Source organism: Rattus norvegicus, chromosome 8 (genome assembly GCF_036323735.1).
Source record: "Rattus norvegicus strain BN/NHsdMcwi chromosome 8, GRCr8, whole genome shotgun sequence".
Taxonomy (NCBI): Eukaryota; Metazoa; Chordata; class Mammalia; order Rodentia; family Muridae; genus Rattus; species Rattus norvegicus.
In genome coordinates, this window is record NC_086026.1 from 101045425 (window position 1) to 101117513 (window position 72089).

Below are 72089 nucleotides of genomic sequence, written 5' to 3' on the forward strand. Positions count from 1 at the left end.
TAACTCTTTTTTGAAGGCTTTTATACTTTTGGGAATGTTAACATCAAAGACTTGCCTAATAGGCATTCACTATGAGTGACCAATACTTGATGCTTAAATTTCATAACTTAAAATCTCTTAAAATAATAATTACTGTAACCACAATTATGTTATTATAATTACCTATCATTGCTGTTGTAACTTAAAAACTAAGCTTATTAAGTAAGCTTATGTGAATAGAAAATTTATACTGAAATTTTTATTTTAACTGAACTTTTAAGTAAGAAAAAAACACCTTCACCAGTACTCATTTATACCTATGTAGGTGAGAAGGCTCAGTAGGTAAAAAGCCTGATGAGGTGCCTTTCATTCCTAGACCCCATGCTGGAAGGAGAGAATATGCTCCCAAAAGTTATCCTCTGATGTACACATTGGTACTGGTCATGTGGCTTCTGTTCTGCTCTTTCTCTCTCTTTCTCTTCCTCTCTTCTCTCCCTCTCCCTCCCTATCCCTTCTCTTTCTGGCACTAATAATCATAACTAAAATAAAAATAAATTAAGTTTTGTATATTTATTTTCTTCTTATTATTCTACGCAGATTTAAATGCCATGATTCCAGAAGTTCCAGGCTCTGTTTACTTTAGAAACATTAATCTGCCCAACCTATTACATTGTCCTGTTTACTTTCCAGGTTATTACATATACATTTTGTCAGATAATAAAATAATTTTATTTGAAAAACCAATTCTCACCTTGAAATCTGAAATAGTTGTATCTATTATGATATTGTTCTTAATGCTTTATTATTTGAAAATATATAGTATTTTAAATATATTATATGCTACCTAAAGTGTCCCTCCTGTTATATTTCTGGAAAAGTTAGGTGAGTAAAAATAAATTTTATTTGAAACACTGCAAGAAGATAGATGGTATTTCAAAACTGGGAAGATTGTGCATAAAACCAGCCAAATTACTTATCACTTTATATATGTTGATATGAAGATGTTTCAACCCATCTGATGAATGGTATTGTTACTTGTCTCAAATGCATTCAACGTCATGATTTTTTTCTTTCTAAATATATATGATTTTGTGCAAGGTTACCAATATAGTCAGGGTCCCATGTCATTTGGCAAAGAATAAGTTGTCTCAACTCTCCATCACCACACATTCTTATATTAACCTAATAGTGACAGATAATATTGTAGAACATTATAAAGTGATGTATGTTTGTACTTTCAAGTGACTATATTTTCTATGTCAGTACTATATTTTTTAGGCTGTGCTACAAATGGAAAAAAATGAGTTAAGGTTACAAAAATCAAATCCTTAAAATTACCATTTGAATGAAAAGCAATTTTGGGGATAATTATAGTTCACATTCTACATTCAATGCATTTTGATATATGGCTAATTACACCTAGTAATGTCCTTTAGTTGAATTTTTGTTAACAACAATAACAATTTATTGCAAAATTAATTCTTTGGTACAATTTAATATTTAGCAATGTGAAGTCAAAGTGAATTGATTTCACTTCAGACCACTTGTGCTCTGGTTTCCCCTGTTCATGTTCTAATTGGTTATTACAGGTCACTTTAGAACTTAGTTTAAAAATAAATTAAATTGGTTGCAAGGTGCATTTAGTAGAAATAGCTTGATATTTTCAGCTCATGGGGCTTTATTTAAATAAAAAAGCGGTGAAGTAATGCAATCATCTTTGGTTATAAAAGTGATGGATGAATTGAAAACATTTTTGAATCAGGTCAATGGCACTGATGATTAGTACATTGTTAATCAAGTTCCTCAGATTGCTATCAAACGCTTTAGCTCTTTTGCTCAGGCTGGTGAGAGGATCATGAATATTAAAGAGATTCAAATGGATGTGCTCTCATGTAATATGGAGTATTACAAATGAAAAGACTAAACGAGTTCAGACTGGCGCTGTATGGACTCAAATATCTCTTAAGTAAAAGAAATGCCTAATCAACTTCTTGGCTGAGACATAGTAACGAAAGGCAAAATTTCCCTTTCCCTTTTTCTTTTCTTTCCCCCTTTTTCATTTCTTTGGAAAACTAAGTTTTAAACACACTGACAAACAAGTAGATGTGGTTCACGAAAAGAATTATTTTTAAATTAGAGATTTACAATTGTATGCGTTCGACCTTTGGACATCATGATATAGCAACACCTATAAAATTCACACACAAAAACTGTTGAGTTACAAAAAAATAATTTCTAGAGCTGGGGAGTTGGCTCCATTAGTAAAGTCCTTGCCACCCAAGTGGGAGACCAGATTTTGATTCTAGCACCCATGTTAAAACAACAGCGATGACAACGACGCCAAGAACAGCCACCACCACTACAACAACAGTCTACGTTAAGAACATCTGTAATTCTCATGCTGGCAAGGCAGATACAAGACGATTCTTGGGGCATGCTGGCCAGATAGCCTACCTGAATCAGGAAACTCCAGGTTCGGCAAGATTCTGTCTCAAAAATTAAGAAGGAGAGTGAATGAGGAAGATACCCGACATGTTCTCTAGCCTCTACATACATTCACACACACATGTGCACACACACAAACATGCCACACATGTATATGTATTCACATATGCACACAAAATAATAATTTCAAAAAAACCTCAGTGTTTTACATAAGTTCATGGTTTTTGTAGTGGACCTCATTTGTAGCTATCATGGGGCACACTGGTAAAAGCAATAAATTGATGTGTCTAAAAAGAATAAAATGTTGCACCATAAAAAATTGCAGTATAATGCATTTATGTAATTTGAATCTCAGCATGATTAGAGTCAAAGAATGAATGTTGTGCTAAGAAACTACACCTCCAAAGGGACATACATATGTGTATGTATGTTCAAAGATTGTCATATGTTTTTCATTTATTACTAAGAAGAGTTTTGATATTTTAAACATAAAGTTTAACTATAGATAAGTCTAAATGTATAATTTTGGGTTTATATATTTCTTTTTTTTTCTTTTTTTCGGGGCTGGGGACCGAACCCAGGACCGTGCGCTTCCTAGGCAAGCGCTCTACCACTGAGCCAAATCCCCAACCCCTATATATTTCTTTAACATCATCATCATCATCATCACCACCAATACCACCACCACCACCACCACCATCACCACCACCACCATCACGACCATCACTATCATTTTGTGTTTTGAGACAGGGTTTTTCTGTGTAGCCCCAACTGTCTTGGAACTTGCTTTGTAGACTGGGCTGTCCTAGAACTCAGTGATATACCTGCCTTTGCCTCTTGAGTCCTGAGATTAAAGGTGTGTGCCACCAGGCCTGGTAAAATCTTTATAAATGACATATCCTATTCAAGATAGTGAATGGCAAGATCAAGATTCAAGTTAAGATAGTTTAATTTAGAACCAAATTTAAATTTGCCCTTAATAGTTAACTACCATGAATTTAGAACAAAATAAAATGTAACTTTACATTATGATACCTGCTCTTTTTTTTTCTTTTTTCTTTTATAGATAAGGTGCTTTTATTTATTTATTTTTTTATTAACTTGAGTATTTCTTATATACATTTCGAGTGTTATTCCCTTTCCCGGTTTCCGGGCAAACATCCCCCTCCCCCTCCCCTTCCTTATGGGTGTTCCCCTCCCCATCCTCCCCCCATTGCCGCCCTCCCCCCAACAATCTAGTTCACTGGGGGTTCAGTCTTAGCAGGACCCAGGGCTTCCCCTTCCACTGGTGCTCTTACTAGTTGAAGTTGAATGCTTTTCTTAAGAGCAGGTATCATCTGTTCCACAAAATTGAAACAGATGATACCTGCTCTTAAGAAAAGCATTCAACTTCAACATAATAGCCAGGTGGTAGTAGCTCATGCTTTAGTCCTAGCACCTGGGAGGCAGAAGCAGGTCACTCTATGTGAGTTTGTGGCCAGCCTAGTCTCCATAATGAATTACAAGACACCCATAGCTGTACACAGAGAAACACTGTCTCAAATCACACACACACACACACACACACACACACACACACAGAGAGAGAGAGAGAGAGAGAGAGAGAGAGAGAGAGAGAGAGAAGAAATGATGTAATTATAGAAGAATTTGTAGCACAGCAACATGGCTGCTCTGACAAGGGATCACATTCAAAGACCTCTGTCTGTGCCAGATTGACACTTTAATCATTCTGTCTGAAATACAGACATATCCTTAGTACACACGTTTTATTACAAACAATGGAAGACAGGTTAGTTTGTAGAAGGAAGCAGTCAGGTTTGCAAATCATGTCTACTTGAGGGACAAAGTGATAAATCAGAGAAAGATTTGAAGAATGAGTCAGAGATAGGATATACCCACTGGAGAGGCTTCTTAAGAGCAGCGCAGTGAATTAGGAAGATGGGCAATTTAGTGATTGCAGTTCAGTTAGTGCAGTTGAGTTCAGTTTCATCAGTGAAGCTCAGTTCATGGAATTCATAGGCAGTTTTCCAAGCAGAGCAATTCAGTCGGAAGCCGAGAGAAGCTAATTTGAATCAGTCAATGTGGAGAGGTATTTGGGCCAGAGAGCTGAGTTGAACCAGCCAGTAAGAGTTCAGAAAGAACTAGAAAAGGTGAGCTTATTAAGGAGTAAGTCTCCGAGACAACAATTACATCTGGCAAATAAAAGATACATTATATGTAGTAGAAATACTAATAATGGTGACAGTAATATTAAAAAGATTTTAGTAAGAAAGTAAAATTCAAATAAAAACTTAAAGATGGCATAGAAATTAGGTAAATAAAGAGTGGTGCGGGACATGTGTGAGAATCATGAGAATATAGATTTAAAAGAAAGAAGAAGCAAGTTAGAACCTTTAAACAAATCTTGAAAACTGGTAAGAAAAAGCATGTGGAATTTGTTAAGGATCAATTCATGAATATCACAGAAAGATTGGAATTCTATCCTAATAGCACTGAATGCTTTTTAAGCTTAGACTACATTGTTAATTACATAATTTTTCAAAGTTTAAGCTGATAAAGAATAGGTTGAAAGTCAAGAAAGTTTGGAAATTAAAACTGTTTAACAAAAGCTTTATATTCCTACAAGTAAGAATTTCTTGTGATTTGAATTAAATTGGTGTCAGGCTCAATGGATGGCAATGAATAGTATTAAAATATAGCAATGTATTAAATCCAAATGATAGAAGTTTCTAATTAGTCATGGGAACTAGTAAAAGAGGCGATGAATAGTGGCTTAAAATAACAAAATCAAGTGGCTTCAGTGTCCTTGTGCAGTTAGTCACATTTTATGCATGCTCATTCAGCCAAGATACCTGAGGAAACCCAGATTCAAGACCAACCAATAGAGGAGGAGGAAGTTGAGACTTTTGCCTTTCAGGCAAAATTTGCCCAGTTAATATCCTTGATCATCAACACTTTCTCCTCAAACAAAGAGATCTTTCTGAGGGAGCTCATTTCCAATACATCAGATGTGAAAGCTTGACAGACTCTAGTAAACTGGTCTCAGGGAAGGATTTGCACATTAATCTCATTCTCAACAAACAAGATTGAATGCTCACTATTGTGGATACTGGAATTAGAATGAACAAGGCTAACTTGATCAATAACCTTGGTACTATTGCCAAGTCAGGCACCAAAGCCTTCATAGAAGGCTTTGCGGACTGGGAAAGATATCTCTGTGATTGGCCAGTTTGGTGTTGGTTTGTACTCTGCATATTTGATTGCTGAGAAAGTGATCATCATCATGAAGCATCTTGCATCTGAAGGAACACCAAACTGAGTACTTGGAGGAAAGGAGAATAAAAGAGATTGTGAAGAAACATTCTCAGTTTATTGGCTGTCCCATTTCTCTTTTTGTGAAGAAGGAATGTGAGAAGGAAGTCAGTGATAGTGAGGCTGGAGAAAAGGAAGAGGAAGAGGAAGAGAAAAAAAGAAGAAAAGTTGTCTGATGATAAGCCTGAAATAGAAGATGTTGTTTCTGATGAAGAAGAAGAATGATGGTGACAAGAAAAAAAGAAGAAGATAAAGGAAAAGTATATTGATCAAGAAGAACTCACAAAACAAAGCTGATTTGGACCAGAAATCCTGATGACATTACTACTGAAGAATATGGAGAGTTCTACAATAGCTTTACCAATGACTGGGAAGAACATTTGGCAATAAGGCATTTTTCTGTTGAAGGACAATTAGAATTCTGGCCCTTATTTTTGGCCTAAGACACATTCCTTTGATCTGATTGAAAACAGAAAGAAGAAGAAGAACAATATCAAATTGTGTGTTCGAAGAGTTTTTATCATGGATTACTGTGAGAAGTTAATCCCCAAATATCTGAGTTTCATCAGAGGGGTGGTGGATTCTGAGGATTCCGTCTAAATATTTCCAATGAAATGCTGCAGCAAAGCAAAATTCTGAAAGTTATCAGAAAGAATTTGTTCAAGAAATATGTAGAACTATTTGCTGAACTGGCTCAAGATAAAGAGAACTTCAAAAAGTTTTATGAGCAGTTCTCAAAAAATATAAAGCTTGGGATTCATGAAGACTCTCATAATTGGAAGAAGCTTTCAGAGCTTTGAGACACTACAAAGACAGACACTCCCTCAGAATAAAACGCTGGAAAACAAATTTTCAAGCAAATGGTCCCAAGAAACAAGCTGGAGTAGCCATTCTAATGTAGAGTAAAATCGCCTCTGGACCAAAAGATATCAAAAATGATAAGGAAGGACACTTCATATTCATCAAAGGAAAAATCCACCAAGATGAACTCTCAGTCCTGAATATCTATGCTCCAAATGCAAGGGTACCTATAGTCATAAAAGAAACCTCACTAAAGCTCAAAGCACACATTGTACCTCACATGATAATAGTGGGAGATTTCAATACCCAACTCTCATCATCAGACAGATCATGGAAACAGAAACTAAGCAGAGACACAGAGAAACTAACAGAAGTTACAAACCAAATGGATTTAGCAGATATTTATAGAGCATTCCATCCTAAAACAAAAGAATATACCTTCTTCTCAGCACCTCATGGTACCTTCTCCAAAACTGACTATGTAATTGGTCACAAAACAGCTCTCAACAGATATAAGAAGATTGAAATAATCCCATGCACCTGATGAGATTGCCACGGCTAAGGTTGTTTTTCAATAACAACAAAAATGACAGAAAGCCCCATACACAGGGAAACTGAATAACATTCTACTCATTGGTAACTTGGGCAAAGAAGAAATAAAGAAAGAAATTAAAGACTTTAGAATTTAATAAAAATGAAGGCAAAACATACCCAAATTTATGGGACACAATGAAAGCATTGCTAAGAGGCAAACTCATAGCTCTTAGTGCATCCAAAAAGAAACTGAAGAAAGCATACACTAGCAGCTTGACATCATACCTAAAAGCTCTAAAACAAAAAGTAGCAAATACACCCAAGATGAGTTGATGGCAGGAAATAATCAAACTCAGGGCTGAAGTCAACCAAGGGGAAACAAAAAGAACTGTACAAAGATAACAAAACCAAGAGCTGGTTCTTTGTGAAAAATCAAAAAGATAGATAAACCCTTAGCTAGACTCCCCAGAGGGCACAGAAAGTGTATCCAAATTAACAAAACCAGAAAGGAAAATGAAGACATAACCACAGAAACTGAGGAAATTAAAAAAATCATCAGATTCTACTACAAAAGCTTACCCTCAACAAAACTGGAAAATCTGGCTTTAAATGGACAATTTTTCTAGAGAGATACAAGGTCCCAAAGTTAAATCAGGATCAGATAAACCATCTAAACAGTCTCATAACTCCTAAAGAAATAGCAGCAGTTATTAAAATTCTCCCAACCCCAAAAAGCCCAGGACCAGATGGGTTTAGTGCAGAATTCTATCCGACCTTCATAGAAGACCTCATGCCAATACTGCCCAAATTATTCCACAAAATGGAAACAGAAGGAACACCACCCAATTCATTCTATGAAACCACAATTACGCTTATACCTAAACCATGCAAAGACCCAACAAAGAAGGAGAACTTCAGGCCAATTTCTGTTATGAATATCGACGCAAAAATACTCAAAATTCTCACAAACTGAATCCAAGAATATATCAAAACGATCATCCATCATGATCAAGTAGGTTTCATCCCAGAGATGCAGGGATGGTTCAAGATATGGAAATCTATCAACATAATCCACTATGTAAACAAACTCAAAGAAAAAAAACCCATGACCATATTAGATGCATAGAAAGCATTTGGCAAAATTCAACAGTCCTTCATGTTAAAAGTCTTGGAAAGATCAGTAATTCAAGGCCCATACCTAAACATAGTAAAAGCAATATATGGCCAAGAAGTAGTCAACATCAAACTGAATGGGAAGAAATTTGGAGCAATCCCACCAAAATTAGGGACTAGACAAAGCTGCCCACTCTCTCCCTACTAATTGAATGTAGTACTCAAACTTCTAGCCAGAGCAATCAGTCAATGAAAGGAGGTCAAACGGATACAAATTGAAAAGGAAGAAGTCAGTATAACACTATTTGCAGATGATATGATAGTATAAATATGTGACCCCAAAAGTTCCACCAGAGAACTAGTAAGCCTGATAAACAACTTCAGCAAAGTGGCTGGATATAAAGTTAACTCAAATAAATCAGTAGTCTTTCTTTTCTCAAAGGATAAACAGACTGAGAAAGGAATTAGGGAAATGACAACCGTCACAATACTCCCAAATAATATAAAATACCTTGGTGTGACTCTAGCCAAGCAAATGAAAGCTCTGTATGGCAAGAACTTTAAGTCTTTAAAGAAAGAAATTGAAGATCTCAGGAGATGTAAAGGTCTTCCATGCTCATGGATTGGCAGGATTAATATTGTAAAAATGACCATCTTGCCAAAAGCAGTCTACAGACTCAGTGCAATCCCCATCCAAATTCCAATGCAATTCTTCATAGAGTTTGAAAGAGCAAGTTGCAAATTCACTTGGAATATCAAAAAACCCAGGATAGTGAAAACTGTCCTCAATAATAAAAGAACTTCTGGGGGAAACACCATCTCTGACCTCAAACTGTATTACAGAGCAATAGTGATAAAACTGTATGGTATTGGTACAGAGATAGGCAGGTAGATCAATGGAATAGAATTGAAGACCTAGGGGCTGGGGATTTAGCTCAGTGGTAGAGCGCTTACCTAGGAAGCGCAAGGCCCTGGGTTCGGTCCCCAGCTCCGAAAAAAAAGAACCAAAAAAAAAAAAAAAAAGAATTGAAGACCTAGAAATGAACCCACACACCTATGATCACTTCCGCATGGGAGTGGGAAAAAGACAGCATTTTCAACAAATGGTGGTGTTTCAACTGGAGGTCAGCATGTAGAAGAATGAAAATAGATCCATTCTTATCACCCTGTATAAAGCTCAAGTCCAAGTGGATCAAGGACCTCCACATAAATCCCAATATATTCAAATTAATAGAAGAAAAAGTGGGAAGAGCCTTGAACACATGGACTCTGATGAAAATTTCCTGAACAAATCACCCATGGCTTATGCTCTAAGATCAAGAATCGACAAATGGGACCTCATAAAATTATAAAGCTTCAGTAAGGCAAAGCACCCTGTCATTAGGACAAAAAGGTAGCCAAGAGATTGCGAAACAATCTTTACCAATCCTACATTTGATAGAGGGATAATATCCTAAATTTGCAAAGAAGTCAAGAAGTTAGACTCCAAAGGACCAAATAACACTATTAGAAATGGGATACAGAGCTAAACAAAGAATTCTCAGCTGAGCAATATTGAATGGCTGAGTAGTACCTAAATAATTGTTCAACCTCCTTGGTTATCAGGGAAATGCAAATCAAAACAACCCTAAGATTCCACCTCACACCAGTCAGAATGGCTAAGATAAAAAACTCAGTTGGCAACAGATTTTGTCAAGGATCTGGAGAAAGAGGAACACTCTTCCCTTGTTGGTGGGATTGTAAACAGGTACAACCACTCTGGAAATCAGTCTGGAGATTCCTCAGAAAATTGGACATTGTGCTACCTGATACCACTCCTGATATACCACTCCTAGGCATATACCCAAACAATGCTCCAACATACAACAAAGAAACATGCTCCACTATGTTCATAGCAGACTTATTTATAATAGCCAGAAGCTGGAAATTATCCAGATGCCCTTCTGTATCTGGAATGGATACAGGAAATATGGTACATCTACACAATGGAGTACTACTCAGCTATCAAAAACATTGACATCATGATTCATAGGCAAATGGATGGAACTAGAAAATATCATTCTGAGTGAGGTAACCCAATCACAAAAAACACACATGGTATGCACTCACTGATAAGTGGATATTAGCGCAACAGCTCGAATTACCCAAGATACAATCCACAGACCACATGAAATTCAAGAAGGATGACCAAAGTGTAGATGCTTCAGTCCTTCTTAGAAGGGGGAACAAAAATATTCATAGGAGGACATATGGCGACAAAGTTTGAAGCAGAAACTGAAGGAATGGCGATTCGGAGCCAGCCCTACTTGCAGATCCTACACACACACACACACACACACACACACACACACACACACACACACACAGAGCCACCAAAGCTAGACAATGTTGATGAAGCCAAGAAGTGGATGCTGACAGGAACCTGATATACCTGTCTCCTGAGAGGCTCAGACATTGTGTGACAAATATAGAGGTGAATGCTAGCAGCAAATCACTAAACTGAGAACGGAGTCCCTATTGGAGGAGTTAGAGAAATGATTGAGGGAGATTAATGGGGTTGCATCCTCACAAGAACAATACCAACTAACCATGGACTAAACCACCACCCAAAGTGTACACATGGACAGACCCATGGCTCCAACTACATATGTAGCAGAGGATGGCCTTGTTGGACACCAGTGGGAGGAGAAGCCCTTGGTCTTGCCTAGGCTGGACCTCCCAGTGTAGGGGAATGTCAGGGTGGGGAGGCAGGAAGAGGGAGCGTTGTTGGGGAGGGGCCACACCCTTATAGAAGAAGGGGAAAGAGGAGGAGATTGGGGGCTTATGGACTGGAAACCAGGAAAGGGAATAACATTGGAAATGTAAAGAAAAATGTCCAATAAAAATGGGGTAGAGAGCTAAACAAAGAATTCTCAGCTGAGGAATATCGAATGGATTAGAAGTACCTAAAAAGAATATACCATACCCTAAGTCATCAGGGAAATGCAGATCAAAACAACCCTGAGATTCCACCTCACAGCTGTCAGAATGGCTAAGATCAAAAGCTCAGGTGACAACAGATGTTGGCAAGGATATAGAGAAAGACAATACCACCCAACCAGAACTCCCAGGACTAAACTACCTTCCAAAGAGTACAGATGGACAGACCCATGGCTTTACCTGCATATATAGCAGAGGATGGCCTTGTTGGGCATCAATGGAGGAGAAGCTCTTAGTCCTGCCAAGGCTCGACCCCTCAGAATAAGGCAATGTCAGGGTGGAGAAGCTGGAAGTGGCAGGTGGATGGGTGGGAGAGAGCCCTCATCAAAGAGGTGAGAGTGGGGTTGGGACAGGTGATTTGTGGTGATTATGAAATGTAAATTAAAAATCCCACCCCCAAAACAAAGAAACAAACAAACAAAAAAAGAAAGAAAGAAATCACGAGACAACTCCCTGAAAGATTTTCCTGGGAAAGGGAAATGGAGAAGGTGCCTTTGGTTGTTTCCTGGCCTCTAGTTCTGGGAAAAAAAAGAATAATAAAATCAACCTCTCTAAGATTTTCATTATTGACTCCAGACTTTGGGTGAGTGGAAATTTATTTAGAAACCAATAACACCAAAAGAAACAAATATGGGAAGCTTAGTTTTAGCTGCCTTGTCTTAGAAAAATTATCAACCCCTGATGATTCTAAATTCTTAGCTGGGAAGATCAAATGAGCTCTGAAGGAATATCTGGTGCATACACACCTGTGCATGTATGTTTATATATATATATATATATATATATATATATATATATATATATATATATATGCACACACAGACATGCACACACACACATACACAAAGTGTATCATTCTGTAAGGCATGTATGCTTTGTCATGTGTGTTTGCTTCTTTTTTCTGTAGTGATTTTCTTAAGCATCCAGTTTTTTAAAAATAATACAAATGAGAGAATTTAAGTAGTAAGATAAAATGGAGAACATTCAATCTCTCTGAAATAACTTTTATTTTTAATATAATTTAATTTAACTTTTTGAGACAAGTTCTTGCTTTGGAGCCTAATCTGGCATCAAATTCTAGATCAGACTGCTTTCCTGGTCTCAGCCTCTCCAGTTCCAGGGTTACAGTCCACTCCTTTCTTACTACCATTCAGTTAGCTCTCACCAACTCATTGTGTATTGATTAACAATCCTTTTAAAGAACAGATATTGTATGACTCCACTTGTAAGGAATGCCCAGAAGATCTATAAGGATAAGAAAAGAGATTTCTGGTTACATAATACTAGAAGACTATAGAGACAGATAAAATTGTTTTTGAAACTGAGGTCTTTCCTTCCTTCTTTCCTCCATTCATTCATTCATTCTTTCCTTCTTTCTTCCATTCATTCTTTTATTAATTTTATTTTTCTTGGATGTTTTATGTATTTACATTTCACATGTCACATTCTCCTTCCCTCTGCTTCTATGAGGATGCTACCACTCCCACCCATCCACTCCCACATCAACACCCTGATATTCCCCTACATTGGGGAAATGAGTCTTCACAGGACAAAAGGCTTTTCCTCCTATTGATGCTGAACTGTGCCATCTTCTGCTACATGTGCAGCTAGAGCCGTGGGTCCCTCCATGTGTACTCATTGTTTTAGTCCCTGGGAACTCTGGTGGGGTCTGGTTGGTTGATATTATTGTTCTTCCTATGGAGTTGCCAACTCCTTCAGTTTCTTAGGTCCTTTCTCTAACTCTTCCATTGTGGTCCCTGAGTTCAGTCAATGGTTAGCTGCCACCATCCTCATCTGTATCAGTAGGGCTCTGGCAGAGCCTCTCAGGAGACACCCATATTTGGCTCCTTTCATTAAGTACTTCTTGGCATCAGCAATAGTGACTGGGTTTGGTGGGTGCATCCGGGGTGGATCCTCAGGTGCACAGTCTCTAGATGACCTTTTCTTCAGTCCCTGCTCCACTCTTTGTCCCTGTATTTCCTCCTGTGAGTATTTTTGTTCTCCCTTTTAAGAAGGACTGAAGCATCCACATTTTGGTCTTGAACTTCATATGATCTGTGTACTTTTTCTAGGTATTCTAAGCTTTTGGGCTAATATCCACTTATCAGTGAGTACATACCATGTGTGTTCTGTTGTAACTGGGTTACCTCACTAAGGATGATATTTTCTAGTTCCATCCATTTGCCTAAGAATTTCATGTAGTCATTGTCCTTAATAGCTGAGTGGTACTCCATTGTGTAAATGTACCACATTTTCTCTATTCCTCTGTTGAAGGACATCTGGGTTCTTTCCAGCTTCTAGCTACTGTACATAACACTGGTATGAACCTAGTGGAGCATGTGTCCTGGTTTTATGTTACAGCATCTTTTAGGTATATGCTCAGGAGTAGTATAGCTGGGTCTTCATGTAGTTCTATGTCCAATTTTCTGAAGAAGCTCCAGACTGAGTGTTTGTACCAGCTTGCAATCCCAGAACTGTGATTTTTCTAAGTGTAATGAAAAGGTTTTAAAATGATTTGTCACAATAGTTGCATCATTGTATAAACATAACCAAAAAAAATCATTGACCCATACCATTTAAGTGTGCATATAGTATTGTATGTGAATGAGAATTTGGTAATGTTTTGGTGAAGCAAAATTAATAATAATAATAATAATAATAATAATAATAAGTAAATAGATATAAGCACAGTCAACAGCAGCACAAAGTAGCTCTTTACCTACTCTTGCTTTCATTGGCTGCCTAGATAGTTTGACTGGCATTTGATACCAGATGGCAAATATCCAGGAGCAGTGAAATTCCTGAAGATATTTGGCAATTTAACATCTTAAAAGTCTTTCAAAAAGGGCGTTTGAAATGACTGCAAACCCTGATTGAAAAGTATACTACTTCCACAACGGAGTGTAGCCCAGCAATAATTTATTTTGAAAGCTGTAATTCACTTTTGACATTATCATTTGATGCCTAGGATGCTTTCAACTGTAATGATTGGCTCTGAGTTACAATGGGAGATTTCCTCCAAACATTACTTCTTAATAGCAGCAGTCAGAAGAGTGCAAAGTAAAATGTGTGGAATCACATAGTTGAAGTCCAAAGCATCCAGTGGCATAAACCAGAAGAGCAATCTATCATTAATTGTAATCTTTGGTTTGCAAATGAGCAAGGAAAGAAGAAGAACCTAAAATAAAATAACAGAGATCATTATTGTAAATGGTGACTGCCATGTGCCTTACTTAGTTAATCTCTGTAGAGCAAGCAGGGAAATGACGGTGAACGCTCCCTCTCCCATCCGGCTAACTCTCACTAAGGCTCAAGGTCCTCTAAACAAAGCAAAAACCCAGAGTCTGCAATTTTAGAATTCAGGAGGAGGTTTGATTAAACCTATAGGTTCACACATAAGAAAAAGATGCAGATGATGTCTGATGTTAATGTCACCTGTACCTGACTCACCATCTGATCACAAAATAGCAGTAAAGATCATATAGGAATAAAGGGATTTAGATTTCATTTTTCCTGTTCTCAACATGATTATCCTGGAATAGCATTATTACAGTGAAAGGCTTCCAAGATTTTCTTTGCATTAACAGAGGTGATAGGGAACTGGAATTGAATTCTTAATAGGAGATAAAGTCCCACTTGCACCCAATTCTCAGTGATAGCTGGTTGAATTTGAAAAAAAAAAATTATAGAATTGTAGGATTAAGGTCTGTCACTTTGTCAGAATGACTTCTGTTGAAAAGTTTTTAGAACAACTTGTAGACTGAAGAGCTCATGGCTTTTGCTTAATTAAACTGGGAGTGAGGCTAAAATAGTAGTTAGTTAATTAGTGTCACGTGATAACTCCTGTCTGACTCTCCCCATCCTCCCCAACCCAGGGTTGTGAGCAGTAACTCTCCATCTCTAAGTCCAGCTTCTCCTTCTTGGAGGCCACGCTTTCCCTGACACGGACTTTCTGAGTGTTATATTTGCTCCATGATGTGTTAGACTCTAGGTACCCCCTCAGATTTTAAAGGAAAGACTATAAACAGCTGTTAAAGTAGAACAATTGAGTGGTTTTAAAAAATAATTAAAAGTTTTGGACATGCACAAGAATGTGCAGTGAGTATTTTCAAATGGCACCGCGTCTTTATCTGAAGGTTCAGGGGGTTGAGAAATACAGGTAGCGTGAGTTGGACACAGGTAGAAGAGGGAACACGCAACGAAAGCGTGTGGGATGGAAGTAGAGTCACAGACACTGAAGCAAAGACAAGAAGGAAAATCTATGTGAGGATGCTGGTGCGGTCTGAGCGGTCCTCCTCTTAGCCCTCAGTCCCAGGCTGTGTCAGAGCAGAAGAGATCTTGCTTAAATTTAATTTTGTATAATTTAAATTTCCTTCCATTTGACAACACAGCTGCTTAAAATGCATAGCAAACACCTCATTACGAACCAGGAATATGTGCACTTTTTTTTCCTTGCTAAACACAATGCATTTGCTTCCAGACACATCTATTTAGCCCTGCAAGGAGACTCTCTGTTGATTAACGGCACTAACCATCGATTTATGGGGGAAACCTGCTTAGATAATGTAAAGTCTTTCCTAATGAATCGTTGTACATTTTTAGCATGGGAAGGTCGAATGACCTTCATTAAGGGAGGTACGTAGATTGGGAGGAATCAGCAGAGGGAACCCTGCCCCCCACATCTCACTGAAGAAATCAGAACCTGGATTTGATTGCAGTACACTATTCCCACTCCTGAGTGCTTCCTGCCCATCTGCTTTTAGTCCAGTTGGTTTGATGATTTGCAAAGACTCATCATAGGACAAAAATGCCATTTTTCATTTATCATAGAAAAGGCTTTCCTTCCCTCCAGTGACAAATTACCCTTGGGTGAGATTTATTTGCTAATACAGTCACCTTAAAAATGTCGCCTTGCAGAAAATTTTGTAAAGGATCAGTGACAAATCCTATTCAGGTGCAGTATGGTTAGATCTTCAGCAGATTAAAAAACAAAGAAAAAAAAAACCTCCGAAGTCCAGAATATTTCACCTTCTGGTAGCCCACGGTGCTAGAGACAGTGGAATGAGAAGCAACATCCTTTGGGAAGCCTTAATGCACTGCTGTGGGAAGTAATTTAAGGCAGAACTATTTTAGAATGAGCTTAAATCTATTATGGTACAAGTATAAAGCCAATAGCAGTTTAAAGATAAGATATGGAGTTTTAAAGAAATGTTTGGGCTAAGATAATCATCAACTCCTTTCTGATGTTAGGAATGTTGCCTTTGAGAGGATAAGCACTGCTCTAGACCTGGGTTACAGGAGAGACCATCTCTATGCAACTGAACTCTTGGTTGCTGTTCTGAGAGTTGCCCTCAGTAACAGGGTCCCATCGTTTAGAAAAGGAAGTCCGCAGTTGACTGCTCAAAGGAAAAGACTTAAAAATAAAACTAAACTCCCAGAAAATAGCAATAATACAAGTACGTAGATAATAGATCACCATAGCCAAGATGTCATGAATTAAATTATTAATTAATTGTAATCTTTGGTTTGCAAATGAGCAAGGAAAGAAGAAGAACCTAAAATAAAATAACTGAGATTTCATTATTGTAAATGGTGACTGCCATGTGCCTTACTTAGTTAATCTCTGTAGAGCAAGAAGGGAAATGACGGTGAACGCTTCCTCTCCCATCCGGCTAACTCTCACTAAGGCTCAAGGCCCTCTAAACAAAGCAAAAACAATCGTTGAGGGCTCTGGCTCCAATTCCTCAGCGTTTGTCAGGTCTGCTTGCTTATTATCAGCTGACTCAGACGGACAGCAAGGGAGGTAGGAAGCATGTGGTTAAGTGGTTTGAAATCTTTCATCCTTAGGGTTCATAGAAAGTTCTAGTAGCTTTTCATTAAACTCTATGTAAAAGTATAGGAAAAACAAGGGTTTTCGATGGGATTTCTGAAAGGGAGTGGTGATGTATGAAACCGACAAGTGCAGATATTGCAAAGGCGTTCAGTGTACCCTGCTCGTTCCTCCATCTCCTCTTTCACCTCAGCGATTTTTCTTTAAGTGCATTGATAAGCATACGGCACAACAACCCTTTAACAGTCAGCAAATGCTTGCAAATATTAAAAAAAAATTTCCACACTCCTTTCACCTTCCCAAACTCTTAGGTAAAGATAAAAATTGTTCTTTTGTTATTTAAATATATTTAAAGCAGGTCTATCTCTTTGGAAAATTAATATTAACTTCCTTTTTCTAAATATTAGGACTTTCTTAATTCCATCAAAAAGAACGGCATTTTAAACCTTCCCAATTTTAACAGGGTGATTATTTTGCATTATAAGCAACTCGTGTAAGCAATCTGCAGCCTGACAAGCTGGCACCATTAGAGACTGGTTAAATCAAATATTTCTGTGACCTATAATTTAAAGAGCAGGAGAATTCTAGTTCTGATTTACAAAGCTTTTCTGTATCTTGTCTCCCAGGTAATTTTCAACTCACAAAACCAATGTCGGTTCCTGTCAAGTCCCCTTTCTTACAATCTCTCAGAATTAATATGTATTCTCTGAACTAAAATCTGTTATTAAAGTGCTTTCTTCTCATTCCAAAGCACTATGTGAATGTGTCTGTTCCTAGCCACGCATTCAGGGAGATCTTCAGCCACGTGACAGGCCGCCCCTTCCAGCTCTCCTCCCCTCTTCTCTGAAGCGAGATGATACACAGCTTACATCTGCTCTCCATGCCTTGCTGCCTCGCCATCTCTCCGACCGCATTGCCTTTGTTCTTGCTTCTGATTCACGAGTGCTGGAGTTTATGGCATTCTCGCTCATACATTTGTCATTCCACTTCTTTTATATTGGTATTCCATTTTCCCTTCTAACTTCAAAGTTGTGGAAATGCTAGACAGAGTAACATTAAATAAAACTAAATAAGGGTTTCTCCCTGTAAAATATGTGAGAGGGATTATTCTGAGAAGGGATGGCACCCCTTTCTGGTGTTTAGAGTCTCAATTGCAAGACTTCACTGGAGTAGGAAATTGTTTGGATAATTAGAAGACTGTATTACACTGTGCATTATTTTCAGCTGATTTTTTTTTTTTAAAGATCTTAGGGGAAAGACTGTGATCTAAAACCAGAACAGCAATCAGGGTCAAACATGATATTTTAGCATAGCATTATTGCCTATTCAGAAAAAACAATTCTTCAGGCTTCTCTTTTTTCTAATGCGGCTTTTCTTCTTTTACTGAAATTGTTCTAAGCAGAAGTTAGGGTGCCTTTGAGCTTTGGGGTGGGTAGCTTCTTGTCGTTAACTCAACCGGCAGAGCAGCCTTTGACCTACGGCTTGCATAGGAGCTTTTCCTTTTCCGTTCCTTCCTTTATTTTTATTCCTTCTTATTGCCATTTTGGTTCCCTCTCGGCAGTAGACACTCAGTGCAGTTAATTCTCAAGGTTTGGTTTGTGCCTCTTTGATTTGTGTGTCTACTCTGATCAAGTCACCTTATGCATTTAAAGAGAATTTTCCTTAATTGGTCCTATCATTCTTAAACTGTCTACTGGCTTATGACAATCTCCTCATTCTATCGACAGACATCGCAACCTAATGATACTTTCTAACACCTCATTTCCTACTGTCTAATTTTTAGAACCTGTGATTACCTAAGGTTGCCAGGTTACTCTTTTGTGATACAATCAGATCACTTCTTTCCTCTTGAACTTGTGGTAATTTCTGAAATCCTTCCTCTTATTCTTTTAAAAGAACCTTGACTTTCCTCTGATTGTTTTGCCTTATTCTAATTTGAAACAATGTAGTATTTTCCTCCTTCAGTAACTGTTTTGAAAACTCTTAATTTTTCAAAATTCCATTGTTGTATATTCCACTCAAAGCTTATCTAACACTCCATTCTTAATACTCTTGTGATAATAATGGTATATTTTAATTTTTAAGCACTATTTTAAGTAGATGTTATAGAAACTAAGATGTAATTTTTTGCTTAAGTTAATGTCCTTGAAATTTAAAATCAGCTTACTAAAACTAAAGATGTCTCAAATGTGATACAATAAACTATTAGTAAATTATACATAAATAATTTATAACTTACATGTGATTTATATATACATTTAAGTAATATATCACTGTGTCATAAATCTGAGGTAAATTATAAATAAACTTAGAAATAAATGTTTTTATTCCATGATTTTTTTCCATTCTGAGTCAATGTCTCATTGTAGAGCTCTCTCTGAATGTTCTGGCTTAGAACTTGTGAAAATCCTCCTGTCTCTGCTTCCTGTGTGCTGAGATTATTACCTGACTGCTTTCTTGATTTTTTTTTTCTTGGCAAGTATTTGTTCAATTACCAGAGACAGAGATCACAAGTCTCTCCTGCCAAATTCACTATTGAATGTCTCTAGGCATAAATTAGCCAAGAATTTGAGTTAGATTTTTGTGCTTGTAGAATATAGAATAAAATATTGTAGTACAAGACACCAGGAACGCACCTGGTGTACAGATGCACATGCAGGCAAAACACCCATCTGCATTAGCAAAATCATCTCTCTCTCTCTCTCTCTCTCTCTCTCTCTCTCTCTCTCTCTCTCTTTCTCTCTCTCTCCCCCCCTCTCTGTATATGCATGTGTATGTACATTTGTAAATATGTGGTAAATATCTTCAACATATTTACAATTTTTACAAAATTGCAAAATATAAAAATATGCAAAGCTTACAAATATTTTTATAGAAGTTAAAATTAAGCTAAATATTCAAAAGAGAACAACAATAAAATCAATGTGAAAATGCTTTGCTGCCATTTTAAAACCAAACACAATTGGATAAGGATGTTTAAATTTTAGCTTCTTTGTGCCACACTAGGCAAAGAAAAGTTCTTTTGGCCATGCATTACACAAACACTACTGAATAGTATAAAAAAAGAACCACCAAAAATGTCTGTGTAGAACTTTTGTGATGTATTAAAAGGTCCTCACATCATAATCATAATTATGCAGCGCCTCATTCATAGTCTTTGATTGATTGGTTCATTGACTGATTGTTTGACTCTCCATACAGGGTTTCTCTGTGTAGACTTGCTGTTCTGAAGCTCACTCTGTAGAACAGACTGGCCTCAATTTGCCTGCCTCTGCCTCTGGAGCGCTGAAATTAAAGGCATTTGTCACTACGCCTGGCTCCATTAATAGTCTTCTAAAATCATTATATAGGTCCTACGTTTGTGATCACTAATAAAGAAAATGAGCCTACGTAATATAATTTCATTGATTTTTTTGAATTAAAATTTAAAAGAAGGTGGTATAAAGCAAGGGAGGTATTTCACATTGTATTTGGGAAACTAGTACCTCAGACTCTGGCTCAGTGGAAAGCGATGCAATTCTCACTGATTTTCCAGGTTTCTCAGCAGATATCTGGGGTCTAATTTTCCTCCACTCTTTTTCAGTTTTGAAAATATTTGCTCACAATTGTGGGTTATATTGAAAAGTGATGACAGGAGGAAGGGTGTCTTCCTTCCTTGCTGGGGAACTAAGGGTGTCTTCGTGAGAAAATTGGAACTTAAAAAATTTTGAGTAAATTTGACATAAGTTTTCTTCCTAACTTAAATGTGAGAATGTACCTAAAAAAATTAGAGTCATAAATATACCAAAATATTATTTTCACAGAAACTTGAAATGTTTCCAAATTTCATATCAAATAAAGAGAAAAGCTCTGTATCTCTCGCTATTGACATTAGCCAATATCTTGCACCATTACATAATCATTAAATAAAGTTGTTTTACTTAGTTTGAGCCATAATTTCACTTTTACTTGGAATCCTGTAGGGTTTGAAAGATTGTACTGGTACATTGGGTTCTACCTTGAAGATAATGCGTTTATTTCATTTAAATAGTATTTGGAAGCACCTGTGGGAGGAAAAGATATGATCAAAATATATTTACATTTAAAAATAGTTTTAAATAATAAAAAACAATCATCATAACAATATAAATAAAAATAAAAGTAAATAAGAATTATGCTCAAGCAGGATGCTTGAACAGAGATTCAGCCAAATATAATATTGATTTAACCCAGTGTATTGGTGGTGACATTATCAATTTATAAATATTTCTATGCCTATGCTAATTTCATATAACTTATTCCACAAGTATTATTTGTGTCTCACCACTTATAAAAACAGGAATTGTACATTCTATTCTATATATCTGCATTTATTAAAAGGAAACATGAAGGAACTAAGAAAAATCAACCTAATAAAATGCAAAACAAAGCAAGAGAGAGAAAGAAGAGAGGGGCTAAATATGCTAAAAATGATAAACTTGGAAGTATATTTTTACTTACAAGTTCTAGCAAAATTGTTTTTGATTCCATAACGATTTTCAAATCATAATATATTTTCAACATTTGGACCAGTTTTAACCATCTTACTTCTAAAATTAATAATATCACCATAATCAATATCAATATGTCTTAAGAATTATTGAATTGTTAATGATTTAGCCCCTTGATTCTCATCAGGTTCAGTCTTCATGAAAATTTGTATGTTGTCCATTTTAATAGTTTTGCGCATTTATTGATGTATTATATGCTGATAATGTTGATTAAGCATAAGTTTTTTCATTTTTCTTATTTATATTTTAATCTTTTTTTTAACTCCTCCGGGTCTACTCTCTGATTGTTCCACATCCCAACCTCCTCTCTGCTCACCACTCCAAGACATGCCTCCACTCCCCTAACCCCACCCCACCAGACCTCCCTACTCCCTGGGGCCTCAAGTCTCTTAAGGGTTAGGTGCATCTTCTCTGACTGAGTCCAGACCCAGCAGTCATCTGCTGTATGTGTTGAAAGTCTCATATCAGCTGGTGTATGCTGCCTGGTTGGTGGCTCAGTGTCTGAGTAATCTTGGGGGTCCAGGTTAGTTGAGACTGCTGGTCCTCCTACAGGGCCACTCTCTTTCTCAGCTTCTTCCAGCTTTTCCCTAATTCAACCCCAGGGGTCCCTGGCTTTCTGTCCATTAGTTAGGTGTAAATATCTGTGTCTGACTCTTTCAGCTGCTTGTTGAGTCATGATAGGCCCCTTTATGTGGGCATTCCATAGTCTCAGTAATAGTGTCAGATCTTGGGTCTTCCCCGTGAGCTGGATCCCACTTTGGGCCTGTTGCTGGACCTTATTTTCCTCAGGCTCTTCTCCATTTTTGTCCCTACAGTTCTTTCAGACAGGAACAATTCTGGGTCAGAGTTTTTGACTGTGGGACAGCAACCCCATTCCTCCACTTGATGCCCTGTCCTTTCTACTGGAGGTGGGCAATACAAATTCCCTCTCTTCATGGTAGAGCATTTCATCTAAGGTTCCTCCCTTTGAGTCCTGAGAATCTCTCACTTCCCAGGGTTCTGGTACATTCTAGAGGATTACCCCACCTTCTACTTCCCGAGGTTGCCTGTTTCCATTCTTTCTGCTGGCCCTCAGGGCTTCACTCCTCTTCCCCCCACCCAACACCTGTCCTCTCTTCCCTTCCCTGTCCCCTTTCCTACCCAGGTTCCTCCCTCCTTCTTTCTCTTCCTGTGATTGCTTTCTTGTCTCTCCCAAGTAGGATTGAGGCATCCTCCCTTGGGCCCTTTGACTTGTTAATCTTCTTGAGTTCTGTGGATTGTATCCTGTAATCTGTACTTCTTTGGCTAATATCCATTTATAAGTGAGTCCATATCATGCGATTCTTTTTGGATCTAAGTTACCTCACTCAGATTGATATTTTCTAGTTCCATCCTTAAGTTTTAAAAAGCAATTGCGGGGCTGGGGATTTAGCTCAGTGGTAGAGCGCTTACCTAGGAAGCGCAAGGCCCTGGGTTCGATCCCCAGCTCCGAAAAAAAAGAACCAAAAAAAAAAAAAAATAAAAAATAAAAAGCAATTGCACCGCTTTCTATTAACTTTACAAGTTCCTCTCCTCGATCTACCATAGTTGAGGTGCTATCCGTAACTAAACCAGACATGTCAATGGATAAACAACAATCACTTTAACATTTTTTAACGGCCTCATGGAAATATTTTAATTTAGCTGTATCTTTTAATGGCGCTAACAGAGCCATTTCTTCTTTGTCAGTATTTTCATCAACAAACGTTCTAATAGAAATGTAAGTTGAGTTCAATTCATAACATCTGTGCTATTATTATCCATCGCCAAGAACAGAACTGAAAATCAGCAGCTCTTTTCTCCGCACTTGTTTTGGAAAGCTTTTCCAAGAGTCTTAATTTGCCTGGATATGTTGAGACAAATTGGTTTTAGGAATACCCCCCAGGGCACATTATTCCTCTATGCTCTCTGTCTGTCCTTTCGTAAAGTTGACATCAGTGATTATGTGATTAAAAGGGCACATAACCGTCTTTTATAACAGAAGACATCTGTACTGCAACTTACTTCGTGCAGTTTCACTGTTTTGCCCTGACAACTTAGTCCTGGATGGAATACGGTGTCCTTTCAATTTTTTTTTTTGGTGGAATGATTCTGTTTAAAATATTTTTATTAAATAATAACAAAATTATTTTACTCTGGGAATTTCATACAATGTGTTTTGATCATATTTATTCCCATACCTAACTTCTCTTAGACCTATCCCTAAAATTCATGTACTATTTGTTGCTGTTGTTTTAGTTACCCACCATGTTCGATTTGTGAGGCCTGCATACTTCTGGGTATGAGGCCGAACACTGAAGTATGGGTGACATACTGGGGAACATACCCAGACAAGTACTGTCCCCATCTCTCCAAGAAGCTATCAACTGACACACTATATAAAATGCCCTTTGAAATCATAGTCTTTGAAAACTTGTACACATTTTTTTTCCAAAGTAAGCAGAAGTCCTTTTGGTTTTCCTTAACAAAAAAATTACTCGTCTGACCCTGTCTCATTGAGTACTTTATTTTATCCGCAGTTTTTCTATTTTGTGGTCCTGACTTCCTTAGGGAAAGCCATGCTGGCATTAAAAACTGTTCAAAGAGGAGGGACTGGACTCACTTGGACTGTGAAACTGACTTGATGGGGAATTATAGGCAAGATTTGGGTTTGCCACATCTCACTTGAAGATGCAGCCAGAAGTGAAGGGAAATGTCCCCTTCCGAAATATGTAAAGGGGGACTGGCTTGCGAGAGAACTCACAGTGGCTCAGAATACCGACTCATCCTGAAATAAGATCAAGCTCCCATCACTTACGGTGGTCGGCAAGAACATTGTTGAAAATGCTACATGTCACTCCCCAGTCGCGGGGCTACATGTCACTCCCCAGTCGCGGGGATCAGATGGAACGTTTGATGATGCCAACTGGTGATGTTTGAGAGAGAACACTCTGGAAGCTGCACGCAACCACAGAACTGTGGCTATACATGCACATGGGTGGTGGGAGACTACTTATTGTTACTGTGGATGACATTGTGGCAGGAGGCTATTATCTACAGAGCTATTCACCTTGATAACTATACAACTCAAATTTTTAAAATTACAACAAAATATTCTGATATCATTTTAAACAAATTTACATTTGCACCGAGTCACACTCACAACTATTCTGGGCCACATGCATGTTATCACCGCAGGTCCCATTTTTTTTTGATGTTAAAGTGTAAAAAGAAATCAAGTTACCTAGGTCCTCTTCAAGGCGGAATACCTAAGACTAGGGAACATACACTATGCTTCATTATCCCCTCTAAGCCCCAAGTTCCTTCCTTCTACTGACAGAATGTTTCTGATGGCTTTGTGTAAATATAAACAGATCAGATAAATCATGGTGGTACCCAAGCTTAAGACTTTCAACATAGCTGTGCTTTCCAAGCCTGAAATAGAGAAAGCAAATTTGAAGCCACAGGGATGAGGTACAACCCCACAGTAAGTCTTAAAATGATTCAAGCTCACTCCTAAAGCCCAGAAACTATCTAGACAGTGTTAGATATTGGTATTTGATATAAATCCCAAGCTTCATATTTATCCTATGCAGAATATGTTCATATTTCTCTCTTACCCTAGAGTGTAGAGTGATTTGTGCATCCTTTGGTAGATATGGAATTATCCTGTAACTCATTTTGCCAGGTTTGTTGATTTTACACCCTTCAGTATGTCTCAGAGCTCTTCGGCCTTTGTTTGCGTCATATCCTGATTGAGCAATTTGATTCATTATATAGAGCATCTTGTTAATTTAGTATTTAAAACTGTAGTTTACAAAGATTTTTTATACAGTGACTATAATTCACATGAAGAGTTTTATTTAAGTTATTGGAAAGTTTACAAATGTGTTTGAAGTATAATGTTTTTATTCCAAAGCACAATACCAGCAATGATTTTCTCTCTTTTTTTCTAAATCTATACCTGAATAAAAGCTAGATGTATTTTGGTTTTGTTCCAGTCCATCGTCCCATTTAGTCAAACTACAACACACACACACACACACACACACACACACACACACACTATTATTTAATTGAAAATCATTTTTTCTTTCAGTATATTCAGATTACAATTTTTCATACCCTCAACTCCTTGATCCTTCTCATATTCCTTCCTATGTAATCTACATTTTTCTACTCTCTCCTTCTCCTTAGAAAATAAACAGACAACTAAACATAATAATAAAATAAAATAAAATTGGATAAAAGTAAAAACAAAAATCAGATTAGGACAAAACAAACAAATAAAGGAAGAATAAGAGTCAAGGATAAAGCAGAAGAAACACATATAGGCTCCCCTCCTGTTCACATCTTCCCACAATCTTTACACCAACTCCTTCCCCTTCTCCTCTGCGTGGATCCCCCAGGAACCTCCCCCTCCCACTGCTAGCTCTTCAAGTCTCTGTGAGCTATGTGATTCCTCTCCCACTAAGGCCAGACAACGAAGCTCAGCTAGACCAACATATCCCATATACAGGCAATAGCTTTGGGATAGCTCCAGTTTTTCAACACCAACATGAAGACCAAGCTGCATATCTGCTACATATGTGCATGGAGACCTAGATCCTAGATAGTATATTCTTTAGTTGGTGGTTCAGTGTCTGGGAGCCCCAAGGGTCTAGGTTCGTTGATTGTGTTGGTCTTCCTGTGGAGTTATTATTCCCTTAGGGGCTGCAATACACTATATATATTCACTTATAAGTGCACATAAGTCATAAAATACAGAATGCTCAGGCTATACTCCACAGACCCAAGGAGGCTAGGCAAGAAGGAGAACAGAAGCAAAGATGCTTGGATCTTATTGGAGGGGGAAATGGAATGGTCATGGAAGGCAGATAGAGGAAGTAAACTGGGTGGGAGAGGGGGTTTTGTGGGAAGTGGGTCTCAGGGTAGGGTGTGGGAAAGGGCAAGGGCATGACTGGATAGCCATGAGAATGAGTGGAAATCTTCAACTGACAGGAGTGGGTGTAGGGAGTATATCCAGGAAGAGCTAGAGATGGAGTCCTGGGATAGTTGATGCACACAAGAATCAAAGTAGGTGTCCTTAGCTGTGACACATGCTGTGGTTTCTTAAAGATGAGCTGCAGTGTGGAATATAAGGAATCAAATTTGGAGACTGAGGAGTTCAGGCATGTGTCTTCCAGTTTTAGTTTTTTTTTTTTTTTTTTTTTTTTTTTTTTTCCGGAGCTGGGGACCGAACCCAGGGCCTTGCGCTCGCTAGGCAAGCGCTCTACCGCTGAGCTAAATCCCCAACCCCCCAGTTTTAGTTTTTTACATGATGAAAATCACATTTGTTCATATTATCACTACTCTCCTTAAGTACAAGTTTTGCCAAAGTTATAGTATTTACTTGAGAACTTAATTTTAAAAATAATAATTTCTGAGAACTCCATACATAATCATTGCATCTCCATCATTCCAGACCATCTCTTTCCCCTTGCAACTCCTTTTATGTTCCCCATCCTAAATTCATGACCTCTTCTTTATTATTATTACATGCATATACATATATTATACACATATATACATATGAACATGTGCATGTGAATATGTATTTATAACCTATCGAGTTCATTAATGTTTGCTTACATGTATATATGTTCAAAGTTGACTGACCCCTTGGGAGGTGGACAAACTCTGGAAACTCACTCATCCTAGAAGGAGAAAGATTTTCTGTCTTTCAGCAAGCATTGATCTAGAGGAATTTTAATACAGCAACATGGCTTCTCTGGCAAAGGATCACATCTAAAACTTCTAGGTCTCTGTGGTCTGGCTCAAATTTGGACACACCTTTAATCCTCTGGTTGGAATACAGACATGCCCTTAGTACATATGTTTAATCCCTAACAATGGAAGGAAGGTTAGTTTGTAGAAGGAAGCAGTTATGTTTGAAAGTGATGTCTAATTGAGGGACAAAGTCATGAGTCAGACTTCTCTTTCTGCTTTTTGAACAATTTAAGAAGTATAGCTGTAGATCTTGGAATAACTGGCAGAATTCTATTGTGAATTTATCTGAATTTATTCTGTTTTGTTTGTTTGTTGAAAGATGTTTTATAACTTTTTTGATCTCCTTATTTGTCATGACTCTGTTTACATTGATGATCCCTCTTCTTAACTTAAATTTGGTGGTATAGATGAATGTAGAAAATTTCTCATTTCTGTTTTCTAATTTAATAGAATATTATGTCTTTAAAGTATTCCCTGAAAATACTCTGAATTTCTTGATGCCTGTTGCAATGATTCTCTGTTCATCTTTGATTCTACTAATTTGAATAACCTTGTTTTTTGTTATTGTTGTTAATTGGGTGATAGGCCTATCAATAGTGTTTATTTCAACCACCAGCTCTCAGATTCATTGATTCTTTCAATTATTTTCCTTGATTCACTTCTTAAAAATCTGCTCTTGTTTATGTTACTTCTTCCTATGTATTGGTTTTGGTTTTGGTATGTTCTTGGTTTTAGAAATTCTTAAACTGTATCATTAAGTCATTCATTTTATGTTCTTTTTTTATCTATTTATATAGTTATTTACAACTATAAGTTTCCACTTTAGGATTGCTTTGTGTGTCAGAGGTTTTGTTGTGTTGTGGTATCATTTCATTTAATTTCAGGAATTTAAACATATTTTCTTGATTTTTTTGATTCATTCAACTTTCAACCATTCATTATTTAATCTGTTTTATAGTTTTTCCTCTTTATTTCCTGTTAAAGAGAAAGTGATTGTTTTTATTTTAGAAAACATTGTTTTCACAGCATAAAGCAGTAAAATATTGTGTGTGTGCTTTTGACATAATAGTGAAATCAAGTCTGTTTTTTCCTTCTTTATTTAATCAATATTTTTACACTCCAGATTTTATTCCCCTCCTGGTCTGCTCTCTAAGTGTTCCAAATCCTATATCTCCTCCCGACCCCCTGTCTCCACCAGGATGTCCCCAGCCTCCCATACCCCCATCTCCGCCCCCTCCACCCGAGGAAACCTCTAAACTCCCTGGGGCCTTCAGTCTCTTGAGGGTTAGGTGCATCTTCTCTGACTGAACCCTGACCTGGTAGTACCCTGCTGTGTATATGTGTTGGAGGCCTCATCATAGCTGGTGTATGCTGCCTGGTTGGTGATCCAGTGTCTGAGAGATCTCAGCGGTCCAGGTTAATTGAGGCCTACAGGGTGGCCCTCCTCCTCAGCTTCCTCCAGCTTTTCCCTAGTTCAACCACAGGGGTCAGCAGCTCCTGTCCATTGGTTTCACACACATATCTGCATCTGACTCTTTTAGCAGCTTGTTGGGTCTCTCAGAATTTATGCATGATAGACCCATTTTTGTGAGCCCACCATAGCCTCAGTAATAGTGTCAGGCCTTGGGGTCTCCCCATGAACTGGGTCCCAGTTTGGGCCTGTTGCTATACCTCCTTTTCCTCAGGCTCCTCTCCATTTCTATCCCTGCAGTTCTTTCAGACAGGAACTAATCTGGGTCAGAGTTTTTGACTGTGGGATGGAAAACCCATTCCTTCCTTGCTGTCCTGCCTTTCTGTTGGAGGTGAACTCTATTAGCTCCTTCTCCTCACTGTAGGGCATTTCAACTAAGGTCTCTGTCTTTGAATCCTGAGAGGTTTTGAATGACTTCTATTTCCTTATGGGATATAGGCCTGTTTAGATAGTTTACCTGCCCTTAATTTAACTTCGATATGCAGTATCTGTCTAGAAAAATATCCATTTAACCTAGATTTTCCACTTTGTTGAGTTTTTGGTTGATTTTCCCTGTGTTGACTTCGGTGTCCTTCCTCATCATGCTTGATAACTTTTGGTTGAAAGCCTATGTTATTGGATATTGTGGTGGCAACTCTAGCTTTTTTCTTGGAACCATTTGCTTGGAAGATCCCTTCCAATCCTTTTACTCTGAGATAGTGTCTATCTGTGTTATTGAGGTGTGTTTCTTGTATGCAGCAAAATGCTGGATGTTGTTTCTGTGTCCAGTCTATTAGCTTATACCTTATAGGTGAGTTGAATCCATTAATATTGAGACATATTAAAGACCGATGACTGTTGGTTCTTTTATGTTTGTTTCTGTAGGTGGCTTTATGTGTTTGTGGTTCTCTCCTTTTGGATTTTTTGCTTAACATCTTGTCTTTCCTTTGTTGTAGGTACCTTCCTTGTGTTGGAGCTTTCCTACTAGGATCCTCTGGAGGTCTGGATTCATAGATAGATACTATTTGAATTTGGTTTTGTCCTTGAATATCTTGGTTTCTCCATCTATATTGATTGAAAGATTTGCTGGGTATAATAGTCTGGGCTGGCATTTGTGTTCTCTTAGAATCTGCATGACCTATGACCAGGCTCTTCTGCATTTTATTGTCTGTGTTGAGAAGACTGGTGTAGTTCTGATAGGTCTACCTTTGTAAGTTACTTAGCCCTTTTTCCTTGCATCTTTTAATATTCTTTCTTTGTTCTGTGTGTTTAGTGTTTTGATTATTATGTGTGGAGAGGGTTTTCTTTTCTGGTCCCATTTATTTGGTGTTCTATAGACTTCCTACACTTTTATGGCCATATCTTTCTTAAAGTTGGAGAAATTTTCTTCTTGCTTTGGTTCAAGATGTTTTCAGGTCTTTTGAGCTGGAAAGCTTCATTCTCCTCTATTCCAATTATTCTTAGATTTGGTCTTTTCTTTGTGTCCTGAATATCCTGATTTTTTTAATGTTTTAAATTTTCTTTTATAGTTGAGTCAATCTCTTCTATGTAATTTCAACACCTAAGAGTCTCTCTTCTATCTCTTGCATTCTGTTGGTGATTCTTACATCTGTAATTCTTGACATCTCTCCTAGGTTTTCCATTTCCAGGTTTGCCTCCATTTGTGTTTTCTTTATTGTTTATACTTCCACTTTTAGGTCTTTGGCCACTTTATTCAATTCCTTCATCTCTTTGTGTTTTCCCATATTTCTTTAAGGGATTTATTTGTTTCCTCTTTAAGTGTTTCTACCTGTTTACCTGTGTTTTCCTGTATTTCTTTCAGTGAGTTATTTATATCCTCCTTAATGGGCCCTATTAACTTCATGAGATGGGATTTTAGGTCAGCTTCTTGATTTTCAGGTGTGTTGGTATATCTAGGGCTCACTGTGGTGGGAGAACTGAGTTCTAATGATGCCCATTTATATTGGCTTCTGTTGCTTATGGTCTTGTGCTTGCCTCTCACAGTCTGGTTATCCCTGGTGTTTTATGGTCTGAGTGACTCTGTCTGGAGTCTGCCTCTTTTGTCCCTGGGTTACTTCAGGTCTCCTGGTAGTCCCGTGGACCTAGCTGTTGCAGACCTCCTGTGGAGACTTCCAATTGGGGGATATTCAGAGGGGCAGAGGAGCTGCAGTAGATCTCCTGGAAGGCCTTCACACTGTTGGGTCTTCAGAAGAGCAGTCAAACTGTTCTCCAGGGGGCTACAGATTGTGGTTTCTGTTTTCCAGTGTGCAGCACAACTCCAGGGAGACTTTCAGTCTTTTGGGTCAATTGTTCTGCATACCACAGAGTACCCAGGAAGTCTTTAAATTGTGGTACAATTGCCCAGTTGCCCTGTGTACGGAGGAACTCCTGAGATGCCTTCAAGCTGTGGTGTCTTCAGGGGAGCAGACAAGCTGGTGGTCAGTTGTTCAGTTGCCCTGTGTGCAGTGAATCTCCTGGGATGCCTTCAGGTAGTGGTGGCAGTCGCCCTGCATGCAGCAGATCTCCTGGGATGCCTGTTGCCCCTGAGTGTAGTAGATCTCCTGGGATGCCTCAGGATGTGATATCTTTCAAGGGAACAGACCAGCTAGCAATCTGTCCCAGGACTGGGCAGAATGGGAGTGAAATTCAGTGGGTGGAGGTTTTGGGGGATGATGGGTCCTGAGTCCACTGGGCTCCCAGCACACAGCAGCAGCTGTGGGACTTTGGGAGGGTTCGTATCAAATGCTGAGTGCAGTAGATCTCCTGGGATACTTCACCATGTGGTATCTTCATGGGAGCACTCTACCTAACAATCTGTTCCAGAAGAAGGGACTGGGTGGAAGGGCTTGTTATTTTATCTTTATGAGTGTTTGCAATTACTAGATACTTATTTTCTATTGATTTTGTTTCATTTCATTGCAGGATATACAGAACATTTATAAAGTTTCTAATTTGTTAAGATTTGTTTTGTGTCCCAGAATGTCATGAATGTTACAAAATTATTTGGGGGCTGCTAAGTAGAATGTGCATTATTTCAGTATTTGGATAGACTATTTTGGAGATGTCTGTTAAGTCTATTTGTTGTGTAATGCATTCAATTCAGATGTTTCTCTGTTTATTTTGTTTTTCTTCCAGGTGATCGGTCTATGAGTAGAAGTGGATATTGAAATGATGGAGATAATTTGTCTTTAATACCATTATTCTACTTTTTATGAAATTGTGTTCACCAGAGTTTGATAATATGTTGAAGATTGCAATATGTTCTGGGTTAAGTGCTCTCTTGATTAGAATGAAGTGTCCTTTATTTATTCTGGTTAGTTTTGGCTCCGTTTATTTATTGGAATTAGGAGACTGACAATTACTTCCTATTTCCATTTGCTTGGAATATTTTTTCCATTGTATCACTTTAAGTCAGTGCCTACTTTTAAAGGTAAGATAAATTTCTTGTATACACCAGAAAGATAATTTTTGTTTCTCAATCTATTCAATAACATGTATCTGTTGATTGGGGTATTGAGGCCATTAACATTTAGAGTTACTATTGAAAAGTTTCTGTCAACCACAGTCATTTTATTCTGTTATTCTTTTCAAGTTTTGGTCTTTGTCTTATTTTGCATTTCAGTAGTTACTGCTTCATTTATTTTATTTCTGAGTCTCTTGACTATGTTTATTCCTATCTTCAGCATGAAATGTTTCTTCCAGTATTCTCAGAATGTTGGTTTGATGGACATGAATTATTTTAACTGGTTTAAACCATGAAAAGTTATTCTTTCTCTTTCAATTATAGAGACAACTTTACTGTGTACAATGCTCTATTGGTAACTATAGTCTTTTGAAAAATTAATTATTTTATTTATTTACATTTCAAATGTTGCTGCCCTTCCTGATCCCCCTGCACAAATCCCCCACCTAATCACCCTTCCCTGTGTCTCTGAGAGGATGCTACCTTATCCATCCACCAACTCCCACAAGACCCCTCTAGCATCCCCCTTCTCTGGGGCATTCAAGCCTCCATAGGACCAAGTGTATTCCTACCAACTGATGCCAGATAAGGCAGTCTTCTGCTCCATACATAGCAGGAGCCATAGACCTGCCCATGTATTCTCTTTTGTTGGTGGTTTAGACCTTGGGAGCACTGACGGCTCTAGATATTTGATATTGTTGTTCTTACTATTGGGTTGCCATCCTCTTCAGCTCCTTTAGTCCTTTCCTTAACTCTTCCAATGGGGTCCATAGGCTCAGTCTAATGATTGGCTGTGAGTATCTGCATCTGTCTTAGTCAGGCAGTGGCATAGCCTCTTAGAGGACACCCATGTCATGTCGGCAAGCACATCTTGGCATCAGTAATAGTGTCAGGGTTTGGTGTCTACTCATGGGATGAATCCCAAGGTGGGAAAGTTACTGGATAGCCTTTCTCTCAGTCTCTTCTATTTTTTTTGTTCCTGAATTTTCTTTAGACAGGAACAATTCTGTGTTAATAGTTTTGAGATGGGTAGGTGGCACCATTCCTTAACTGGGAGCCATGTCTATCTACTGGAGGTGATCTCTTCAGGTTCTATTTCCCTGCTGTTGGGCATTTTGGTTTCTTGAGTCCTGGGTGCCCCTCAAATCCCAGGTATCTGGAACTTTCTAGAGGTTTCCCCTCCTCCCCCACCCCACATTGTTGCATATTTCTATTCATTCTCCTGGCCCTCTGGGCTTCTCTCCTGTCTTCCCTCATACATGATCCTGCTCCTCCCACTTTTCCCACCTCTTCCCTCTCCTACCAAGATTCTTCTTTCCCTCTGCTTCCCATGATTATTTTACTCTCCCTTCTAAGTGGGATCAAAACATCCACACTTTGGCCTTCCTTCTTATTGAGCTTTATTTGTTCTGTTATTTGTATCATGGGAATTCTGAGCTTTTTGGCTAATATCCACTTATCAGTGGGTATATACCATATATATCCTTTGGGGTATTTTCTAGTTACATACATTTGCCTGCAAAATTGGTGATGTACTCATTTTTAATAGCTGAGTAGTATTTGGTTGTGCAAATTTACCACATTTTCTGTATCTGTTCTTCCCTTGATCTAAATTGGTTCCAGATTCTAACTATTATAAATATGGCTGCTATGATCATAGAAGAAACAAATAAAGAAATTAAAGACTTTCTAGAATTTAATGAAAGTGAAGGCACAGCATACCCAAATTTATGTTACACATGAAAGCAGTGCTACCCGGAAAATTCATGTAGCACTAAGTGCCTTCATAAAGAAGTTGGATTGTTCCCACATTAGCAACTTAACAGCATATCTGAAAGCTCTAGAACAAAAAGAAGTAAAAATGCCCAAGAGGAGTAGACAGCAGGAAATAATCAAACTCAGGACTAAAATCAACCAATTTGAAACAAAGACAACAGTACAACGAATCAACAAAACTAAGAGGAGGTTTTTTGAGAAAATCAACAAGGTAGGTAAACCCTTAGCCAAATTAACTAAAGGACACAGAGACAATATACAAAATTAACAAAGTCAAAAATAAAAAGGGAGACATGACAACAGAAAGAGGAAATTCAAAAAGCCTAGACTCAAAAAAAAAAAAAAAAACCCTGGAAAATCTAGATGAAATGGATTATTTTCTAGACAGACCCCATGTACTAAAGTTAAATAAGGTTCAGGTAAACTATATAAACAGTCCCCCTAATCCCTATGGAAGACTCTTGAACACATGGGCACTGGGAAAAATTTCCTGAGCAAAACACCAATGGCTTATTCTCTAAGATCAAGAATTGACAAATGGAACCTCATAACACTGCAAAGATTTTTTAAGGCAAAGGACACTGTCATTAGGACAAAATGGCAACCAACAGATTGGAGTCCAGGGTCAGATGGTTTTAGTGCTGAATTCTATCAGACATCCAAAGAATACCTCATACTAATACTCCTCAAACTATTCCACAAAATAGAAACAGGAGGAACTCTACCTAACCTAATTCTTTCTATGAAGCCACAGTTACACTGATACCTCAACCACACAAAGACCCAACTAAGAAAGAGAACATCTAACTATGATCAAGTTATCACTGAGTAGAGGGTTCTCAGTATTCACGAGTACACAGGCTTTCTGTTGTTTTTGTCATTATTGAAGAAAAGCTTTAGTCCATGGTGATCTAGTATAATGCATGGGATTATTTCAAGGTTCTTATATGTGTTGAGACTTGTTGTGTTACTGATTATACGGTCAGTTTTGAAGAAGGTACCATGAGGTGCTGAGACAGTATATTCTATTGTTTTAGAGTGAAATGTTCTACAAACATCTGATAATTACACTTGTTTCATAACTTCCTTTACTTTCACTGTTTCTCTGTACACACACACACACATATATTTATCTATACCAGCTTGGTCTTTTATAGTTTGTTTTTATGATTAGTCTTTAGCATATGGACTTATTATTTCATTTGCTGTGTGTTTGATGTAAGATTCTTGGCTCTTTTAGACTAGTCCAGTATATTCATAGGTTGTGAGACTGATACAAATGATGCAGCTGGAGAATGATGTAGGTAGGCAAAGTTCTAGGTATTCACCATGTTGGATTCATGAACAGATGTGACACTGAGGAGAGGCTGCAGGGTTAGATATCATACAGGTTGAGTAGGGTTTAAGTAAGGGATTCACCAGATTAGATTGGTTCTTATGCTGTGCTTCCAGAGTCACCTCTGGAGATTGAGAATATAACGTAGTCTAGATTGGCCAGGTTTAGCAGGCACACAAGATGTGCAACTTTGCCTAGGTCTGAGTATTAGAGAGATGGTATTAGCCAGCTAGTGTTTGAGGACTGAATCCAGACTGAACCTGGACTTTAAGACATGGGGTCCAGATAGTGCCATAAGGTTAGATATGATATTGACAACTAAAACGGGAAGGGGGGAATGGATAAAAAAAACCTGCTGGTAGTCTGCCTGGGTTAATGCCATATGTGGGGAAATGTTCCTACAATTTTATGTTTACTTAGGTTTTATTAATTTATATTTGCATATGTAGTTTCCAACTACAGTGTCCCCTCCCTCTACCTTCCACTTCCTCCTTCCCCAACCACTCTTCCTCTGTTTCCCTTTAGAAGAGGGCAGATCTCCTAGGGATATCAACCAAATATGGCATAGCAAGCTGCAATAAGATTAGGCCCCTCCCTTCATGTTAAGACCTATGACTGTACATGCTCTTATCTCATGTGATCCCTACAATTTTAAAGGACTTTAAAACGTGTTTTTGTACAAACAATAAGCAATAGCCATGAGCAATTGCTAATGGTTAATTTAGACACTATTTAATATATTTAACTATAGAATCCAATATGCTGTGTAAGAAAATATATTTAATTAAAGCAAAAGAAGCTTCATTTGAATTATTCATAGATTTTGTTTCTAAAAATGTTTCCCACATCTTCTTTCTATATTCTAGACATATTTTATATTTTCTTTTTGTTATGCTTCATACAAAATAATATTTTTAAAAATGCTGTTTTCTATTTGTAAGCAAATTATTCCATGAATAATAGAAAATATTAACACCAGACCACAATGAAAATAGCTGTCAGGGAGGCAAGGAGCAGGGATTCTTTTTTTTTCTTCCTTCAATTTTTTATTGGATATATTTTTTTATTTACATTTCAAATGTTACTCCCTTTCCCAGTTTCCCAGACATAACCCCCTATTCCATCCCCCTCCCCTTCTTCTATAAGGGTGTTCAGAGCAGGAATTCTTATGAAATCATTTTACCTAACTAGTATGTGTAAAAATATTGGATTTCAGTGTTCTCACTGAATTTTTGTATGTAAGTTTTACATCATTCCAAAACTGCACTTTAAAGATGGGACTGTATTTTACATATTATGATGATGAATTCTTTTTTTGAAGAGGTTTGAGCCTTTCATGTCCTTTTAAAATACTGTTTCTTTAAAATGTATCATCTCCTTATGGAATAATATTACTTTTGAATTATCTCTTCTAAATTTGTCTTAAAACTCTTGCTATAAATGATGCATGAGTGAAACAAAACACAACACAAAAGAAATGTATGGCTTTATGGGTCATTTCAAAGCCTATACCTGGCCAAAGAAATAGAAAATTGCTGTTCATCTCAGAAACTGCTTAATTGCTCCCTATCCATCGGAGTGAGCTTTCTCTTCCTGAGAGAACCACTGTTTTACTCTCCTAGAGTTTCTTCCCTTTAGTAACCATGAGAGAAACTAGTTTAATCTTGAGTAAATATAGAGATTAAATATTTTATGTGTCTTTTAACTTGCATTTTTTTGTCTTCATCTTTTTCTTATCTTCCAATTCATCTGTTGGAAATCCTGGGAGAATATGGATCATAATTCAACCAACATCGTGTGGTCTCTGAATCCATAGCAGCTGGATTCAAAGGCTTGGTCAGGTCAGATTTGATCACTCTGTGTCTTCTTTCATCGGGTAGTTTTTGATGCTGTTTATATCCCTTCTTTTTCGAACACTAGCTGATAATAATGATGCGTCTGTGCTTAGATCTATTACTTTTGGGGGAATTGCAAATGATGACTCTAATTCCTTTAAAGATATTGAATGGATACTTATTTTACTTATTTGATGACCCCTGGGAAAGTCAGACAGAATCTTTTTTTTCCCAGTTACTTTCAGTCAAGTTTGATTCATCATGACATTCAGTCTGTTGAAATTTGTCTTTTAAAGGATTCTTATAAGCTTATGAATTAGAAGACTTTTAAATAAAATTAGTAGTCTTTTTTCCTGCCTATCCTTTCTCCAAATTAATGTTTTTTTCCTGAAATTTATGTTTTTGATATTCTAATCCTTTCAAATTTTCTCAGAACTCTCCATTTTTCTTTTTTTCTTCCAGAAGAACCAGGTTCAAGATATACTTTGGATATTTTCCGCTTGAAACTAGCTACTTCTCTAGGAAGCCTTGTTGTTTACTAGTAGAGATCATTTGTGACCACAGAAAACTTTACCTGTGTTTGTTCCTAGGCATCCACATTTCAAAGAGGTAGACTACTTTTTTGATATGAACAAATTTTATAGTTCCACCCTGGAAAGCACTAACCAACAGATTGGGAAAAGATCTTTACCAATCCTACAACTGACAGAGGGCTTATATCCAAAATATACAAAGAACTTACGAAGTTAGACTGCAGGGAGACAAATGACCCTATTAAAAATGGGGTTCAGATCTAAACAAAGAATTCACAGTTGAGGAATGCCAAATGGCTGAGAAACACCTAAAGAAATGTTCAACATATTTAGTCATAAGAGAAATGCAAATCAAAATAACCCTGAGATTTCACCTCACACCAGTCAGAATGGCTAAGATCAAAAACTCAGGTGACAGCAAATGCTGGCAAGGATGCGGAGAAAGAGGAACACTCCTCCATTGTTGGTGGGATTGCAGACTGGTAAAACCATTCTGGAAATCAGTCTGGAGGTTCCTCAGAAAATTGGACATTGAACTGCCTGAGGACCCAGCTATACCTCTCTTGGGCATATACCCAAAAGATACTCCAACATAAAACAAAGACACATATTCCACTATGTTTATAACAGCCTTATTTATAATAGCCAGAAGCTGGAAAGAACCCAGATGCCCTTCAACAGAGGAATGGATACAGAAAATGTGGTACATCTACACAATGGAATACTACTCAGCTATCAAAAACAATGACTTTATGAAATTCATAGCCAAATAGATGGAACTGGAAAATATCACCCTGAGGGAGGTAACCCAATCACAGAAAAGCACACATGGTATGCACTCATTGATAAGTGGATTTTAGCACAAATGTTCAAATTACTTTAAATGTACAGAACACATGAAACTCAAGAAGGATGACCAAAATGCGCAAGCTTCACTCCTTCTTTAAAAGGGGAACGTGAATACCCTTAGGAGGGGAAAGGGAGGCAAAGTTTAGAACAGAGGCAGAAGGATTAGAGCCTGCCCCACATGTGGCCTGTACATATACAATCACCAAACTAGGTAAGATGGATGAAGCAAAGAAGTGCAGGCCGACAGGAGCCGGATGTAGATCTCTCCTGAGAGACGCAGCCAGAATATGGCAAATACATAGGCGAATGACAGCAGCAAACCACTGAACTAAGAACGGGACCTCCGTTGAAGGAATCAGAGAAAGGACTGAAAGAGCTTGAAGGGGCTTGAGACCCCATATGAACAACAATGCCAAGCAACCAGAGCTTCCAGGGACTAAGCCACTACCCAAAGACTATTCATGGACTGACCCTGGGCTCCAACTGCATAGGTAGCAATGAATAGCCTAGTAAGAGCACCCATGCAAAGGGAAGCCTTTGGTCCTGCCAAGGGTGGACCCCCCAGTGAACAGGATTTTTCGGGGAGGGCGGTAATGGGGGGAAGATGGGGAGGAGAACACCCATATAGAAGGGGAGGGGGAGAGGTTAGGGGGATATTGGCCTGGAAACCGGAAAGGGAATAACATTTGAAATGTAAATAAGAAATACCCAATTTAATAAAGATGGGAAAAAAGTTATTTGTTATAGCACAAATTGTTGTTTTTGCTTAAGAAAGACCTCCATATATTTATAAATATTATGATGATTAAGGGCAAACATTTGGGTTATATTTTTTCCTTTTTATGATGGCAGGTTTTCCTAAATGTTTTCACTTCCTCTTATTTTATTTAATACTTACCTGACATGACTTAGTTTCATATAGATATCCTAAGTCATAAAATAAGGTAGAAATTAACACAGAAAATGATTCTTTGTATTTGGAATTTGAATATATAGAAGTTTGTCCACCATGAAATTCTACCCAGCTGATTTTGTTGTTTTATGGTAGTAATGACTTTGTGTCTATTTTCTAATATAAATATTGTTTTTCACCATGAAATCTATTTCTCTAGTTTTTATTAGTACTAGGCTGTTAACTCTTCCTTCAAAATTCTTTATTCTGAATTTTCCATTCTGAACTTAGGATCATTTCTGAAGTGGTAAGAAGATTACCATTTGACCTGAATACATCTTGATATTCTCTGTAGAGCACTGCATAAGTCTTTAACTTAGGGATAAAATTACTTAATAGTAAAATTACTTAATTAGAAAAATTACTATTATTTTATTATTAAACATCATTTTAATCTTTGATAAAATTTAAAACATATTTATTGAATTAAGAGTGATTGAAATTATAATGGCCTTGAAACTACATAAAAGTGTGTGGAAAAGAGGGTTAAGCAAGTCCTCAATGATAATTCATGAGCCATTTTCTCTCAAAGATTCATGAGCCACTTTCCAGTCATGTACGGGGAAATGACACATGATTTTTATTGAGTACTAGGAGAGTCAGTTCCCACAGACACACCAAGGTTACCAGGCATATATGACCTGTTCTTTGAAATATTGTTGAAAGCTCAAAAAATTTCAAAAATTTCTTCAAAGAGTTGAAATGAATAAAATAATATTTTAAAATGTTTGTAGCAGAAGTTAGAGACCCTGCTATTTCAATAAACAAACTCTTCTTTAACATTAAAAGATGACAGTGTATATGCTTTTAAGAAAAGTCTAGTGGTATCATTATTATAAGAAAACATTCTTACAAATAATAAAAGATTGTTATGAGGTAGAATTTTGTTTTCATTTGATTTACTTTTGAGATTAATTGCTTTTATTTTATATTTATGGGTAATAGTGATTTTTCTATGTGTCTTGATAAGAACTTTAAAATGTCAGCTAATTTTAAAAATTTGCTGATGGATTTAGACAAAATTACAATAAAAATCATTGAAAGATATATAAACAGCTCTGTAGTTAATAGACAATGTCAAAGACAAGTAAAAGCGAAATGTAAGTGATAACTAAATATTTAGGGTGTTTTTTAGTCAACTTTCTTTCCTTTTGTTTTTTGTGATAAGCAAATTCTATTACAAATGAAATATTAGTATCCCATAAAGATTTATATAATTAGAAGAACCAGCAATGGCCTCAAAAGAAAAGACACAGGTTATCACTTGGACACAGCATAACAAGATACAATAAGAGAGGCATAAGCCCCCATATCCAGGTTGGACAAGACAACCTAGTAGGAGGAAATGTATTCAATGAGCAGGCAAAAGAGTCAGAGCCACCCCACTTCCACTGCTAGTAGTCCCACAATATCACCAAGCTAACGACCAAAGCAGACATGCAGAGGGCCTAGCACAGACCCATGCAGGCTCCATGACTGTTGCTTTAGTCTCTGAGAGTCCCCATGAGGCTAGATGTCTTCTCTCAACAGCCTTTTAATGCTATTTAGAAATATTTACTTTATAAAGTAAGTTCCTGTAAGTGTGTTTCAAGACAGGAATCCACTTTGAAATAGAGGTTGTTCATTTCATGCTATTGTTTTTTTTTTTTTATTTATTTATTTATTTATTTATTTCTTTATTTATTTATTTATTTGTAGTTATTATTATTTTTTTTATTAACTTGAGTATTTCTTATATACATTTCAAGTGTTATTCCCTTTCCCGGTTTCCGGGCAAACATCCCCCTCCCCCCTCCCCTTCCTTATGGGTGTTCCCCTCCCAACCCTCCCCCCATTGCCGCCCTCCCCCCATAGTCTATTTCACTGGGGGTTCAGTCTTAGCAGGACCCAGGGCTTCCCCTTCCACTGGTGCTCTTACTAGGATATTCATTGCTACCTATGGGGTCAGAGTCCAGGGTCAGTCCATATATAGTCTTTAGGTAGTGGCTTAGTCCCTGGAAGCTCTGGTTGCTTGACATTGTTGTACTTTTGGGGTCTCGAGCCCCTTCAAGCTCTTCCAGTTCTTTCTCTGATTCCTTCAACGGGGGACCTATTCTCAGTTCAGTGGTTTGCTGCTGGCATTCGCCTCTGTATTTGCTGTATTCTGGCTGTGTCTCTCAGGAGCGATCTACATCCGGCTCCTGTCGGTCTGCACTTCTTTGCTTCATCCATCTTGTCCAATTGGGTGGCTGTATATGTATGGGCCACCTGTGGGGCAGGCTCTGAATGGGTGTTCCTTCAGTCTCTGTTTTAATCTTTGCCTGTCCCTTCCCAGCCAAGGGTATTCTTTTTCCTCATTTAAAGAAGGAGTGAAGCATTCACATTTTGATCATCCGTCTTGAGTTTCGTTTGTTCTAGGGATCTAGGGTAATTCAAGCATTTGGGCTAATAGCCACTTATCAATGAGTGCATACCATGTATGTCTTTCTGTGATTGGGTTAGCTCACTCAGGATGATATTTTCCAGTTCCAACCATTTGCCTACGAATTTCATAGACTCGTTGTTTTTGATAGCTGAGTAATATTCCATTGTGTAGATGTACCACATTTTCTGTATCCATTCCTCTGTTGAAGGGCATCTCGGTTCTTTCCATTTTCTGGCTATTATAAATAAGGCTGCGATGAACATAGTGGAGCACGTGTCTCTTTTATATGTTGAGGCATCTTTTGGGTATATGCCCAAGAGAGGTATAGCTGGATCCTCAGGCAGTTCAATGTCCAATTTTCTGAGGAACCTCCAGACTGATTTCCAGAATGGTTTTACCAGTCTGCAATCCCACCAACAATGGAGGAGTGTTCCTCTTTCTCCACATCCTCGCCAGCATCTGCTGTCACCTGAGTTTTTGATCTTAGCCATTCTCACTGGTGTGAGGTGAAATCTCAGGGTTGTTTTGATTTGCATTTCCCTTATGACTAAAGATGTTGAACATTTCTTTAGGTGTTTCTCCGCCATTCGGCATTCCTCAGCTGTGAATTCTTTGTTTAGCTCTGAACCCCATTTTTTAATAGGGTTATTTGTTTCCCTGCGGTCTAACTTCTTGAGTTCTTTGTATATTTTGGATATAAGGCCTCTATCTGTTGTAGGATTGGTAAAGATCTTTTCCCAATCTGTTGGTTGCCGTTTTGTCCTAACCACCGTGTCCTTTGCCTTACAGAAGCTTTGCAGTTTTATGAGATCCCATTTGTCGATTCTTGATCTTACAGCATAAGCCATTGGTGTTTTGTTCAGGAAATTTTTTCCAGTGCCCATGTGTTCCAGATGCTTCCCTAGTTTTTCTTCTATTAGTTTGAGTGTGTCTGGTTTGATGTGGAGGTCCTTGATCCACTTGGACTTAAGCTTTGTACAGGGTGATAAGCATGGATCGATCTGCATTCTTCTACATGTTGCCCTCCAGTTGAACCAGCACCATTTGCTGAAAATGCTATCTTTTTTCCATTGGATGGTTTTGGCTCCTTTGTCAAAAATCAAGTGACCATAGGTGTGTGGGTTCATTTATGGGTCTTCAATTCTATTCCATTGGTCTATCTGTCTGTCTCTGTACCAATACCATGCAGTTTTTATCACTATTGCTCTGTAATACTGCTTGAGTTCAGGGATAGTGATTCCCCCTGAAGTCCTTTTATTGTTGAGGATAGCTTTAGCTATCCTGGGTTTTTTGTTATTCCAGATGAATTTGCAAATTGTTCTGTCTAACTCTTTGAAGAATTGGATTGGTATTTTGATGGGGATTGCATTGAATCTGTAGATTGCTTTTGGTAAAATGGCCATTTTTACTATATTAATCCTGCCAATCCATGAGCATGGGAGATCTTTCCATCTTCTGAGGTCTTCTTCAATTTCTTTCCTCAGTGTCTTGAAGTTCTTATTGTACAGATCTTTTACTTGCTTGGTTAAAGTCACACCGAGGTACTTTATATTATTTGGGTCTATTATGAAGGGTGTCGTTTCCCTAATTTCTTTCTCGGCTTGTTTCTCTTTTGTATAGAGGAAGGCAACTGATTTATTTGAGTTAATTTTATACCCAGCCACTTTGCTGAAGTTGTTTATCAGCTTTAGTAGTTCTCTGGTGGAACTTTTGGGATCACTTAAATATACTATCATGTCATCTGCAAATAGTGATATTTTGACTTCTTCTTTTCCGATCTGTATCCCCTTGATCTCCTTTTGTTGTCTGATTGCTCTGGCTAGAACTTCAAGAACTATATTGAAAAAGTAGGGAGAGAGTGGGCAGCCTTGTCTAGTCCCTGATTTTAGTGGGATTGCTTCAAGTTTCTCTCCATTTAGTTTAATGTTAGCAACTGGTTTGCTGTATATGGCTTTTACTATGTTTAGGTATGGGCCTTGAATTCCTATTCTTTCCAGGACTTTTATCATGAAGGGGTGTTGAATTTTGTCAAATGCTTTCTCAGCATCTAATGAAATGATCATGTGGTTTTGTTCTTTCAGTTTGTTTATATGATGGATCACGTTGATGGTTTTCCGTATATTAAACCATCCCTGCATGCCTGGGATGAAGCCTACTTGATCATGGTGGATGATTGTTTTGATGTGCTCTTGAATTCAGTTTGCCAGAATTTTATTGAGTATTTTTCGTCGATATTCATAAGGGAAATTGGTCTGAAGTTCTCTTTCTTTGTTGTGTCTTTGTGTGGTTTAGGTATAAGAGTAATTGTGGCTTCGTAGAAGGAATTCGGTAGTGCTCCATCTGTTTCAATTTTGTGGAATAGTTTGGATAATATTGGTATGAGGTCTTCTATGAAGGTTTGATAGAATTCTGCACTAAACCCGTCTGGACCTGGGCTCTTTTTGGTTGGGAGACCTTTAATGACTGCTTCTATTTCCTTAGGAGTTATGGGGTTGTTTAACTGGCTTATCTGTTCCTGATTTAACTTCGATACCTGGTATCTGTCTAGGAAATTGTCCATTTCCTGAAGATTTTCAAATTTTGTTGAATATAGGTTTTTATAGTAAGATCTGATGATTTTTTGAATTTCCTCTGAATCTGTAGTTATGTCTCCCTTTTCATTTCTAATTTTGTTAATTTGGACGCACTCTCTGTGTCCTCTCGTTAGTCTGGCTAAGGGTTTATCTATCTTGTTGATTTTCTCAAAGAACCAACTTTTGGTTCTGTTGATTCTTTCTATGGTCCTTTTTGTTTCTACTTGGTTGATTTCAGCTCTGAGTTTGATTATTTCCTGCCTTCTACTCCTCCTGGGTGTATTTGCTTCTTTTTGTTCTAGAGCTTTTAGGTGTGCTGTCAAGCTGCTGACATATGCTCTTTCCTGTTTCTTTCTGCAGGCACTCAGCGCTATGAGTTTTCCTCTTAGCACAGCTTTCATTGTGTCCCATAAGTTTGGGTATGTTGTATCTTCATTTTCATTAAATTCTAAAAAGTTTTTAATTTCTTTCTTTATTTCTTCCTTGACCAGGTTATCATTGAGTAGAGCATTGTTCAATTTCCACGTATATGTGGGCATTCTTCCCTTATTGTTATTGAAGACCAGTTTTAGGCCGTGGTGGTCCGATAGCATGCATGGGATTATCTCTATCTTTCTGTACCTGTTGAGGCCCGTTTTTTGACCAATTATATGGTCAATTTTGGAGAAAGTACCATGAGGAGCTGAGAAGAAGGTATATCCTTTTGCTTTAGGATAGAATGTTCTATAAATATCCGTTAAGTCCATTTGGCTCATGACTTCTCTTAGTCTGTCGACATCACTGTTTAATTTCTGTTTCCATGATCTGTCCATTGATGAGAGTGGGGTGTTGAAGTCTCCCACTATTATTGTGTGAGGTGCAATGTGTATTTTGAGCTTTAGTAAGGTTTCTTTTACGTATGTAGGTGCCCTTGTATTTGGGGCATAGATATTTAGGATTGAGAGTTCATCTTGGTGGATTTTTCCTTTGATGAATATGAAGTGTCCTTCCTTATCTTTTTTGATGACTTTTAGTTGGAAATTGATTTTATTTGATATTAGAATGGCTACTCCAGCTTGCTTCTTCTGACCATTTGCTTGGAAAGTTGTTTTCCAGCCTTTCACTCTGAGGTAGTGTCTGTCTTTGTCTCTGAGGTGTGTTTCCTGTAGGCAGCAGAATGCAGGGTCCTCATTGCGTATCCAGTTTGTTAATCTATGTCTTTTTATTGGGGAGTTGAGGCCATTGATATTGAGAGATATTAAGGAGTAGTGATTATTGCTTCCCTTTATATTCATATTTGGATGTGAGGTTATGTTTGTGTGCTTTCATTCTCTTTGTTTTGTTGCCAAGACGATTAGTTTCTTGCTTCTTCTAGGGTATAGCTTGCCTCCTTATGTTGGCCTTTACCATTTATTATCCTTTGTAGTGCTGGATTTGTAGAAAGATATTGTGTAAATTTGGTTTTGTCATGGAATATCTTGGTTTCTCCATCAATGTTAATTGAGAGTTTTGCTGGATACAGTAACCTGGGCTGGCATTTGTGTTCTCTTAGGGTCTGTATGACATCAGTCCAGGATCTTCTGGCCTTCATAGTTTCTGGCGAGAAGTCTGGTGTGATTCTGATAGGTCTCCCTTTATATGTTACTTGACCTTTTTCCCTTACTGCTTTTAATATTCTTTCTTTATTTTGTGCGTTTGGTGTTTTGACAATTATGTGACGGGAGGTGTTTCTTTTCTGGTCCAATCTATTTGGAGTTCTGTAGGCTTCTTGTATGTCTATGGGTATCTCTTTTTTTAGGTTAGGGAAGTTTTCTTCTATGATTTTGTTGAAGATATTTACTGGTCCTTTGAGCTGGGAGTCCTCACTCTCTTCTATACCTATTATCCTTAGGTTTGATCTTCTCATTGAATCCTGGATTTTCTGTATGTTTTGGACCAGTAGCTTCTTCCACTTTACATTATCTTTGACAGTTGAGTCAATGATTTCTATGGAATCTTCGGCTCCTGAGATTCTCTCTTCCATCTCTTGAATTCTGTTGGTGAGGCTTGTATCTACAGCTCCTTGTCTCTTCTTTTGGTTTTCTATATCCAGGGTTGTTTCCCTGTGTTCTTTCTTGATTGCTTCTATTTCCATTTTTAATTCCTTCAACTGTTTGATTGTGTTTTCCTGGAATTCTTTCAGGGATTTTTGCAATTCCTCTCTGTAGGCTTTTACTTGTTTATTAATGTTTTCCTGTGCTTCCCTAAGTGTGTTCATGTCTTTCTTGAAGTCCTCCAGCATCATGATCAAATATGATTTTGTAACTAGATCTTGCTTTTCTGGTGTGTTTGGATATTCCATGTTTGTTTTGGTGGGAGAATTGGGCTCCGATGATGGCATGTAGTCTTGGTTTCTGTTGCTTGGGTTCCTGCGCTTGCCTCTCGCCATCAGATTATCTCTAGTGTTACTTTGTTCTGCTATTTCTGACAGTGGCTAGACTGTCCTATAAGCCTGTGTGACAGGAGTGCTGTAGACCTGTTTTCCTCTCTTTCAGTCAGTTATGGGGACAGAGTGTTCTGCTTTCTGGCGTGTAGTTTTTCCTCTCTACAGGTCTTCAGCTGTTCCTGTGGGCCTGTGTCTTGAGTTCACCAGGCAGCTTTCTTGCAGCGGAAAATTTGGTCTTACCTGTGGTCCCGAGGCTCAGGTTCGCTCGTGGGGTGCTGCCCACGGGCTCTCTGCAGCGGCAGCAACCAGGAAGACCTGTGCCGCCCCTTCCGGGAACTTCAGTGCACCAGGGTTCCAGATGGTCTTTGGCTTTTTCCTCTGGCGTCCGAGATGTGTGTGCAGGGAGCAGTCACTTCTGGTTTCCCAGGCTTGTCTGCCTCTCTGAAGGTTTAGCTCTCCCTCCCACGGGATTTGGGTGCAGAGAACTGTTTATCCGGTCTGTTTCTTTCAGGTTCCTGCGGTGTCTCAGGCACAGGGGTCCTGCCGCTCCTGGGCCCTTCCCCACGGGAGCCCAGAAGCCTTATACAGTTTCCTCTTGGGCCAGGGATGTGGGCAGGGGTGAGCAGAGTTGGTGGTCTCTTCTGCTCTGCAGCCTCAGGAGTGCCCACCTGACCAGGCGGTTGGGTCTCTCTCTCACCGGGTCTGGGAGCAGAGAGCTGCTGCGGGCCGGGATCTGCGGGTGTGGGACTTCCGGTAAACACAGAACGTGCCCGATCCTAGAGAAATTCTGCTTTCCTGTGTCCCAAGCTCACCAGGCAGCTTTCTTGCAGCAGAAAATTTGGTCTTACCTGTGGTCCCGAGGCTCAGGTTCGCTCGTGGGGTGCTGCCCAGGGGCTCTCTGCAGCAGCAGCAACCAGGAAGACCTGTGCCGCCCCTTCCGGGAGCTTCAGTGCACCAGGGTTCCAGATGGTCTTTGGCTTTTTCCTCTGGCGTCCGAGATGTGTGTGCAGGGAGCAGTCACTTCTGGTTTCCCAGGCTTGTCTGCCTCTCTGAAGGTTTAGCTCTCCCTCCCACGGGATTTGGGTGCAGAGAACTGTTTATCCGGTCTGTTTCTTTCAGGTTCCGGCGGTGTCTCAGGCACAGGGGTCCTGCCGCTCCTGGGCCCTCCCCCACGGGAGCCCAGAGGCCTTATACAGTTTCCTCTTGGGCCAGGCATGTGGGCAGGGGTCTGTAGTTATTATTTTTATCCTGTTATATTTTATTTTTGTTTTTCTGAAATACTTCTCTTTTATTGGATATTTTATTTATCTACATTTCAAATGTTATCCCCTTTCTTAGTTTCCCTTCCAGAAACCTCCTATCAAATCCCCCTTACCCCTGCTTCTATGAGGAAGCTCTCCCAACCATCAACCCACTCCTGCCTCCACTACACTGGGGCATTGAGCCTTCACAGAACCAAGGGCCTCTTCTCCCACTGATGCCAGAGAAGGCCATCCTCTGCTACATATGCAGGTGGAACCATGGGTCCCTCCATGTGTACTCTTTGGTAGGTGGTTTAGTCCCGGGGAGCGCTTGCTGGTCTGGTTGGTTGATATTGTTGCCCTTCCTAAGGGGTTGCAAACCCCTTCAGCTCCTTCAGTCCTTTCTCTAACTCCTCCACTGGGTATCCCCATGCTCTTTCTAATGTTTGGCTGTAAACATCTAGCTCTGCATTTGTCAGGTACTGGCAGAGCCTCTCAGGAGACAGCTATATCAGGCTCTTGGCAGCAAGTACTTCTTTTTGGCATCTGCAATAGTGTCTGGGTTTGGTGTCTGTATTTGGGATGGATCCACAGGTGTGGCAGTCTGTGGATGGCCTTTCCATTTAGTGTTTGCTCCACACTTTGTCTCCATGTTTTCTTTAGACGGAAGCAATTCTGGGTTAAAAATTTGGAGAAGAGTGGGTAGATTCATCCCTGAAACGGGGGCCCTGCCTAACCTATGGATATGGTCTCTAAAGGGTCTTCCCACCCTTTGTTGGGAATTTCAGCTAATCTCATCCATGTTATGTCCTGGGATCCTCTTGATTTCCTAGCATCTGGGACTTAATGGTAGCTAAACCATTTTTCCATCCCCCATTGCTACACAATTCTGTTCAAATTCCTGACCCTTTGTATATCATCCCTGTCTCCTCTTATACCTGATACTGCCCCCTTTTCCCCGTGATCCCTCCTTTCTTCCTCCCAAGACATTCCTCCCTCTACCTATTATGAGTATTTTGTTAACATTTGAAGAAGGACTGAAACATCAACACTTTGATCTTCCTTCTTTCTGAGTTTCATATGGTCTGTGAGTTATATCTCAGCCATTCGGAGCTTTTGGGCTAGTATCCACTTATCAGTGAGTGCATATCATGTGCGTTCTTTTGTGACTGGATTACTTCACTCAGGATGATATTTTCTAATTCAATCCATTTGCCTATGAATTTCACGATGTCATTATTTTTGAAAGCTGAGTAGTACTCCATTGTGTAAATGTACTATATTTTCTGTATCCACTCCTCTGTTGAAGGACATCTGGGTTCTTTCCAGCTTCTGGCTATTATAAATAAGGCTGCTATGAACATAGTGGATCATGTTTCCTTGTTATATGTGGGAACATCATTTGGGTACATGCCCAGGAGTGGTATAGCTGAGTACTGAGGTAGTACTAGGTCCAATTTTCTGAGTAACCACCAGACTGATTTCCAGAGTGGTTATACCAATTTGCAATCCCACCAACAATAGAGGAGTGTTTTGTTTTCTCTGCATCCTTGCCAGCATCTGCTGTCACCTGAGATTTTAATCTTAGCTATTCAGATTCTTGTTAGGTGGAAACTCAGGGTGGTGTTTGATTTTCATTTCCCTCATTACTAAGGATGTTGAACATTCCTATAGGTGCTTCTCAGCCATTCGGTATTCCTCAGTTGAGCATTCTTTGTTTAGCTCTTTACCCCATTTTGAAATAGGATTATTTAGTTCCCTGGAGTCTAAACTCTTGAGTTCTTTGTATATATTGAATATTGGCCCTCTATCAGATATTGGATTGGTAAAGATCTTTTCCCAATCCGTTAGCTGCTGTTTTGTCCTATTGACAGTGTCCTTTGCTTTACAAAAGCTTTGCAGTTTTATGAGGTCCCATTTGTCCACACTTGATCTTAGAGCATAAGCAATTGGTGTTCTGTTCAGGAAAATTTCCCCTGTGCCCATGTGTTTAAAGCTCTTCTCCACTTGTTCTTCTATTAGTTTTAGTATATCTGGTTTTATGTTGAGGTCCTTGATCCACTTGTACTTGAACTTCCAACAAGGAGATAAGAATGGATCAATTTGCATTTTTCTACATTCTGACCTCCAGTTGAACCAGCACCATTTGTTGAAAATGTTGTCTTTTTTTCCCACTGGATGGTTTTAGCACCTTTGTCAAAGATCAAGTGACCATAGGTGTGTGGGTTCATTTCTGGGTCTTCAATTCTATTCCATTGATCTACCTGCCTGTCTCTGTACCAATACCATAAAGTTTTATTTCTCACTATTGCTTTGTAATACAACTTGGGATCAGAGATGGTGATTCCCCCAGAAGTTCTTTTATTGTTGAGGATAATTTTCACTCTTCTGGGTTTTTTGTTTTTCCAAATGAACTTGCAAATTGCTCTTTCTAACTCTGTGAAGAATTGAGTTGTAATTTTAATGGGGATTGTATTGAATCTTGCTGGCTTTCAAAAAGCATGGTCATTTTTACTATATTAATCCTGTCAATCCATGAGCATGGGAGATCTTTCCATTTTCTGAGATCTTTAGTTTCTTTCTTCAGAGACTTGAGGTTCTTTTCATATAGAACTTTTACGTCCTTGATTAGATTTACACTGGTGTATTTTATATTATTTGTGACTATTTCGAGGGGTGTCCCTAATTTCTTTCTCAGCCTGTTTATCCTTTGAGTAGAGGCTACTGATTTGTTTGAGTTAATTTTAAATCCAGCCTCTTTGCTGATGTTGTTTATCATGCTTAGTAGTTCTCTGGTGGAATTTTTGGGGTCATTTAAGTATACTATCATATCATCTGCACATAGTGATACTTTGACCTCTTCCTTTCCTATATGTATCCTTTTGACCTCCTTTTGTTGTCTGATTGCTCTGGCTGCTACTTGGAGTACTATACTGAATAAGCTGGGAGAGAGTGTACAGCCTTGTCTACCTTGGAGAAGGTACCATGAGGTACTGAGAAGAAGGTATATTCTTTTGTTTTTGGATGAAATGTTCTATAAATATCTGTAAAATTCATTTGGTTCATAACTTCAGTTAGTTTCTCTATGTCTCTGTTTAGTTTCTGTTTCCATGATCTGTCCAGTGACGAGAGTGGGGTGTTGATATCTCCCACTATTATTTTGTGAGGGGCAATGTGTGCTTTAAGCTTTAGTAAGGTTACTTTTATGAATGTAGGTGCCCTTGCATTTGGAGCATAGATAGTCAGGAGTGAGAGTTCACCTTGGTGGATTTTTCCTTTGATGAATATGAAGTGTCCATCCTTATCGTTTTTGGTAACTTTTGGTTGAAAGATTTTATTTTGTATTAGAATGGCTACTCCAACTTGGTTCTTGCGACCATTTGCTTGGAAAAATTATTTTTCCAGTCTTTTACTCTTAGGTAGTGTCTGTTTCTGTCACTGAGGTGCATTTTCTGTATGTGGCAAAATGCTGGATCCTGTTTACATACCTAGTCTCTTAGTTTATGTCCTTTTATTGGGGAATTGAGTCCATTGATGTTTCCTGTCATTGTTGTTGTTAGAGATGGGATTATGTTTGTGTGGCTATCTTCTTTTGGGTGTGTTGCAAGAAGATTACTTTCTTGCTTTTTCTGGGGTGTAGTTTCCCTCCGTGTGTTGGAATTTTCCATTTATTATTCTTTATAGGGCTGGATTTGTGTAATGATACCGTGTCAATTTTGTTTTGTCAGGAATATGTTGTTTTTCCATCTATGGTAATCAAGAGTTTTGCTGGATATAGTAGTCTGGCTAGCATTTGTTCTCTTAGGGTCTGTATGACATCTGCCCACCATCTTCTGACCTTCATAGTTTCTTATGAGAAAACTGGTGTAATTCTGATAGGTCTGTCTTCATATGTTACTTGACTTTTTTCCCTTGCTGCTTTTAAATTTTTCTTTGTTTTGTGCATTTGGTGTTTTGACTATTATGTGACGGGAGGAAATTCTTTTCTGGCCCAATCTTTTTGGGGTTCTGTAGGTTTCTTGAATGTTTATGGGCATCTTTCTTTAGGTTAGGGAAGTTTTCTTCTATAATTTTTTTAAAGATATTTACTGGCCCTTTAATTTGGGAGTCTTCACTCTCTTCTATACCTATTATCTGTAGGTTTGGACTTCTCATTGTACCCTGAATTTCCTGGATGTTTTGAGTTAGGAACTTTATTCCTTTTGCGTTTCTTTGACTGTTGTCTCACTGTCTATGACATCTGTACCTGAGATTCTCTTCTCTATTTCTTGTTTTGTTGGTGATGATTGCATCTATGACTTCTGATCTCTTTCATGTGTTTCTATCTCTAGGTTTGTCTTCCGTTGTGAATTCTTTATTGTTTTTAGTTCCAGTTTTAGATCCTGGATGGTTTTATTCAGTTCCCTCACCTGTTTTGTTGTGTATTTCCTGTAATTATGGGATTTTTGTGTTTCCTCTTTAAGGGCTTCTACCTGTTTACCTGTGTTCTCCTGTATTTCTTCAAGGGAGTTATTTTTATCCTTCTCTACTTTCTCTATCATCATCATGAGCTGTGATTTTAAATCAGAGTCTTGCTTATCCAGTGTGTTGGGGTAGCTAGGACTTGCTGTAGTGGGGGAACTGGGTTCTGGTGATGCCAAGTAGCCATAATTTCTGTTGCTTACGTTCTTGTGTTGCCTCTCAACATCTGCTTATCTCTGGTGTTAGTTGGCCTTGCTGTCTCTGACTGGAGTCTGTCCCTCCACAGTCTGTGAGCCTGTGGTCTTAGATGTATCAGCACTTGTGAAAGATCAGTTCTTTCCCTAGGCGGAGTTTGGGTATGGAGAGTTTTGTTATAACCTTAGCTCCAGGGCACAGATGGAGACTGGAAGGATCCTGGTCCCAGCTGCTCCATGGTTCCTGTGCCATGTCCTCTTTTGTTGGGTCCCTCTTTGGTCAGATATTGGAGCAAAAGTGGTGGTCTCACCTGTGAGGTTTAGAGCGACAGTACTCCTGGGAGACTAGCTCTCTCTTTCAAGATTAAGTTTTAAAGTAAAGATTTTATAAAGAATCTTGAACAACTGAGGGTGTACTAACTGTTTCATGGTTTGGGCTTTTTAAAATTCCTAACATTGGAGTCATTTGAGAGGTTCATTTAAGCTATGGAGTTGAGTGCAATCCCAAGGGCCACTAATCATTGCTGTAGGGTTATACTCTGCCATGCCATGGGCAAGCTTTATGTTTTTAAATGCATGGGCTACAGATTTTAAAGGATAGTTTCTAATGTGTTTTACTGTCTATTTAAATATTGAATTTTTCATTCAGAATTAAAGATGTAGCCAGAGGTCATAGTGAATGCTTTGAATGGCAATACTTGAAAGACAGTGGCAATGAGTTTTTTTGATTCTGGGTCAGTCAGGTCTACATAGTGAGTCTCTGTCTTAAAACAAACAAGCAAAGCCAAAAACAACAACAATAGCAAACAAACAAAAACCAAACCAAAACAAAACAAAACTCCAAACCTTAAGAAACAAAGAACCTGACATCTCGGACGCCAGAGGAAAACACCAAATGCCAACTGGAACCCTGGTGCACTGAAGCTCCTGGAAACGGCAGCACAGATCTTCCTGGTTGCTGCTGCCACGGAGAGCTCTTGGGCAGCACACCGCGAGCAAACTTGAGCCTCGGGACCACAGGTAAGACCAACTTTTCTGCTGCAAGAGACCTGTCTGGTGATCTCGGGACACACAGAGGCAGAATTCCTCTAGGACCGAGCACCTCGTGTGTTTACCGGGAGTCCCACACCCGCGGACCCCGGCCTGCAGCAGCTCTCTGCTCCCAGACACCATGGGAGAGAGACCCGACCGCCTGGTCATGTGGGCACTCCTGAGGCTGCAGAGCGGAAGAGGCCACCAAGACTGCCCACCCCTGCCCACATCCCTGGCCCAAGAGGAAACTGTATAAGGCCTCTGGGTTCCCGTGGGGGAGGGCCCAGGAGCGGCAGGACCCCTGCCTGAGACACCGCCTGAACCTGAAGGAAACAGACCGGATAAACAGTTCTCTGCACCCAAATCCCGTGGGAGGGAGAGCTAAACCTCAGAGAGGCAGACACGCCTGGGAACCAGAAGAGACTGCACTCTGCATACACATCTCGGACGCCAGAGGAAAACACCAAACGCCATCTGGAACCCTGGTGCACTGAAGCTCCCGGAAACGGCGGCACAGATCTTCCTGGTTGCTGCTGCCATGGAGAGCTCTTGGGCAGCACCCCGCGAGCAAACTTGAGCCTCGGGACCACAGGTAAGACCAACTTTTCTGCTGCAAGTGACCTGTCTGGTGAACTCAAGACACAGGCCCACAGGAACAGCTGAAGACCTGTAGAGAGGGAAAACTACACGCCCGAAAGCAGAACACTCTGTCGCCATAACAGGCTGAAAGAAAACTGGAAAACAGGTCTACAGCACTCCTGACACACAGGCTTATAGGGCAGTCTAGCCACTGTCAGAAATAGCAGAACAAAGTAACACTAGAGATAATCCGATGGCGAGAGGCAAGCGCAGGAACCCAAGCAACAGAAACCAAGACTACATGGCACCATCGGAGCACAATTCTCCCACCAAAACAAACATGGAATATCCAAACACACCAGAAAAGCAAGATCTAGTTTCAAAATCATATTTGATCATGATGCTGGAGGACTTCAAGAAAGATGTGAAGAACTCCCTTAGAGAACAAGTAGAAGTCTACAGAGAGGAATCACAAAAATGCCTGAAAGAATTCCAGGAAAACATAATTAAACAAGTAGAAGCCCATAGAGAGGAGTCACAAAAATCCCTGAAAGAATTCCAGGAAATCATAAATAAACAAGTAGAAGCCCATAGAGAGGAGTCACAAAAATCCCTGAAAGAATTCCAGGAAAACACAATCAAACAGTTGAAGGAATTAAAAATAGAAATAGAAGCAATCAAGAAAGAACACATGGAAACAACCCTGGATATAGAAAACCAAAAGAAGAGACAAGGAGCTGTAGATACAAGCTTCACCACCAGAATACAGGAGATGGAAGAGAGAATCTCAGGAGCAGAAGATTCCATAGAAATCATTGACTCAACTGTCAAAGATAATGTAAAGCGGAAAAATCTACTGGTCCAAAACATACAGGAAATCCAGGACTCAATGAGAAGATCAAACCTAAGGATAATAGGTATAGAAGAGAGTGAAGACTCCCAGCTCAAAGGACCAGTAAATATCTTCAAGAAAATCATAGAAGAAAACTTCCCTAACCTAAAAAAAGAGATACCCATAGGCATACAAGAAGCCTACAGAACTCCAAATAGATTGGACCAGAAAAGAAACACCTCCCGTCACATAATAGTCAAAACACCAAACGCACAAAATAAAGAAAGAATATTAAAAGCAGTAAGGGAAAAAGGTCAAGTAACATATAAAGGCAGACCTATCAGAATCACACCAGACTTCTCGCCAGAAACTATGAAGGCCAGAAGATCCTGGACAGATGTCATACAGATCGTAAGAGAACACAAATGCCAGCCCAGGTTACTGTATCCTGCAAAGCTCTCAATTAACATAGATGGAGAAACCAAGATATCCCATGACAAAACCAAATTTACACAATATCTTTCTACAAATCCAGCACTACAAAGGATAATAAATGGTAAAGCCCAACATAAGGAAGCAAGCTATACCACAGAAGAAGCAAGAAACTAATCGTCTTGGCAACAAAACAAAGAGAAGAAAAGCCCACAAACATAACCTCACATCCAAATATGAATATAACAGGAAGCAATAATCACTATTCCTTAATATCTCTCAACATCAATTGCCTCAACTCCCCAATAAAGAGACATAGATTAACAAACTGGATACGCAACGAGGACCCTGCATTCTGCTGCCTACAGGAAACGCACCTCAGAGACAAAGACAGACACTACCTCAGAGTGAAAGGCTGGAAAACAACTTTCCAAACAAATGGTCGGAAGAAGCAAGCTGGAGTAGCCATCCTAATATCAGATAAAATCAACTTTCAACTAAAAGTCATCAAAAAAGATAAGGAAGGACACTTCATATTCATCAAAGGAAAAATCCACCAAGATGAACTCTCAATCCTAAATATCTATGCCCCAAATACAAGGGCACCTACATACGTAAAAGAAACCTTACTAAAGCTCAAAACACACATTGCACCTCATACAATAATAGTAGGAGATTTCAACACCCCACTCTCATCAATGGACAGATCATGGAAACAGAAATTAAACAGAGACATAGACAGACTAAGAGAAGTCATGAGCCAAATGGACTTAACGGATATTTATAGAACATTCTATCCTAAAGCAAAAGGATATACCTTCTTCTCAGCTCCTCATGGTACTTTCTCCAAAATTGACCATATAATTGGTCAAAAAATGGGCCTCAACAGGTACAAAAAGATGGAAATAATCCCATGCATGCTATCAGACCACCACGGCCTAAAACTGGTCTTCAATAACAATAAGGGAAGAATGCCCACAGATACGTGGAAATTGAACAATGCTCTACTCAATGATAACCTGGTCAAGGAAGAAATAAAGAAAGAAATTAAAGACTTTTTAGAATTTAATGAAAATGAAGGTACAACATACCCAAACTTATGGGACACAATGAAAGCTGTGCTAAGAGGAAAATTCATAGCGCTGAGTGCCTGCAGAAAGAAACAGGAAAGAGCATATGTCAGCAGCTTGACAGCACACCTAAAAGCTCTAGAACAAAAAGAAGCAAATACACCCAGGAGGAATGGAAGGCAGGAAATAATCAAACTCAGAGCTGAAATTAACCAAGCAGAAACAAAAAGGACCATAGAAAGAATCAACAGAACCAAAAGTTGGTTCTTTGAGAAAATCAACAAGATAGATAAACCCTTAGCCAGACTAATGAGAGGACACAGAGAGTGTGTCCAAATTAACAAAATCAGAAATGAAAAGGGAGACATAACTACAGATTCAGAGGAAATTCAAAAAATCATCAGATCTTACTATAAAAGCCTATATTCAACAAAACTTGAAAATCTGCAGGAAATGGACAATTTCCTAGACAGATACCAGGTACCGAAGTTAAATCAGGAACAGATAAACCAGCTAAACAACCCCATAACTCCTAAGGAAATAGAAGCAGTCATTAAAGGTCTCCCAACCAAAAAGAGCCCAGGTCCGGACGGGTTTAGTGCAGAATTCTATCAGACCTTCATAGAAGACCTCATACCAATATTATCCAAACTATTCCACAAAATTGAAACGGATGGAGCACTACCGAATTCCTTCTATGAAGCCACAATTACTCTTATACCTAAACCATACAAAGACCCAACAAAAAAGAGAACTTCAGACCAATTTCCCTTATGAATATCGACGCAAAAATACTCAATAAAATTCTGGCAAACCGAATCCAAGAGCACATCAAAACAATCATCCACCATGATCAAGTAGGCTTCATCCCAGGCATGCAGGGATGGTTTAATATATGGAAAACCGCTAACGTGATCCATTATATAAACAAACTGAAAGATCAAAACCACATGATCATTTCATTAGATGCTGAGAAAGCATTTGACAAAATTCAACACCCCTTCATGATAAAAGTCCTGGAAAGAATAGGAATTCAAGGCCCATACCTAAACATAGTAAAAGCCATATACAGCAAACCAGTTGCTAACATTAAACTAAATGGAGAGAAACTTGAAGCAATCCCACTAAAATCAGGGACTAGACAAGGCTGCCCACTCTCTCCCTACTTATTCAATATAGTTCTTGAAGTTCTAGCCAGAGCAATCAGACAACAAAAGGAGATCAAGGGGATACAGATCGGAAAAGAAGAGGTCAAAATATCACTATTTGCAGATGACATGATAGTATATTTAAGCGATCCCAAAAGTTCCACCAGAGAACTACTAAAGCTGATAAACAACTTCAGCAAAGTGGCTGGGTATAAAATTAACTCAAATAAATCAGTAGCCTTCCTCTACACAAAAGAGAAACAAGCCGAGAAAGAAATTAGGGAAACGACACCCTTTATAATAGACCCAAATAATATAAAGTACCTCGGTGTGACTTTAACCAAGCAAGTAAAAGATCTGTACAATAAGAACTTCAAGACACTGAAGAAAGAAATTGAAGAAGACCTCAGAATATGGAAAGATCTCCAATGCTCATGGATTGGCAGGATTAATATAGTAAAAATGGCCATTTTACCAAAAGCGATTCAATGCAATCCCCATCAAAATACCAATCCAATTCTTCAAAGAGTTAGACAGAACAATTTGCAAATTCATCTGGAATAACAAAAAACCCAGGACAGCTAAAAGTATCCTCAACAATAAAAGGACTTCAGGGGGAATCACTATCCCTGAACTCAAGCAGTATTACAGAGCAATAGTGATAAAAACTGCATGGTATTGGTACAGAGACAGACAGATAGACCAATGGAATAGAATTGAAGACCCATAAATGAACCCACACACCTATGGTCACTTGATTTTTGACAAAGGAGCCAAAACCATCCAATGGAAAAAAGATAGCATTTTCAGCAAATGGTGCTGGTTCAACTGGAGGTCAATATGTAGAAGAATGCAGATCGATCCATGCTTATCACCCTGTACAAAGCTTAAGTCCAAGTGGATCAAGGACCTCCACATCAAAGCAGACACACTCAAACTAATAGAAGAAAAACTAGGGAAGCATCTGGAACACATGGGCACTGGAAAAAATTTCCTGAACAAAACACCAATGGCTTATGCTCTATGATCAAGAATCAACAAATGGGATCTCATAAAACTGCAAAGCTTCTGTAAGGCAAAGGACACTGTGGAGAGGACAAAACGGCAACCAACAGATTGGGAAAAGATCTTTACCAATCCTACAACAGATAGAGGCCTTATATCCAAAATATACAAAGAACTCAAGAAGTTAGACCGCAGGGAGACAAATAACCCTATTAAAAAATAGGGTTCAGAGCTAAACAAACAATTCACAGCTGAGGAATGCTGAATGGCTGAGAAACACCTAAAGAAATGTTCAACATCTTTAGTCATAAGGGAAATGCAAATCAAAACAACCCTGAGATTTCACCTCACACCAGTGAGAATGGCTAAGATCAAAAACTCAGGTGACAGCAAATGCTGGCGAGGATGCGGAGAAAGAGGAACACTCCTCCATTGTTGGTGGGATTGCAGACTGTTACAACCATTCTAGAAATCAGTCTGGAGGTTCCTCAGAAAATTGGACATTGAACTGCCTGAGGATCCAGCTATACCTCTTTTGGGCATATACCCAAAAGATGCTCCAACATATAAAAAGACACGTGCTCCACTATGTTCATTGCAGCCTTATTTATAATAGCCAGAAGCTGGAAAGAACCCAGATGCCCTTCAACAGAGGAATGGATACAGAAAATGTGGTACATCTACACAATGGAATATTACTCAGCTATCAAAAACAACGGCTTTATGAAATTCGTAGGCAAATGGTTGGAACTGGAAAATATCATTCTGAGTGAGCTAACCCAATCACAGAAAGACATACATGGTATGCACTCATTGATAAGTGGCTATTAGCCCCAATGCTTGAATTACCCTAGATGCCTAGAACAAATGAAACTCAAGACGGATGATCAAAATGTGAATGCTTCACTCCTTCTTTAAAAGGGGAACAAGAATACCCTTGGCAGGGAAGAGAGAGGCAAAGATTAAAACAGAGACTGAAGTAAGACCCATTCAGAGCCTGCCCCACATGTGGCCCATACATATACAGCCACCCAATTAGACAAGATGGATGAAGCAAAGAAGTGCAGACTGACAGGAGCCGGATGTAGATCGCTCCTGAGAGACACAGCCAGAATACAGCAAATACAGAGGCGAATGCCAGCAGCAAACCACTGAACTGAGAATAGGACCCCCGTTGAAGGAATCAGAGAAAGAACTGGAAGAGCTTGATGGGGCTCGAGACCCCATATGTACAACAATGCCAAGCAACCAGAGCTTCCAGGGACTAAGCCACTACCTAAAGACTATACATGGACTGACCCTGGACTTTGACCACATAGGTAGCAATGAATATCCTAGTAAGAGCACCAGTGGAAGGGGAAGCCCTGGGTCCTGCTAAGACTGAACCCCCAGTGAACTAGACTGTTGGGGGGAGGGCGGCAGCGGGGGGAGGGTTGGGAGGGGAACACCCATAAGGAAGGGGAGGGGGGAGGGGGATGTTTGCCCGGATACCGGGAAAGGGAATAACACTCGAAATGTATATAAGAAATACTCAAGTTAATAAAAAAAAAAGAAGTCTACAAAAAATAATAATAATAAAAAAAGAAACAAAGAACCTTAAAAGTCTAGAGTATAATTACAAAAGTTAAAACACTGTATATTTAAACCATATGCCAAAATTTTATGTCTGCTTAAATATTCCCATGAAATATTTAATGTCTAATGTAACAATAAAGTATTAGCAATGCTTTATTTCAAAATAAGAGATTAATAATGCTTAATAATTTTGTTTGCCAAACATCTCCTGAGAGTTTATATTTAAGTATTAAGAGATAAAAAACACAGTGATAATGGTGGTGGCATATGCTGGGAAGGTGTTCCACTTTGGCTGTAGACAGCGTCATGACTGAGAACTGTCACATACATGCAATAATGCTTTCTTTAGCTTTGTAACCACTGAGAAGCTGCCCTTGTTCTAGTAAATAACCTTGCATCCAGCCTCAGGCAAGAGACTGGAATTAAACCTGGCGATCCACATGGGAAAAGAACACATGAGTATAGGAGGAGAACTTGCTGTGAAGAAGTGTTCTATAAGGACAGAGAGGTGGCTGGGAGAAGGGAATGGGTGTGGAAAAACTAAATTTCACTCTGAAAGCGTGTGAAAATATCAATAGAAGTAAGTGAAAGAGCTCTCCAATCTGGTAGAAGCTTCAGATAGTGGTAAGAAATTTGAGGTGAGAGAACAAATAGTGATTGCAGTCATAAATGAAATGCATAGCATATGTGCTGGCTGCCTCTTTCATTTATGTCTGTTGAACTTAGTCAAATACATTTGTTTGTCTGAATGGCTCCATGGGAAAAATGGCTTCCTAAGACACCTGCTCTCATCACAGATATTTGAAGGAATTTTCCCCATCTGTTTCTGCATTTATTGGAGTTCTGTGTTTACAAACAGAATATGGAGTCTGAGACCCTGTTCACCATAATTCTTGTCCTTTACAGCTTCTCTTATAGCCTTAAGCAATACAGACTCACACAGACCTGCCACTGAAAGGTGGGTTTATATTCTCCTATGTATCCCTAGTTTCTCCTGTTTGAAAATTTAAGCAGGAAATTTATAGGCTTTAAGTCCAAGTGCCCTGTAGGGAGTCTTAACAGTCTTGCTAGTGCGATAGAAACATATTGTGGCTGTTTTTGAAGGGGATCTGGAGATTTTACCGTTTTATAAATTAAGGAAAGGGACAGATATCATAAATGTATTCTGGAATTCAATAACTGTTATTAAAACTGCATCTTATATAAGAGAGGGCTTATGTTGTCATGAAACATGAACTGTACATTTTTCCTCCACAAGTTAAAAGAAGAGCCTGACTGCATTAGTATTGACTTCTCTTCCATTTGTTACAGGGAAGATTTGCATTCTTATTTGTGTATGGGTCCATTTATTTTATAATTTTTGAACAAGGCATTTACGAAGGGAGAATGCATTTGCAGTTCCTTCAAATGTCAAGTGATTTATAGCCTGAAGAAATTTGGGCTACTTTTTCGATCTTTGAAACAAAATCTCCCTTTGACTATTTTATGTTCATTTATTTATTTAATTTTATTATTCTTATTGCTGTTGCTGCTGCTGCTCCTAGGCCAGAAGGGAATTTCATAGGGACTTCAGAAGGAGCCAGTAGGATGGGGGTAGATTTTGAAGACAGAAAATTGACCCTAAACTTTCCAACAAACGTATGTATCTGTATTATTTTTCTTGTATGTATTTTTCTGGTCATGAACCAAAGCTTGACACTTTTCTACTCTGGTTCTGTCTGTACTTCCTTCAGGCCCTCTCTTACCTGTCTGCTGTTTATAGTTTCTTCTTTTGTTTTGACAGGTACCCAAGTGACTTCTATTAGATAAGATCTAACTTTCAAATGACCAAAAAACAAAAACAAAAACAAAAAAACAACTAAAACAAAACAAAACCAAAACAAATTGTTCTTTACACTTCAATAATTTCTTCTGACTTTCACACATGAAATCGTCGCCAGTCTTATTCTCTTTATGGAAGATGATTATCACAGGTTCTTGCATATAAACTATTTCCACTACTACTTCTTGGATGGGGTGGGTGGTGAAGCCAGGCATAACTGACTGGCGGTCGTTCCTGTCGTGGTGCATTTTTGGTGTGCCCGACTTTGGTCTGCACATTATTCTTTCATGCCCTCTAATGGCGGCCTGAGGAAACTCTTAACAGAAACAATTCCAAGAAATTAAGCTTACAAAAGTAAGAGATCACTTAGAGTATTTAGGAGAAAGGACATTCACATGACAGACCCTATTGCCCTGGGAAAAAGACCATATGTTCTCTGAGAATAGACCTTTGGTTTGCTTAGCACAGTTTTAAGACATTTGTTTGATTTGGGTTATTATTCTTAAAATTCTATTTGTAGTTGTTTTTAAAACTCTGTGATTTTTTTTTCTCTCTAAGAGGTAGCTATTTTTCAAGTGTTCCTTTGGGATTTGCAAATACACTCGCATGTTACAGCAACACATGGATGGATGGTATTCCCACTTATACACGAACTTCGTGCTGTTATTACAAGGTGAGGTTGAAAGGAGGATGAAGGCTCAAGCTTATTTCCTTAGAGGATTTACTTAGTCTATGACACTAAGATGCCACTGCCACTAAATGTCGAAAGAAAAACTAATAAAATTACCCAGGTCTCAAATAGCATAGTTCCATGCAGGAAATGCACTTTTAAGTTTAAAGGGTCTTGAAAAAAATCTCACCCCCTCTTACAAATGTGTTTTCTATCTGCTGGCTCCAGCTACTCTTGAAAACAGGTGGTTTTGTTGTGGATTTTTTTCAGTTTTGAATTTTCTCTCTTTTTTTTCTTACTCATTGTTGCCATTCTTTCCATCCTGTTTTATTTTCACTATGTCTATTTCCAGACTGTTGCCTTCTCTTCAGTTATAGCTGTTTGGATTCAGTGCTAGGCTGAGTTCTAGATCTTGCTATAAAACAGAATGGGTGGATCTTTTCAGTGGCTTGCCTTGGGAACGTCTGTCAGTTGGCCTCTCCAAATTCTTCTCTGACAAGATTTTATTGCCTACTGAATTTACCAAAACTAATACTGACAAGTATTAGTCATGTCGATATCATTTGGATAATATGATAAGAAAGTATACTTATCAGGGATTTTTTTTTGTCTTTATAAAATACAAAAAGTGAAAAATAAGAAACAAAGAACCAAACCAAACCACAAATGTCAAAAGTGGATGGGGGAGATAGCTAAGGAGTTGCTAACACTTGCTGCTCTCAGTGACTTTGATTACCAATGTCCACACTAGGTGGATTACAATTGCCTCTAACTCCAGTTCCACAGAAGCTGGAGCCCTCTTCTGGGCTTCTAGGTCACCTTTGTACATGTGCAACACCACACACACACACACACACACACACACACACACACACACACACACACACGTTCATATGAACACACACATCCATTTTTTTAAGTGTCTTTGGATGTGATATCGCATCAGGTACATATCACCTGGATTATGTGTAGACATAAAGCAGATTGAAAACAGAGCATTTTGAGTCCACGGAGGTCTTGGTATAATAACTACTGCTTATTGGACATGTGCAGAGGTGCAGCTCACCTCTGGTCTCTGTCATAAGGTTGAACATGGAGGTTCAATAGGTGGGGTGGCCTGCACAGAGTCACAGTGTTAGTAGGAGTCAGAAGTTGGCCAGTGGAAATCTACTGTTACCTTAGGGGCTAGGCTATGGGAGAGGTCAGCATCAGAACCTGAGTCTGCTCCCTTTATTATGCAGCTTTACACGTATATTTAGATTTGAATGAATGGACCGCAACAGTTGTACAGCTAAATGAGTTACTATTCTGCACTTGGACCTAGATTTGAACTTATACTCTGATTCTCATTATGCAAAACTTCCACTGAGTTAAGTAATCTCTTCTGTTATGTAGAAACCAGGGTGGTGATAGGAACTGTCCCATACAAGTGCTCTAAGTATTAAATGCACTGTCTGGTTCATAAAAAAATCTTTTTACAATTAATGGTCATGATTTTTATGACATTAAATTCCATTGTTTTATCTTAAGGTTGAAAATTTAAATTTAAAATAGGGAAGAAAAATACATACCGCATTAGAAAAATGACATCACTCAGTGGCTTCAGGTATTGCCAAAAAGTAACATCTTACCCTATTTTACAATTTAATAATAGAAATGCAAAAACATTTTGTTTCACAGTGGGAAATTAAACTCTAACTTCTTGTACTTTATTAATGCCTTTCAACTAAAAATGTTATTATTTCCTAAGGACTCAGGTAAGTCATTGTATAAATAAGTAACTTAATTCAATTCAATATCTGGGCCTAGAGAGAAATTTACAATTTCTGTGGTGCCATACTGTTTGGAACATGTAGTAATATTTAAATGTCTTAAAAATAATTTATGCAATAAACTGAGAAAGTTTAAGGGATAGCATGGATTATATAAGCAATTTAAACATATTTGCATGTACTACTTTATACTAATCATATTGCTGATGAAAATCTGAGATTTAAGGATAGCTACTAATTAAGTCACCTAATACCATTCAGTTTGTAAGAGGCACACACGTGTGCGCGCACGCACACACACGCACACACACACACACACACACACACACACACACACACACACACATACACATCTGATTAAAGTTAAGTCTAACCTGTCTTTTTCTGTCTTCATTGCTCTGTCAAGCCACTTTCATAACAAGGACAACTACAGCAATAAACCATTTTAAAAAATGCCTGGAGATCGAGGTGGATCAGGAAAATGCTTTAACTAGGGTCTTTGGAGTAAACAGAAGATGAACTCTGGATAGAATACTTTTCAGTCTACACTGGCTCCCTTCCACAGCCCTGCTAACTCAGTTCATTTAAAAGTCTTGTTATATTATGCATATTTAGTGACAGAGAATTAAGAAAAAACATGGTGCATCACCACCACCACCACCACCACCACCACCACCATCATCATCATCATCATCATCATCATCATCATCATCATCATTATTATTATTCTTTGGTACTTGTAGGAATCTCGAGGGTCTCTCCATAACAGAGCTCTTAATTTAAATAGCTTACAAATTGCTGTGATGGATCGCCATATCCTTTCTCTCTCTAATTTTGATTTGTTACATTTTGCCTCATTCTATGCCTGTCAATTGGTTCCTTCCAGTTTTTTTTTTTTTTTTGGATCGGCTTCAAGTATGCAGCTGCCTTTCTTACTGATTTCTCCTGGAGAAACTTGTTACCTCAGTAGGTGAAACAGGGATAAAAGAATTCAGCTATTCCTGTTTCTTCGGGGCAGAGTCATATGTCTTCTTTCTCCTCAGGCCATGCAGACCTGCAAGCATTCTTTATACTGCATATGGTTTTTCTATCTCAGTCATTTTCATTCTCATAGCTTCCCATCCCTTGGAGCAGTTCCCCAATGAAGCTGTAGCTTGCTGCTTCAGCAAGTTAACTACAAACTTAAAACTTTAAGCAGTACAATAAGTCTACTTGGGCTTTCCTCCTAAGTGACAAATGGGATACAATGTAGCACTTTGCAAATTAATGCTTTTATCCAACGGAAAAAAAATCAACCTTAAAAATAAGTAGGCCCAGGTTTTAGAATTTAAAATTTTAGCTTTCTACATGAATCTTAGAGAATGAGTTCGCTTATATTTTAATCAGGATTCTAGAATAGTCACAATTAGCTTTACAAGCCTTAAGCAGTCAGGGGAAACGACCGATCTAACAATGAATATGCTGCAGACATGAGGTTATAAGCACGGTTTGCAAACAGCGCTTCCTATTTGAGATTTATGGAAAGCAACTTTCCCTCACTAAATATATTTCATTGTTTAGAAAACAACCACAATGTCTATGGCTGTATCTCATAGGACTCCCATGCTACTCAAATGAAGTCGTATTTAAGATGATGTATAAATGACAAGTTCATGGAAGTAAGTATAAAGCGCCAGTACATTTTTCTGACAGACATATATAGTTGGATTCAGGAGTACCAGTAGCTATATTCCTGGTTAACACTGCGTTAAACTAAAGTTTCTCAGTTTCCTGTTTCTGAGTAGCTATGAAGGTTTTGGTGGGGGCGGGTTTAGTGGCAGCCGGGAATCATCGCATACATTGTCAATGCTTCCGTTTTCTGGTGTGCACCCGACATGAGATATCCCTGCTAGGAAGAATAAAAACCCAAAACACTTACATTTCCTACTCCCTTGAAGTTTATAATTTGGTGGAACAGTAGACAAAATACTTCAAACCACTTAAAAGCAATTACAAAGCCCAGTAATGAGCTTGGAAAGCTGAAGTGTTGTTTGGATGCCACTTTAATGGCTAAGATAAAAACGGCTGGCATGAAATGAACTTAGAGGTCTCGTTTTAAGCAGGCCATGGGCATGAGTTGAGCAGAAAGGGATTTGGTCCATGGCCAGAATGGGGGATGGGTCAGGAAAAGCATAGAAGCAAGAAAATGGCAGTGCTGTTTCGAAAGACCTGAGTCTGACTGCTGTCAGAGCTAATGCTGAAATCCACGGAGGTTACTGGGGGGGGGGGGCTTGTTAATAAATGGCGCAGCTAAGTGATTCTCTATCGCCTCTCTGTAAGTCATTTTCATACATTTTGTAACTCAGAGTAATGAAAATTTACAGTCAGAAAACCAAATTGAGTTGACAGAACAGTTTTCGCGCTGGAGTCTCTAGGAGAGACTATGCCTTAGGAAGCTCCTAGCGCTCCTACATTGAATGGCTCCTGGTCCTGTCCTTGCATTGCTCTAACTCTTGTTTCTGCCACCACATTCCCATCTCTCCTTCTGCCTAAGGCACCATATTCCTTCACTCTCTTTCTAACTTTCTGCCTTTCATCTCAGAAAAACCTTTGTGATTGATCACAATGGGGCCATTCAGATAGCTCAGGATCATCTCCCAGTCCTGCAACCTTCAATTCCACTACATTTCCTTTTTGCCATCAAACTCTCTCTCTCTCTCTCTCTCTCTCTCTCTCTCTCTCTCTCGTTTAGGGAGATGGCTTGGCTGCTACTTAGCTCATAGCAAAGAAAATGGTTATGTTTATTTATTTCTTGATAGTAGAATGTTTCTGTACATGTGTACATAGGTGCTTGTTCTTTGTCTGTCTGTATCTCTCTGTGCATGTGTAAAAGTCCTCAATTCATTCGTTGAGATCTAGACAATATTGCCTTCAAAAATACTATTTTACATTATTAAAAAAATTTACAGATGGAGAGGTAAGAAAAATGTATCATATAAAAACTTCTTATTCATATATTAAAATTGAAATTGTTTTATTTTTAGAATAATGGATGGGATCGGCTGTTATATTGCTAATTGAAATAGCCCAGACTTTCAAAGACAGTTATTGAATATTTTCTATCAAATGCGGAATCTGATGGAGAAAGATGGGGAAAGAGGAGAGACAGAAAGAGAGAGGGAGGAAGGGAGGGAGAAAGGGAGGGAGGGAGGGACAGAGGGAGAGAGACAGAGACAGAGAGACACAGAGAGAGACACACAGAGAGAGACGCACAGAGAGAGACAGTGAGACAGAGATACTCAGAGAGAGAGACACACACACAGAGAGAAACAGAGACAGAGAAATAGAAAAGATCAGAGATTTATCAGGAAGATTAGAAAGAGAAGAATGAAAGGGGAAGTTACCTGGAGAATGTGAGAAGACTGGAAGCATAAGTCCCGTGGTCTGGGCTTTACAAGCACTGGGTCTTACAAAGTTTGAGGGTAGTGCACTGAAGCCATATTTTGTTTATTAATAGGAAGGACAATCCAGAGTTATGTGCACTTATGCAGGAGTGTGGATACCTCAAAATGTAGATTGTCTCGGGCCCATGAAAAGGAAAGGACAGTAAGAAAGCAAGCAGCATCCTCACTGATCTCCTCTTCCATTGTCGCTGCCACACAGGCTCCTGGCTGGTCTCTGTCGTATTGCTTCTGAGACATTTCTTCATATTTCCTTTCATTTTCTTGAAGGTACATGGCATCGTGGAATGACTTTTGCTAAGACCTATGATATTGTTGAGATGGTCTTCTAGGTAAACTCTTTCAGGTACAATTAACCACAGATCAAGCAAAAGAAATCCTGAAAGTCTTAAAATGCTAGATACTTGAGATTAAGCCACTTTATTTGAAACAATGAAACTATAAATATGATATTATAAAGGCTAAAGGCTAAAGACTCATCTCCATGGAATCTGTGGTTTTAGATACATGAAACTTCCATGGCAAAATTCCTTACATCACCCAAAACAGCTTAGTGCAACATCTGCTTTGGCTATGGCTATGGCCAATGTCATCAGAAGAAGCAAACATAAATGCAAGCCCATTTTTCTGTAGTTATTATAAATGAATAAATTTCATTTAAATATTTATTTGAAAAAAGTAGAATAGCTAAATGTGATGCTTAGTTAATGAATATTTAGAAATGAATAATAAGATATATGGTCTTTATAAAAAGGTTTCCTCATTGCCATTATTTAAATAGTAGCAATTTATTGCATGTCTGTGCCAATAGAAGGATTTTATAAAGTCCGTGTCTGTGAAGAAGGTGACAAATGATAGTTAAATAGGGTAGAAGATAAATCACTAGCTATAAGAAGCCAAAGTACTGTCGTTTAATAAGATATTAGAACTTCTTATAGTCCTTAATACCCGACACAAAGTATCATTTTGATTAGTTTATATTAGTTTAGTCATAGGCTTTTTATTATTGTTTTATGATGTAACAGAAACAGTCCCCAAACAAGTTATCTGACTTCTATGAGCCTTAATCTTCTCTTTTATTGAGTAAGAGTTTGATTTCCTTCTAACCTTCAATAATTCTAGTGGTTTATTAAAAGGAAGAAATCTTATGACTTACCCTTGTTTTTCTGAATAGAATTATTGAAGTATACATACTGTGTGGAAATGGTGCACCAGATATAAAAAATATGTCTACCATTAATCTCTGCTATATATTTAAAAATACTCTTCCCTAATGATCTAATGTGTTCCAGAAAGGAATACTAGCACAACTTGAAAAAAAAAAAAACCGGTGCAGTGAAACTGACTTAGAAAGAGTCAGAAATCATTCTATAGAACTCAGTCTAAATATCAGAGAAAGGAAGATCAGGAATGCAAATATATTTACATTACATATGAACAAGCCACATTCTACCAATGAGCGTGATATCCACTCACACACAGGTGAACAGATGTGCAGCAGGCTAGAACACCAAACAATTCATCAGTGATAATGCAGTGGGCTTGTGGATAGTCTTTCTTTTTGTTTTTTATTTTTAAATAATCTTATTTTTCTGGGGTATTTTATGTATTTACATTTCAAATGTTGCCCCTTCCCCCCTCTCCCCTCTCTTCTCCCCCTGCCTCCATGAGGATGCTCCATTTCTACCCACCCACTCCACCCTCAACATCCTGGCATTGCCCTACATTGGGGAAACAGGCCTTCACAGGAACAAGGGCTTTTCCTCCCATTAATGCTGAACAATGCCATCCTTTTTCACATATGTGGCTGGAGTCATGGGTTCTTCCATGTGTACATTGGTTGGTGGTTTAGTCCCTGGGAGCTATGGTGAGGTCTGGTTTGTTAATATTGTTCTTCCTATGGGATTGAAAACCCCCTATAGCTCCCTCAGTTCTTCTTCTAACTCCTCCATTGGAGACCCTGTGCTCAGTCTAATGCCTGTCTTTGAGCATCTGGCTCTGTATTTGTCAGGCTCTGGCAGAGCCTCTCAGGAGACACCTATATCAGGCTCCTGTCAGCAAGCACTTCTTGGCATCTGCAACAGTGTCTGGGTTTGGTGTCTGTATATGGGATGGATCCCCAGGTGGGACAGTCTCTGGATGGCTGAATTTATTTTATTTTAAGTAGAAACTGGCATCTGTATTTTCACCAGAAGAACACAACTTAGCGATGGAGGAAGATGCCCATCCCAGTAAGAAGCAACGCTGTCTGATCATCTGACATTTGGTTTCTAGTTTATTTTATATTTTTGTTAGTGGTTACCTTTCCACCATTATTATTTTGCTTTAACTTTCATCTTGCTTTGGTAGGTAGGTTTTCCTGATTTTCTTTCCCCCAGAATTCATTTCCTTGTCTCTACAATTTATAACTCTATTTCATGTATATTCCCTCTCCTTCCTAATTTACTACTCTCCCTTACCATAGTCCATCCCTTTTAAATTCCAATAACTGTTGCTTCAGAAATGTTTATATTTATCCTAGCACTATTCTATGCCATTTGTTTCTGAACCTCATTGGGGGTACAGCCAAAGAAAAGAATCATTGTCAGTGTATTGTTTCTGTTACTGCTATTGTCCTTTCTCCCTCACAATACAGTGGAGAGTCAGAAATTCAAATAATTTCTGTATAGAAAGAAGATTCACAAGTGGTAAAACCAAAATGAAACAAAAGACAAAAACAAAACACAAAAATGAGTGTAAAAAAAAACAAAACAAACAAAAACAGAGGTCTGGTGTGCATTCATCCTAACCAGTGCATAATGCATAAAAAACTCAGAGTATAGGAAAATAGACATCTATGATCTCTGATGACATGTATAACTCTTCCATAACTGAAAACAAATATAACAAAACTGTCATTATTTTTTTTATTAACTTGAGTGTTTCTTATTTACATTTCGAGTGTTATTTCCTTTCCCGGTTTCCGGGCAAACATCCCCCTAAGCCCTCCCCCTCCCCTTCTTTATGGGTGTTCCCCTCCCCATCCTCCCCCCATTGCCGCCCTCCCCGCAACAATCTAGTTCACTGGGGGTTCAGTCTTAGCAGGACCAAGGGCTTCCCCTTCCACTGGTGATCTTACTAGAATATTCATTGCTACCTATGAGGTCAGAGTCCAGGGTCAGTCCATGTATAGTCCTTAGGTAGTGGCTTAGTCCCTGGAAACTGTGGTTGCTTGGCATTGTTGTTCATAAGGGGTCTCGAGCTCCTTCAAGCTCTTTGAGTTCTTTCTCTGATTCCTTCAACGGGGGTCCCGTTCTCAGTTCAGTGGTTTGCTGCTGGCATTCGCCTATGTATTTGCCATATTCTGGCTGTGTCTCTCAGGAGCGATCTACATCCGGCTCCTGTCGGCCTGCACTTCTTTGCTTCATCCATCTTGTCTAATTGGATGGCTGTATATGTATGGGCCACATGTGGGGCAGGCTCTGAATGGGTGTTCCTTCTGTGTCTGTTTTAATCTTTGCCTCTCTATTCCCTGCCAAGGGTATTCTTGTTCCCCTTTTAAAGAAGGAGTGAAGCATTCACATTTTGATCATCTGTCTTGAGTTTCATTTGTTCTAGGCATCTAGGGTAATTCAAGCATTTGGGCTAATAGCCACTTATCAATGAGTGCATACCATGTGTGTTTTTCTGTGATTGGGTTACCTCACTCAGGATGATATTTTCCAGTTCCAACAATTTGCCTACGAATTTCATAAAGCCGTTGTTTTTGATAGCTGAGTAATATTCCATTGTGTAGATGTAACACATTTTCTGTATCCATTCCTCTGTTGAAGGGCATCTGGGTTCTTTCCAGCTTCTGGCTATTATAAATAAGGCTGCGATGAACATAGTGGAGCACGTGTCTTTTTTATATGTTGGAGCATCTTTGGGGTATATGCCCAAGTGAGGTATAGCTGGATCCTCAGGCAGTTCAA